The sequence below is a fragment of the Lontra canadensis genome, unplaced genomic scaffold (genome assembly GCF_010015895.1).
Source record: "Lontra canadensis isolate GAN:19392208 unplaced genomic scaffold, GSC_riverotter_1.0 scaffold41, whole genome shotgun sequence".
Classification (NCBI taxonomy): domain Eukaryota; kingdom Metazoa; phylum Chordata; class Mammalia; order Carnivora; family Mustelidae; genus Lontra; species Lontra canadensis.
The window spans coordinates 940093-992900 of record NW_022631035.1 but is presented as its reverse complement, the minus strand read 5'-3'; the positions used below and the strand labels follow the sequence as shown (position 1 = coordinate 992900).

General features: G+C 63.0%; 3 protein-coding genes across 5 annotated transcripts; 1 reads left to right on the top strand and 2 right to left on the bottom strand.

Annotated features, from left to right (window-relative positions):
• Positions 1–2226: 2226 nt before the first annotated feature.
• Positions 2227–4046, bottom strand: MYADML2 (myeloid associated differentiation marker like 2). The gene is given in 2 exon segments (XM_032870363.1): positions 2227–3836; positions 3838–4046. Coding segments are annotated over 2 exon segments (1191 nt in total). The 3' UTR covers positions 2227–2854.
• Positions 4047–8643: 4597 nt separating this feature from the next.
• Positions 8644–14811, bottom strand: NOTUM (notum, palmitoleoyl-protein carboxylesterase). Its single transcript, XM_032870362.1, has 11 exons — positions 14422–14811; positions 13395–13447; positions 13219–13314; positions 12723–12783; positions 12396–12454; positions 11972–12074; positions 11140–11331; positions 10918–11018; positions 10205–10352; positions 9320–9367; positions 8644–9114 (listed from the first exon to the last, which is right to left on the bottom strand). Exons 1-11 carry the CDS (start codon positions 14751–14753, stop codon positions 8808–8810), a joined length of 1500 nt encoding a protein of 499 aa, XP_032726253.1. The 5' UTR covers positions 14754–14811; the 3' UTR covers positions 8644–8807.
• A 13062-nt stretch (positions 14812–27873) lies between these two features.
• Positions 27874–51901, top strand: ASPSCR1 (ASPSCR1 tether for SLC2A4, UBX domain containing). 3 transcript variants are annotated; one of them, XM_032870359.1, is made up of 16 exons: positions 27874–28048; positions 28826–28881; positions 30146–30260; positions 31149–31249; positions 38232–38289; positions 39279–39352; positions 39620–40016; positions 45709–45848; positions 46065–46146; positions 46539–46605; positions 47279–47341; positions 47904–47956; positions 51112–51163; positions 51394–51463; positions 51542–51717; positions 51800–51901. In XM_032870359.1, the coding sequence occupies exons 1-16, from the start codon at positions 27947–27949 to the stop codon at positions 51811–51813; spliced, it is 1620 nt and encodes a 539-aa protein (XP_032726250.1). In that variant the 5' UTR covers positions 27874–27946; the 3' UTR covers positions 51814–51901. The 3 variants fall into 3 exon arrangements, with proteins under 3 accessions (XP_032726250.1, XP_032726252.1, XP_032726251.1); XM_032870361.1 differs by lacking the exon at positions 27874–28048 and adding an exon at positions 28213–28413; XM_032870360.1 differs by lacking the exon at positions 27874–28048 and adding an exon at positions 28494–28627.
• The last annotated feature ends 907 nt before the right edge of the window (positions 51902–52808 follow it).

Here is a 52808-nt window from a genome sequence, read left to right as displayed (position 1 = left end):
CCAGGACTCTGGGATCATGACCTGAGCCGAAGGCAGAGGCTTTAACCCACTGAGCCACCCAGGCGCGCCTCTCTGCAGGTCTTTTCCCCGGGCTGCGGCATGACGGAGGCCATAGGCCTGTATGGCCTAAGCCTCCCCAAACGGGCTTGGGGCCAGTAGTGACCAACCAGTAAAGAGAAGATGAGATCCTATAGTGTCCCCCTATAGCTCCGGTGGAGCACTCCCACGTCTCCCGACATCTTGTCAGCAGTGTCCATGTGGAATCTGGGGGTTTGCATTTGGAGAACAAGTTGAGTCTGCTTTTGGGTTTTGGGAAAGTCTAGGGTCCCAGTCAGCAGAAGTGTTAAGGGCAAAGTAAGAAGTAATAGTCATTGGCAAGCCCCACCCTGCCCCAGGGGAACAGGTGACCTGCTCTATTTTTTCAGTTCTGTATCTTCAATGGTGACAAGCTGTTCTTGGACCTGATCTGGCATTACCCTGACGTCTGTGCTCCAGAAGCAGGGCTGTGAGCCCTTGTGGACACAGTGGTGGCCACCAGCACCATCAGACCCATGGGTAGTGACCATGAACGGAAGGTAGATTTCCTGGCGTTCCCCACATGGGGGCAGCTGAATGTTTAGTGCTCTCCCTCTGAGAGAGGGGCCGCAGCAAGAGGCTCTTCTCCAGTTGGCGCTCCCAGGATCCATGCCCACCAAACCTCATGACCCAAGTGCCCCCCGAGACTCTTGTCCACCAGCATCTGCCCCTGACCCCATGCCACTTGTCCAAAGTGGACTGTCTGGGGACCGGCCTAGACTCCAAGCCATAGGCATAAAGCCCAGCAGTCCCTCTGAGTATTCCCTGACTGGACATAATCAAAGGACAGAACCGGTGCCTTCAAAAAGTACTGTTTTTCACTGATAAGAACAAATAACTCCCTCCTCTGGCCCGGGGAGCGGCTGTCTGCAGAAACATCCCAAGGCAAGCCTCCTGGAAGGCTTCTGCCATGTTGACCTTGAGTCTGGCATGCCCCCCATTTTGTCTCCCCCACGGACCTTTGAAATTTAGGGTGGGTGGAGCACTGGGAGCACAAGGCCACTGGCCAACAAGGAGACCCGGGAGCTGGTGACAGATAACCATTTCAGAAGTTTGGCTAGAAAAGGAGGAAGACTGGTGGAGGTGCAGGCCTCCCTGTGAGCTAGGAAGGATGTGGCCCATATGCTCCTTTGTCACCTGGAGATGTGCCCCCTGGTCCCAGCTCTCCTTCAGTCAGTGAGGGCTGTCAGGACACCTCAGGACACACTGGTACCGTTGGGGACTGGCAGTTGAGCCAATGACGCCTGCCCCCTCCAGATAAGAACCCTTGTGAGTGCGTGGTCCCTATCGGGCAAGCGAGCCATCCCTCTCACACTCTGCATCGCGCCTGCACAAGGGAGCCCCTGGAACCCAAGCCTAAGAGCTGCTTGGGCCCACACACCCCGCCCCCGCAACCCCCTGTGGGAGTGTGGGGTGCTGGTGATACTGAGCACCACAGCAAGGGAGGGAGACAAGCTCGGCTTCATCCTCATCTCCCCCAGCCTCATTGCCCACCAAGGGAGAGGACAATGCCTGTTACTCCCTCAGGAGGCCAATCCTCAGCCCAAGAGCCCCTCCACCCTCAGGCCGCATCTTGTCCCTTCTCCCTACTCACACTGGGGGGAATGGCCCAGGAGGTGCAGTTGGCCATTGCCCCCTGGGCAGAGAGATGCTCACCAGAGACAGGATGCAAACATTAGCATTTATTTCCTGCTCCCAGGGATGGGCCACGGGCCTGCTGTACTCAGGGGCAGCCAGCGGCTTGACCTGGGGTGGCCCTGGCTGGGCTCTTGAGCAGGAGAAGCGGGCTGGACTGAGGAGGGTGACAGCCCCTGTGGGCTCTGGTGATCAGCGGCCAGGCGAACGGATACTCGAGCAGAGGTCACGGGCCTGTGAGTACTATGGAGGTGTCCGGGGCCCGGGCTCCATGACCCCGTGGCTGCCCTAGGCTGGGCCCTCCCCCTGGATCAGGGCTACCCCAGACTTGCCTGCTGGGGGCCCACAGTGGGCACTGCAGAAGCTGCTGCCCTGGGGCTGATGGTGGGGGCCTGGTGGGCACTCCCTCCCGGTGTGGAAACCCAGCTTCTTCCCCACATTCTGCGTTCAAGGGTGCCGCCAGCCCTCTGAGGGTCCCTGCAGGTCCCCGGCACTGTCTCTGGCCTGCTGAAGCTGCCCCGTATGACCAGGCCATGATTCCTGTTCTTCTTACGGCCACTCAGAGATGGGCACGGTGGGATCCCCATGCCTGGTTCCTTCTCTTTGAGGTGGCACAGAGCCCCCCAGCAGTGCCCTGCTGAGACAGCTGTCCATCCCACACCCCTGGGAACTGTCCCCTTTTCAACTCTACTTAGGTCACGGCCTGAACAGGGTCTCCAAACGCTGATGGGCACATGGGGCTGCCTCCAAAACCCTAGCCTTTGTGTCCCCATCTATAAAGTGGGTCACAACAGCACCTGGTTCAAAGGCTTCTCTTGTTACGGTGGGTGGCACTGCACCAGGGAGGGCCAGGAAATGGAGGGAGACAGAGAGAGAGATACAGACAGAGATAAGAGAGACACACAGAGAGAGAGACAAAGAGACAGGGAGAAGGGCTGGGAGCTGTCTGGGGGAGGACCCTTGCCTGTGGCCTGCTCAGGACCTTCTGTCCCTCTGCCTCCAGTCCCCGCTCCCCAAGCCTGGCCAGAAATCCGGGAGCAGTTCTGCCGGTTGCCTCCCTCTGGCTTGCTTCCTGGGGGTCTTGGTTCACCTGGGTCCCCCTCATGGTGCCTGGATCCCCTGGAGACCATGGGTGGGCAGGCAGCTACAGGCTGGGCACGAAGCGGATCCTCTGGGAGTAGGCGAGGTCGGCGATATACAGGAGCAGGTTGACGTAGGTGAAGGTGGCCACCACCAGCTGGCTGTCCCAGGAGCAGCTGCCTCGGGGGCAGTCGGGGGGCCGCCCGGGCTCCCCGTACTTGGGGTCGAAACAGAAGACAGGCCAGATCACAGCCGCGCTGAGGTAGAGGAGCACGGCTAGAAAGGTGTACACCACGACCAGACGGTCGAAGGGGCATCCCAGGCCCCCTGTGTGGCCCGTCACGCTCAAGGCCACCACAGCCACCGTGGCCAGGAAGCACAGGCTGTAGACGGCCACACACCACTGGGTGGCCACGTAGCGCCCGTAGCGGCTGTCGTAGACCAGGGCCCCAAAGATGATGCAGGCCACGAAGGCCTGGACGATCTTGAGGAGCCCCGAGACCGTGGCCATGTAGCTGGCCACCTGGCCCGGCCGGGCCCGGGTCAGGGCTACCTCCGCGGCATAGGCCAGGAAGAGGAGCCCCGCAAAGACGCTGGCTGCCAGGCGGAAGTCCCTGGTCGTGCAGCCCTCGGGCTCGGGGGGGCACTGCAGCCGGGCGAAGTACAGGGGGTAGAGGACGGCAGCCGTGGCGGACAGCAGCGTGGCTAGCATGGCGAAGGCCGCTGTAAAGTTGCCCCAGGACAGGTGCAGGCAGCTGTGCAGCCGGGTGAACTCGCAGGCCACCACGAGGCCAGAGAGGGCGAAGCAGAAGCCCCAGGCAGCCATGCAGAAGGTACCCTGGACGCCGGCGAAGCCTCCCTGGTGGGCCACCAGGCTGAAGGTTGTGCAGCCGAAGGCTAGCTGCAGGACTCGGGCAGTGCCCACAGGGGACGTCACGGCGCCTAGGTGCAGATACCCCCCCCCAGGGGGCTCCATGGCGCTGCCCATCTGGCCGGCCTCGTCCTTGCCTGGTGCGGTTCCCCTGGGGCCCTGGCGTCTCTGTGGCCCCTCTCTCTGCGGTGGTGGCTGGGACAGGTGCGGGCAGCCTGCAGCAGCGACGATGACGCTGACTCCGCCTGACTTTGCAGCAGGGCTGCCTCTCCACTGCCGCTGCCTGCGCGGGGCGGGCCGAGCACCCCGGCTCTATAAATAGGTGGTCACGATTGGAGCCCTGGAATAGCAGCCTGGTGTGTCTGTCCCCATCCCCAAGGGTCATCTGACCCCTGCATCCCGATGCCAAGCCCCTGCCAGGACCATTAACCCCTTGGCTGCTGGCACTGCCCTGCCTCTGTCGGTCAGTTGGAGGCTGGGCCTGCGGGGGAGGGGGAGGGAGAAGAGAGAGAGGGAGAGTGGGATCCGAGGCCTCCAGGACCAGCCCTGGTGAGGAGGGAGGAGGCTCTCAGGGAGGCCAGGGGAGCAGTGGGGACTGGGACGGTTTTAGGACCCTGCCATCCGAGTCCCCGGGGCTCTTGCTCAGCCTGATCTCCTGGAGGTGTTGGGGCTGACCCCAGGACACAGAGTTTTAGTTATCATTTAGGGGTCACTTGTCTTTCCTCGAGTTTAAATAACTCCTAGAAAAAACCCCAGGGCTCCCTTCTTCAGGCTGAAATATTAACAGTATACGATCACAGCCTGAGCCAGAGGCAGATGCTTCACCGACTGAGCCACCCCTGCGCCCCTGGATTCAAGAACTATTAATATTTTGCCCTATTTGTGTTCTCTCTCCCCCACACCATTAATTATTAATAATACTAATTAATTATGGGGATGCCTGGGATGCTCAGTGGTTAAGCGTCTGCCTTCAGCTCAGGTCATGATCCCGGGGTCTTGGGACCCCCTGCTCAGTGGGGGGAGCTGCTTCTCCCTCTCCTGCCGCTCCCCCTGCTTGTGGGCTCTGACGAATAAATTATAAAAATCTTTAAAAAATATATGAGTTAATTCTGCAAATACGGTGATTTGCCACAAGATACTTCTATGGACACCTCCTAAGAATAAAGCCATTCTCCCACAGTTGGGAAATTTTTTAAAAAAAGATTTTATTTATTTATTTATTTACTTACTTACTTATTTATCTATTTCACAGAGAGAGCAAGAGCGCAGGCACAAGCAGGGGGAGCAGCAGAGGGAGAGGGAGAAGCAGGCTCCCTGATGAGCAGGGATCCAAAGTGGGGGGGCTCTATCCCAGGACTTCGAGATCATGACCTCAGCTGAAGGCAGGCTGACTGAGCCACCAGGCACCCCCACAGTTGGGAAATTTAAGAATGATCATCTGATGGGGCACCTGGGTGGCTCACTCGGTAAAATCTGCCTTCAGCTCAGGTCATGATCCTGGGGTCCAGGGATTGAGTCCCGCATCAGGCTCCCTGCTCAGCAGAGAGCCTGCTTCTCCCTCTCCCACTCCCCCTGCTTGTGCTCACTTATCTCTCTCTCTCACACGTGCGTGTGCACACAGGCGCTCTCGAATAATAAATAAATAAAATCTTAAAAAAAAAAAAGAATGAGGGCACCTGTGTGGCTCAGTGGGTTAAGCCTCTGCCTTCGGCTCAGGTCATGATCCCAGGGTCCTGGGATCGAGCCCCGCATCGGGCTCTCTGCTCAGCGGGGAGCCTGCTTCCCCCTCTCTCTCTGCCTGCCTCTCTGCCTGCTTGTGATCTCTGTCTCTCTGTCAAATAAATAAATTTAAAAAAAAAGAATGATCACCTAATACATGGTTCTTACTCAATTTCTCCATCTATTCCTGAAATACATTTTATACCTTTTAATTAATTAATTAATTAATTTTATTAGGACTTGCAGGCCCTGAACTCAGGACTGTGAGATCAAGACCCGAGCTGAGATTGGGTGTCAGGCGCTCAACGCACTGAGCCCCGCATGCGCCCCACACGTTGCACCTTGTAAAGCATTTGCCCCAGACTCTGATTGGGATCATGCCTTGACGCGATCTGTCATGTCTCTCAGTTTCCTTCATTCCAGAATAGTCTCTACTCCTCCTCACCCTGCTCCTCTGTACTGTCTGTTTCCCTCTGGTTAGACTCTGTGAGATGCTCTTGGCAGGAAAACCAGGGAGTCTGTGGGGAGAACCGTGACAGGGAGCGTCCAGAGCACAGGAGGCGGCCGTCTGCATGGAATGTTGTCCCCAGTTCACGATTCCACGTCTCCATTTCCTGCTGTCTTCCCAGGGTCTCAGCAGCGCGGGGCCTCTCGTGGACAGTGTTCTCAGCGAACACACACAGCCCCTCTAGCTGTGGAATGGTAGGGGTCATCTGACCTGATGCGCCTGCTTGTGATTTTTCCAGAACAGCTAATATAACCGTAAAATAAGGGATTCTTGTTTGTTCTCATGTCTTTAATGCTCCGAGATCATGTCTGGACTCTGAGGAGGGGGCAGGATAGATGGAGGGTCCTCCTCCCGCTCGCTGGGGAGCCTGGCCTGCTCGCTCATTCAGGAGGAAGGCTCAGTCCTTGGGCAGTGCCCCGTGTGCCCTCGGGCAGGATTCTCCGCTTCATCCCTTCTGGCATCTGCCGTGTGTGCTCCTGACCCTGGCCAAGGGAGCGAGGGGACATGGGCCTTCGGCCTCGGGGGCGCAGGGAGGACGGTTTCAGCGCCCACGGCCTCGCGACCACAGGGAACTGGAAGAAGCCCTCTCCGTCGGAGCAGACAGTTTCATTTCTCTCGAGCAGACAAGTGCCATGCGCTTTAGCCAAAGTTCACAACTCAGCAAATCCTAACAGTGAGCCGAGCCACGTTTCTCCACCACACAAATGGTTTCTGGGCACCCCCCGCCACGCCCTCACCCAAGAGGTCCTCCTTGTAGCGCCTGAAACCTCGGGCATCCCGGGAAGACTGGGCTCAACATTGCCAGCGGTGGGGAGTGTCCCTGCGTGCCTGGGGACGGCCAGCCCAGATATGCAGGTGGAAGACAGCCTCCCAGGCACCCCGCAGCAGGTATGGTGAGGGAGGGGGGGCCTCGCTTCCTGAGGAGCAGACACTGCCCAGACAGGGCTGGGGTCTCTGACTGCCTGCACAGAGATGCTTGGAAGTCAGGTAAACGGGGAGTGCTGGGGAGGGGCAGGGCGTGATGACAAATGTCAACGTCCTGCGCTTTGCAGTGAAGGGCAGCCAGGACTGACCACTCGCCTCTTTCTTTCTCGGCTGGGAATATGTGCAGAAAGGGTATATTCTCTTGGTGGGAGGGGTTCCATCAGGCCTACACCACGGGTATGAAGCTCGGTGCTCTGGTGCCCTGGGGAGCACGAGGCTGCCTGCTAACCTCTGGGCCGGCCCCAGACGGAGTGAGACATCTGCTTGACCCGACGAGGGTCGCTGCCACCACCCTTCTCTGCACAGAGCCGGTCTTGGGCCGTGCCCAAGTCCCCCACCCAGCTCGACTGTGGCAGGCCCCTTTCTGTGACTCTCCCCTTTGGGGCCCTCCCCACCCCCTTTCCCCCAGGGAACATACTATCCATGGCTCTCTTGGGGGGGCTGAGGAAGGGCCCCCCCCAGCCGGCGGTCAGTCACTCCTGGATATACCTTCTTTCGTCCCCAGCATTTGGCCCCCTCATCCCTGACCTCGCTATTGCCCTTAACCATCAGGACTGCATGGGTTTCCACAGGGAACCATGGGACAGTGGCCCATGGAGGAGACCATGGGTGGGCCACTCAGGGCCACCTGGGGAAGCCAATATGGGTGACAAGTGGGCTGAAGGTGGGGCAGGAGGAGGCCCCAGAAACCCTCGGACTCTGGTTGGCTCCCTCTTGGGCCCACTGTGGCCCTGATGTGTGGGCAGAGCTGGTCAGACTCCGCCACATGGGGGGGTCACCCCTCAGCAAGGTCAGGGGGCCATGCTGGGAGTGAGGGTGTGGGGTCTCTGAGATCTCTCCCCCATTCTGTGGATGGGTCTGCCAGCTCCTGTCATCTGTGATGGGAGGCCGGGTGCGGAGCCCTGGCTGACCCTGGCAAGGGTCCTCCCTCTGCCCCGTGGCCTCTCCAGGTCTCAGCTCCTTTATCCGTCCATCTGGGGCTCTAAGAAAACCTGCTTGAGGGCTGCTTGGGACCATGCACTGGGGTGCCCAAGGCGAGAGAGCTCAGGAAGCCCTGCCAGGGAGCAGCCCCACCTCCGGGACTTTGTCCTGCAGGCGGACATGGTGAGGCCACAGAGCCCAGAACTAGTGGGGAGCACAAGGAGCACCGAGGAGGCAGGGAGCAGCACGCGGCAGAGCGAAGGCCGCATGCCCGTGCTGGGATGGGATGCCGGCCCCTGGGGCCATCGGCAGCTCACGGGGGCTGGGCCCGAAGGGGTTTTCATTCGGAATCTGCCTCTTCGCATGTGCCCGGGGGACCTCGTGAGAACAGGTACCACGCAGACTTTTAAAGAAAAATGTTCCCTGGCTGACTAGTGTCTCTCTGGGGTGACAAAATGCTGCAGCGACGTTTCTGGGGAAACGGGGCATGACGGCACGGGGGCGCGTGGTGCTCGGAGCGGCTCAGCATGTGAACGTCCCCAGTCTGTTGTGACCTCTGTGTCGCGGTCCTGACCCATGCTTGCTGCGTGCGTGGCTGGAAGAAGGGTCTGGAAAGGGCCACGAGGCGGGGTGAGGGCCTGAGCAGGACCTGTGTGTCCAGGGGCTGCCCTGTAGGGTCCTGCCCCCGGGCGGGGGGGGTCGGGGGTGTGCCGTGGCTGACGACCCCAGCAAACAAACATGCCCACAAGGTTAGGCTCTTCAGTTGTTTCTGTGTTTTTCATTGTTTAAAAAAAATACGTTACAAAGCAATATCATCAATCATATATTTCTTATTTTCCTCTTTAAAAAAATTAAAGTAATAAAAAAGTGACTTTATAAAATAATACAAAAGGCCAGGAGAGGCCGGGTGGGGGGCTGGGGGGCGGCGGGACCCAGGACCCCGGCTCAGCGGGGCTTCCCGCAGGCAGTGGTGGGGGGCAGTGAAGGCGGCAGCAGGGACAGCCAGCCCGGAGCCTAGGTCCCCGTGCTCAGCATGCCTAGCAGTTTACTGGGCTCCAGACCCTGCTGCTGCGCCACGGCCTGCACGTCAAACCCCATGTGCATGAGGAACTGCGCCACGTTCATCTCCTGCCCCGTGAACTGGTCCCGGATAGTGGGGCAGGAGGGGTTGCAGTGGGGCCAAGGGCAGCTGTCCACCAGGTGGACCGGGCACCCCTTCAGGGGGGCTTTGCTGGCCTTGTGGCTGTCGTGCAAGCTTCTGTCCCAACAGTGCAGTGCCCGGGGCAGCGAGGTCCCCTTCACCTGCACGTCCGTCCAGTGGCTGCAGACAGAAATCCATGTGGGGGGTCACCTAGCGTGGCCAGAGCGGGCAGGAAGTAGGCTGGGTCTGAGTGCTGGCCACACGGCTGGTTGTGTACATGGTACTGATGGCCCTAGGAAGCCCCTACACAGAGCCAGGCCAGGCAGGAGGCCCGAAAGGGGGCTGGGCTGGGGCTGTGATCCACTCAGGGCTTGGGGACACTGACCTTCGGATGATGATCTCGTGGGACAGGCAGGCAGGGGCGAAACTGGCCCTGTTGGGAAGGAGACAGGGCTCACGGTGACCACCCAGGCCTCTTCCCCACCCAGCCCGGTGCCCACTCCCCTGGGAACCCGTCCTCTCCCCGGCTCCCACCCTCCTCCCATAGCTGTTCCTGGCCAGCTGCTCCTCTGGACCGGGCCTTGTCCCCTCCAGCCCACATGCTCTGACGAACCCCTGTCTCTTCCTGCCTCTGAACCCTGCTCCGAGTGCACCACTGCCAGGCATGGCCAGCTGGGCCGTTGGGGGGGCCGACCTGGACATGCAATAGTCACGGACTGCATAGTCAAAGACTGTATTTCTCGAGCAGTTTTAGGTTCACATCAAAATGCACTGGGAGGTACAGAGATTTCCCGTGCACGCCTGGTCCACACGCACAGCCTCCCTCGCCATCAGCATCCCACCAGATGGTGTGTCTGTCACAGCTGACAAGCCCGCGGGGAAACGCCATCGTCACGCAGAGCCCGTGGCGTACGTCACGGCTCGCTCTCGCCGCTGTGTGTTCTGTGGGTTTGCACACGTGTGTAATCACGTGTGTTCACCATCGCGGTCTCCTACGGAGCAGTCTTGCCGTCGGACAATTCTCTGTGCTCTGCTCATCCTTCCCCCGTCCCAGCTCTGTCCTTGGTACCCACTGATCCTGCTGCCCCCGAGCTCTGCTGTTTCTAGAACGTCCTGGGGTTGGGATCCTATGCTCCGTGGCCTTCTTTCTCCGGGGAATGCGCACGTGAGCTGCCTCACGTCTTCCCGCGGCTGGAAAGCTCCCTTCTTCCCAGCGCGGGCCAACACCCTCACCCGGGCGGCCCGGGGTGGGGTTGTCTCCAGGACTCACGGCACGTCCTTGAGCGTGTTCCGCAGCTCGCGGCCCAGGTTCTGGATGTAGAGCCACTGGCCCTCCTGCACAGGCTGCCCCGTGAGATGGACGTTGTCAACGGTGAGCTGGGCCTCGTCAAACAGCCACTGCACCACAAACACTGGGCCTGGGGGGCACAGCTCAGCTGGGCCTTGCCTCGGCACTCGGCCCCCACCCCAGGCGAAGGGCCTCCGGGGTCCCAGCCAGGGCCACGGTAGGCTCGCAGACCTGCTGGGCTCTCCCTGGGAGTGCTGGCCCCCAGCCCCCACGGCACCCTGGTCTGAGGAATGACCCTGTTACCCGTCCCCCATCCCCTTCCCCTGCCTGGCTCCCAGGCTCTCCGCTTTGACCAAAACTTGGTGATATCCCTTTGAGGGTGGAGCAGGGGAGGAACGGTCAAGGCCCCAGCAGGGCAGCACGGGGACTCATGCCAAGCACATTCCTGACTGAATGTGCACAGGGTGACCAACTGCCCTGGTTTGCCTGGGGCCAAGTGCATGGTCAACCCCTAGACCGGGAAGGTCCCAAGGTCCCAGGCAGACCCGGATAGCGCAGGTAGCCCGCTCCCGTGTAGGCGGGCAGTGGTGTCTCCCCAGGCCGGCCTCTAGACTCAGGGCCGGAGAAAGCCTAGACTAGCACTCCTCGCTCATGGCCCAGCCCCGCCCCGCGCCCCAGCGCAGCCGGCCCCTCACAGCGCAGTGTCGGGTAGACTTTGTAGCCGAAGAAGCAGTTCCATTCCTCGCCATCCTTGAATTGGTGCCGACAGCGCTCCGGGACCACCCCGTTCCAGTACCTGGGCACAGGCTGGGGGTCAGGCAGCCCCCGGCCCCGTCCCCACCAGCCCCCCCCCACAGGTGCTCTGCACGGGGCCGGCCAGCCTCCCAGCGCCCGGCCGGCCTCCCGGCCTCTGGCACCTGATGCCGCGGCGGATGGCCTCCGTGGGCGCGCAGGTGACCGTGTCGACGCAGTCTGTGCCGCGGTACTGCCTGTTGTCCAGGAACCAGCCCGAGTCCGCCAGGCCCCGCACCTGGATGGCTGCGTAGCCCAGCTCCTCCAGCTGCTGGGCCACCCGGTCCACGTTCAGCAGCACCCCTGTGCCCCCCGCGCTGCCGAGAAGGTAGCATGTGAGGCCCCGGAACCCGCCCTGCCCCCGGGGCCAGCCCCAAGCCCCACCTGGGGTCCCGAGGCCTTCTGAACAATGGGCTCCTAGACTTGTGTGAGACCCACAGGTGTTTTGGGGTCCCAGAGGCACGGACCCTGAGGCACTGAACTAAGTGGCAGGCCCTCCCACTTCCTGCCGTTCCTCCTTCCCTTCTCTCCCACCCTCTGACTCAGTTCCCTTATCTGCAAACCACAGCCAGCTCTGTGGCCTCAGGCCCAGGCCTCTACTCTCTGGATATCCTCTGGGCCCCTGCATGCCGGTACCCAGCTGTGATCCCACATACAGGGACGCTGGCCCTTGAGAAGGCGTCCTGTCCTGTTCCACAGCTCATGCCTCACTGATTACCTAGGTCACTGTTGCCCAAGGCCTCCCTGGCCTCTGGCGACCACAGGGCCCAAAAGCAGTCTCTGGACGGCCTCCAGCTGCATAGCACTCTGTAGCTGAACCCTGGGGACCCTCGCACTGCCTGCCCAGGCAGGGTGAAGCCAGAGCCCTCTACAGTCCCAGGCTCAGCCCCTGCTTGCCCTCCCATCCCCACTCCCGCCCCACCTCTGTGGACTCCCACCTCGCCCTGCCTGGCTCACCTGCTCCCTGCCAGCAGCAGCACCTTGGCCCCACTCAGCCCTTTGCCCAGGAGCTCTCGGACCACCTCCTGGATGATGAGGGCACCCATGAAAGCATACTCATCTGCAGGGGGGAGGAGGGTGGCTTCAAGTGGGGGCCGAGACAGAGAGCAAGGCCTCCTGCCTCCAGGTTGGAAGGAGGAGGAGTTCGAGCTGGGGGTCTGGAGGCTCTTCCAGGGGCTGTGGCCGGGCGAACCGGAGGGAAGTGGTCAGGTGCCCAAGGCTATGCCGCGGGCCCCTCCCCACGGAACACCCAGGAATGAGGACCCCCCGCAGGCACCCAGCCAGCCATGGACACATTGTCAAGGGATTAGAGGCAGTTACGAGACCCCCCTGCCTTGTCTTTCGAGGACGGGGAATAGAGAGAGGAAGGCTGGGAACTCACTCTTTTCAGACTTGGATGAAGCCCCGCTCCAGACATCGCTGGAGCAGTAAGGGATGAAGCTGTGACACAAGGACAGTGTGAGCTCGCCACCATCCTCCTCCGCCCCCCACGACCCTCAGGAGCGACCCCCTTCCCAGGAAGGATCCTGAGAACAAGGCCTCCTGGGTAGGACCTCTCCGAGGACAAGGCCCCACGGACAGGACTGCCCAGGAAGGACTCCTCCCCTCATAAGGGCCCTCTCCAACGAGGACCACCCCCCATGGGACCCCCCAGGAAAGAACCCACTGGAGGTAGGCCCCCCAGGGAGCACCCTCTGTTCCCTCTTACACCATGTTGGCATTCCACCAGTGGGGGTTTTCCTCGGGCTGGGAGGACAGGATCCCGGTGCCTGCAGTGGGGGAGGACAGAGGCAGTGGTCCAGGTGGGCAGTTTCTGGGGGGAAGGAGTGTGCAGCGAGGAGACCACAGGAAGCTGTGGGATGTGGGCGACCCTACTTGGCTGCAACAAGGCAGGTGGGCCAGGCCAGTCACTTGGATGTGACCCTGGACCTCTCCCACCCTCCACTGGCCGAGGGATGAGTGGTGGCAGCCATGGTAAGCTGCCCCGGAGCTTACCTGCACAGTAAGAATGAAGATGTTAGGTGGGTGCCCCGGCCTTAGGAGGGCCAGAGAACTGGGGGGTGGGCAGGGGTGGGGCCTCCCCAGGGCTCTAGAAAGCCAGGACAGCAAGGGTTGTTCCAGAACTTGGAACTGGGAGACCCCCCCCCCCAATCCATACTCCCATGGGGAAGCCCCGGGCAGTCTGAGACTCGAGACTCGCCCACCTGTGCGGGTGCGCGGCCAGTCTCTGGAGCTCATGAGGCGCCGCATGGTGTCGTAGCGGGAGTCGCAGTTCTCCCTGTTGAAGCAGTACCAGCCACCTGCGGGCACAGCCCCCACGTCAGGGCGCGCGCGCGCAGGGGCCTCCGCCCGCCTCGCCGCCTCGGCTCCTGGGACGCACCTTCCAGAAAAAGGAGCCACCGCCGACTGCCCTTGGATTCCTTCAGGTAGTAGCTGCAGGGGGGGAGGGAGGGACGGGCGGGGCGGGTGGTCAGCTCTGGGGACGAAAGGGTCATTCCACCTGTCGCACGCGCACGCGCCGGCCGCACGAGGGCGCTAGCGGCCAGGTCCCGCGGAGCGCGCGCTGCCCGCCGGCCGTGGCGGTCCCGGGAGGTGGCGCTCGCAGGGCGGGAAGGGCCGCGCGGGGCTGTGTGGTCCGTGGAAAATCCCCACGGCCCGCCCCGCGCGGGACCCGCTGTAACCTTGGCGCCGGCGGCCGGGCGGGGGGGCGGTCTTCGCTGGGCTCGGGATCTCCTGGGACGCGCGGCGCTGCTTGGAGACGGAAAAGCGCCCTCTCCAGAGGCGTGTGCGTGGGGCGGGATCCCTGGGACCCGCCGGGAGGTCGTGGAAGGGCGCGGGTGTCACCGGGTCCTCCGGCTGACAACTACCAACCCGCAGTCTTACATCCTTCCTTCATACGCTTTGGGGCTGGACAGGGGTGAACGCCGCACCTCAGCTCCTTCCGTCCCACCTGTGCCCCTTCCCTGTCCGTCTGGCTGGCTGGGGCCCCAGGCAGTCCCGGCAGCAGCAAGGAGCAGACAGGGTCGGCGTGGAGCTGGCGTGGGGATGGGGGTACAGCAGGACTCTCCCCGCCCCGTGCGTTGCCTCCTCCTGCTGGAGCGAGGGCCACTCGAGGGCTGCCATCTCCCCGCCCAGAGACCGAAGGACGCGAGCAGAGGGGCTGGGCAGCAGTGACCGAGGGGTCAGTGCCCGGCCTGGCGCGACGCCAGCTCTCCGAGCGCTGCCCCACCCCACCCCACCCGCGCCAGGGTCGGCTCCTCTCCCCCGGGGGCGACCAGCGCAGGGACTCCGTGCGTCCGAGGGCGCACGGAGGCGCAGGGCGCGAGCGCCGCGGGTGACCAGGCGGCGGGACCCGGTGGGGCCGCCTGCAGGGGCAAGCGGGCAGGGTGGGCGGGTGCAGGCCTTACCCGGCCGGGCTGCCGTCGTTGCAGGTCACCGACGTGTTGAGCAAGAGGTGCAGGCGCAGGTCCTCGTTGAGCTGCTGAGCCGAGCAGGGGTACAGGGACTGAGCCAGGCTTTTGACCTGCGCCATGAAGCTGTCCATGTTGCCCTCCACGGCCGTGAAGTCCAGCGGGAAGCTCTCCACCGCCTGCCCGGCCGCGGGGGCGGCCTCGGCACGAGGCGGGGGCGGCGGCGGGGGCGGCTGCTGGCCGCGGCGCCGCCAGGTCTTCCTGCCCTCGCCGCCCCCGGCCCAGTGCAGCAGGCCCAGCAGCAGCAGCACGCGCACCCCTCGGCCCATGGCCGCGCCGCTCGGGCCCGCGGCCACCTGCGGAGAGCGGGCGGCCTTGAGGCGGCGGCGGCGGCGGCGGCGGCGGCGGGGGCGCCGGGCCGTGGGCGCCGGGCCGCGGGGCTGCCGGTCGCGCCTGCTCGCTCGCCCCGCTCCCCGCGCTGGGCCCGGCAGAGGAAGCGCGGGCGGCTCGGCGTCGAGGCTCCGGGGGCCGGGCGCCGTCGGCCTGGGCAGCTCGGGCTCCGCGCGCGGTCGGCGAGGGCAGCGCAGGGTCTGGGTGCGCTGGCTCCGGCCCGCGCCAATAAAGCGGCGGGGGCCGAGCCTGGGCGTAGTTTGCGGGGGCCGCGGCGGCCCGGGTGCCCGCGCGTTAGATGTGCCGCCGCCGCCCGCCTCGGCGGAGGGGGAGGGGGCCGCGCTCGCTCTTTTCTTGGCGGAGGCATCGCCTTTTCTTCCCAAACCGCAAGCCTGACGGAGGGGCCTGGCCTACCCCGCCGCGGCCGCCGGAGGCGCTCCCGGCCCGGCTCCGTGGGGGGCAGCGCGGCCCCGCGGTCCCGGCAGCTCCATTCCCCGCGGCCGGCCGGGCGCCGCCGCCCCCGCCCCCGGGAGGCTGCAAGGGGCGGCGGGGCCGGGGCCGGGGGTGGGGGCGCCGGGCAGGAGCGGGGCTTTTCCGCGCCGGGACTCCGCCTGCCGCGCAGGGGCCGGGCCCGACGGGGCTGGGGGGCGCAGGGCGGGTGCGCTCACCTGAGCCGCCCGGGGGACCCCCGGCCCCCCGCCGCCCAGGCCCGGAGCAGCCCGCGCGCGACCCGAACCCCGGCCCGCACCCCCCGCCCCGAACGGGCCCGAGCCCCGCGCTCACCGCGGCCGGCCCCGCGGCCCCGGCTCCTCGGCGTCGCTCGCCCTGCGCCAGCCCCTGGGACGCCGGCTGGGACGCCGGCTCGGCTGCACTCCCCTCTGGCGCTGGCGCGGAGCCGCCCGGGACTTTTATCCAGCGGGGCCCCCGGGATCAAAGCGACGGCGGACACAGGGCCCCGCGCCGAGGGGCCGGCAGCAGCGGCGCCGGGGCCTCCAGGAGGAGCGGACAGGTGTGGCGCGGGACCCGGTGACCTGCGGGAGGCAGCGGGCGCCCCGGCACGGCGCCACGGGGGAGTCGCCGGATCCCGCCGCCTGGATGGACAGATTCTGGGCGGCGCTGGGAAGCCGTGGGGCGCTGCCACTTTCCGAGGTCGGTGGGCCTCGGGGTGGGGTCCCGGATCCTCTCTGCCCCAGCCCTGGCTGAGCGCTCCACCCCAAGGACCCCCAAGGATCTCTCCCTGCCCCAGCCACCACTGGGAAGTCAGGGGCCAGGATCGATAAGCCGCGGGCTTGGTCTCCCCTGAGTGACCTCCACCCAACCAAGTTCATCACCTACTCACCTTCCCCCGGGGCCTCACTGAGAAAGGAGATTCTTTCTCAGAAATCAAAAAGGCGAGGCGGGGGGCAGGTGTTTGCTTAGGAGGATTCTAGCGGGTGGGTGGGGAGAAAAAAAAAGCATTGTTCACCCTCCACACCCACAAAGTGCCATGGACAGCTCTAGCAGAGCTTTTCTCTTAACCCCTCCCATCTACAGTCCAGAGGATGCTGTTACACCCATTTTAAAGACAGGCCTTGCCTTTTGGGACAGGGGTCCAAACTGGGGCAGGCCTTCCTGAGCCCCTCTCCTGGTTCAGGGCAATGGGGAGGCTGTGTCCTCTGGAAAGCACCTGCAGCCCCTCGTGGGGCAGGAGATTCAAGGCCTCCGGAGCCCTGGCGGCAGTCCCCCCAACCCCCGATTGCTGCTGGCCCTGAGTGCCCTCTGTCCTCATGGGGCCTGAGGCTGGGTGCTGAGCTGCCTGTCTCCTGGTAAGAACAAACAGGGCCCTTAACAGCCGTTGTTTGGGCACTGGAGGGGTGTGAGATGCTGGGGCAGAGCCCCGGAAACCTAAGATGAGCCAGAGGTGTCCCAGAGGTTGGCCTGGGCTGGGGTCATTCAACCAAGGAGAGGGCATGTGGTGTCACAGGTGTGTGTCCTCCCCACAGGCCCCTTCAGGGTGGCTGTGTGCTCATTTTCCGGATGATGGGGACTGAGACTCAGAGAAGCTAATGGAAGAGCTGAGGATGAGCTCTGTTCATCCAGCAGTCCACACCGGACATCCCCCTGTCGTCCCCCTGTCTCCCTGGCTGACCCCTGTCGGGTCAGCTTGAAGGCCATGCTTGGGACTGGCCAGCCAGAGTCAATAGCTTCAAACTTCGGTTCCACCCAGAGGTAGTCCCACTTCCCACGTGGCCCCAGTTGACCTTCGCCTTGGGGAGAACCTGCTCAGGGAGCCCTCAGCCTCTAGAAGCCTGTGACCCCCAGTCACAGGCGGGGCATTGCTACTTCCCGCTGGATGGCAGGACCCAGGGGGCTTGTGCTTCACAGGGACCTGGCTCTGAGCCATTTCCTGGCTGGGAGATTCAGGGCAAGGCCTGTGACCTCTCTCTGTGCCTCCGTTTCCTCTTCTTTAAAGTGGGGTAATGACCGTTCCTCCATCACAGGTTCTTTTGTGGGATTACGGGCACCCATGCGTGAAAGTGCCCAGCATGGCGCAGCAGGGGCGGCCGGTAGGATTGCCAACGAAATTCCGGGACGAGGGAAAAGCGTGTTGTAGTCGCTGGTGTCTGCCCTACTGTGTCTTAGCCGGCACGTTGGTCCCAAACTGGTTCCTGTTTTGGTTTGTTCAACATAATGAGCAAAAGCGAACAGCTTTCCCCAGAACTTCCCCGTCTGTCTGTGTCCACCTTCCCCACCCCTGCCCCTTTAGAGCTGGGCTCCGACGCTCTTGCGACAATTGGCTGCTCGCCCTTGTTTTTCTGCGGACTCGGAACTGGCCCTGTCCTTGCGCTCCTGCCCCTCAGGGGCCAGCTCTACCTTTTGCAGCTCAGACGACCCTGGCTCAGGGTTTTCAACTCCTGAAAGCCGCTGGGCCCTCCCAGGACAGCCCGTCTTTCAAGCCGCCCGCCCCTGGGCCTCTGCTTCCAGGCTGCCCTCACCCAGCCCAGCGGCCACTGTGGCCCTGACTGGTGGGAGGAGGGACAACCCTCTGCTGAGCAGCCATGGGTCAGACACCACCTCCCAGCCGGTAGGACGGCCGTGGTCAGAAACGGAAAAGGACAGGGGTTGGTGAGGGTGTGGAGAGCCTGGTCCAGCGCTGCTGGTGGGAATGTGGAAGGGGGCAGCCATGGGAGGACACCGTCTGGGGGTTCCCTGGGAGTTGAAACACAATTATCATATGATCTAGTGATACCACTTCCGGGGATAGTCTCAAAAGGATTGAAAACAGGTGTCCTCACACAAGCTTGTCTGTGACCATCCACGGCAACATTGGGGACCATCATCTAAAGGAGGGAAACCCCAATATCCGTCACAAAATGAATGGGCAAACAGAATGTGGTCTGTGCGTGTGATGCTATAGTCCTCAGACGTGAGACAGAATGAAGCAGGGACAGGTTCCACAATGGGCGAAACTTGAAAGCATCCCACTGAGTGAAAGAAGCCGGATTCCAAAGGCCACATATTTTATGATTCCGCTCGTAGGAGATGTCCAGAGTAGGTAAATCCATAGAGACAGAGAGCGGACTGCTGGTTGCCAGAGGACAGGGAGGAATGGGGAATGAGCGCTAATGGGTACAAGGTTCCTTTTTGGTGTGATGAAAATGTTCTAAACTTGATTGTGGTGGTGATTGCGCAACATTGGGAGTGTACTAAACAATTCTATGCTCCAAAGCAGTTGGTTTTATGTCATGAGAATTTTACCTGGAAAATAGTTCTAGAGCATCAATGAGTCTGACCCACAGGGGTCACCAGACTGGACTCCAGGGTCTTGGAGAGGTGGGCCTGGGTTGGAACAGGGTGGGCAGCTCCCATTCTGGAAATTCTCCTGGGACACGGGATGTGCATACCCCCATTTGCCCATTAGATGTCTGGGGACCCACACGTTGGGGGATCTAGCAGCAGGACTGAGTGCCTGATTTCCTAGCTTGTGGCTGGGTCTCTGATCTTAGGTCTGTTATCTATAAAGCGGGGACAAGAATTGTACCTTCCTCCCAGGGGGGTGGGAACATGAAAATCGGCAGGACCTGCAGAGCCCAGTGAGCTTGTGAAAGAAGATTCTTATTATTTTGGCTTAAATGTGGGCCATCCCTCAGCGACCCAGGTAGGCTGAGGTCCTCGGCACAAAGGAATGTCTGGAGGGCGGACACTTCAGTTTGGGGACGAGGAGCAGGAACAATGATCCACATCCCTCGATGTGGTGGCCCGAAGGCCAGGGACACCACAGATGCTGGGCATGGGGCTGGCCCTGCTCTGCCCACCCCCTCCTCCCACTGGCACATTACTCCTGCACCTTGGCTTCCTGACCCCCGGCCAGGTGGACAGTGCACGCTTCTGCCTGAGCTTCCATCTGGCCTGCGCCCAGCAGCAAGGGAGCTGGGGAAACGAAAATGGACAGTGGGGCTTACCTTAGGATATGGTTTGGGGGTGTGGGGGCTTGTCCTTGGGGTGGAAGACATGGGGGAGGGAGCCAGCGACTTTGGATGAGCACACAGTTAACTGATGGGAGTTGCGATCCACGATCCACTAGTGGACACGTGCACAGTTCTGGTGGCGGGAAGGGAAGGCAGAGACGAAATGTTTCAGGAAAAAAAGAGCTAGGGCTCAAGATGGGGCAGGTTCAGGGCCCAGGTTGGCTGAAGGCACTGTGGGGGAGGGAGGATGGCATGGTGGAGGGCTGTCAGCTTTGCAGGGGGGTCCCACCTGAAACCCTGCATGAGGCCCCCTCAGACCCACAATCCGGCCAGAGGGCTGGGCCCGCGGGACCTCAGGCCATCTAGCAGCTACAGACCCAGAGCCCTTGCCCAGATGTGGGACTGCCCTACACCACGCAGATGGCTCCCTCCTGGGGCCCCCAGAGGGCCCTGAGACGGGGTTCGGTTGCAGGAGGACTGCTCTGAGCTCCAGCTGTGGCTGGCCGTCTGGGGTCCAGCCACCTCCTGCCCACCTCGGCCGCCTTGCCTCGCCCGGCCACCTGGGCGGCTCTGCTCCCAGCTGCTGACCTCCAAGGCCCAAGAGGGCAGGGAAGTAGGGCAGACAATCCGGCACCCCCAAGCCGCTTGCTCTGAGAGGTGGCTCTGCTCCGCAGCCAGCCAAGAAGGACCCATCTCCAGCCAGGAGCCAGGAAGGGACCTCAAGGCCAGAGCCTGCAATCACGGAATTTGAACCCCCTTTTGGCTTCCCCACAGCCCCCACCCCCACTCGTTAGCCAGAAATCCTCCTTGGCCTCATATCCTGGGACCTTGATTATCAAAAGCCCTTGCTTGGTGCAGGTGTGTGTGGGGGATATCTAGGCTCCTTATGGACACTTCTAGGTCTGATGCTGGGACGTCTTCTCCTGGGAATCAAGTAGCCATTTGCAGCCTGGCCTGAGCAGCCTTGGGGTCACCTGGCAGAAGGGACCATATATACTCCTTACCCTAGGACTGAGAGTGCCTGGGACTTAGAGCCTCCGGGGCTGCAGGAAGAGGCTGGGTCCTGATGTAATCTTCCCTCCCTACCCCCCAAGCCAGGGAACAGGAGATCTGTGTAGGGTTTTCAGGCCCCAAGGTCAACTGCTTGGGTCCCTCCGGTCACCTGGCAGGACCTGCCTGCCTCTCAGCACCCCTCCGGTCCTGCCCTCCCCATGAAGCCTCAGCTGGTGACAGGTGGTCCTGGCTGAAGGCTGGGTGTCAGCGGCCACCTGGGAACAGCCGCATTCCAAAGCTGGGAGGGGGAGGGGGAGAGGAGGTGCTTCCTGAAACTCTGACGAGGCGGGGCTTTCTGGGGCATCACAGGAGCATCCCCAGTGTGCCAGCCTGTGCCCGTCTACGGTTGTACAGGTGAGCAAGGGCCTCGGTGAGGTCAGGCTGCCCCAGGCCTTGCCCTGTCGGGGGGAGCCGGACACAGCCCCTCCTTAGCTGTCCCAGCTGCGGGCTCCCTCGCACCCTAATGAGCTCGGGGCCAGCTGGTCCCCATCCCGGGGGGACCCAGGCCTGCACTAGCAGCTGCGGGCCAGGGAGGCCGGCCATGTGACCTTCGGCCGGCCTCCCTCCCACCCTGTGATCTGCACGTGGCCTCTGGGGAGGGAGAAACAAACCCTCAGATCTCCTCCCTGGGAACCTCTCCGAGCCAGCCAGCGACATCAAAGGGGGCAGCGAGGGCGGGGGCGGCAGACACTGCTCTTAAAGGGCCACACCACTGTTTAATTCAAAGCAGAGCCTGGGAACAGCTGTCCAGCGACTGCAGGGAGGGAGGACGTAGGCCCAGAAGGAGGAGGGGAGGCAGCGGTCCCTGTCCTCCCCAGACCCCACTGCGCTTGCTCCTTAGGGCTGGTTGAAGGCTGGGATGGGAGGGTGCTGGGAGACCCCCTCAGCAGCCCCCTTGGCTGCCGCCCCACATCTCAGAGGAGGGTGCAGTTGGTGGGGGGGGGAGTATTGCTGGTTATTTGCAGCTTACTGGGCCACAGTGGAGAAACACCACTTATTTCATGAGCTCAGCGCAGTGATCTGATCGAGCCAGTGTATGCGCGTGTGAGCGGAGGCTTTTCTCTGCCTGGGGGCCGCCAACCCCAGCTCCCGGCCCTGGACCCTGTGCCTGGGCTGTCCCCTAGGGCAGGAGGGGACCCCCAGGACATGATGTCAGGAGGAGGGAAAACAAGCCAGCAGACCAGCACCAGCCCACAGGGTGGTGTGTGGACTGAGGGAGGTTGCCTCGGTTTCATTCTTTGGCAATGGGCAGTCACTGTCTTAATGATAATACAGGTAACTTCCAGAAAGTTCTATGTTGGGAAGTTGATTTGGCTGGTTAGGTTAAAAGTGCCACGTTATTATAATCTGTATATGTGTGTGAATGCATATATATATGTATGTATATTTTAAATGCATTTTGCTGAATTGTAAGTATGGTATGGGGGGCTGTGCTTCCCCTGGCCACTTCCTCCTTGACCTTTGGTTCCCAGGCCAGCCAGGAGATTTTTACCTGTAACATACAATCTGAGGTCCTAAGAGAACCATAGTTCGGGACAGCATGTTTTTGGAAAACACCACCTTAGCCCCATTTAAGATGCCCAGGAAGATAACCTCCACTGACCTCCTCCTTCCTTGGCATTCGGGTTGGGCAGGGCCGGCCTGAGGAGATTCTGTGCAGCCTGCACAGGGACCCCACCCCGGTCTCCTGGCCCGGCTCAGGGTCGTGGGGGTTGGCCATGGGGCCCTCACTGCCTATGAGGTTCTCTCTGGCTCAGCAGCAACAGCCTCTGTCTCCTGAGTGCTGCTGCTGCTTCTCGGACTGGTGGAGACCCAAGAGCGAGGCAGCCAGGACTTCATGCCCCGGCCACTACCCAGGCTGCCCACAGGCCGAAACATCCCATGTAACGTCCAGCTGGGACACTTGGTGCTCTGGCTGCAGGGCAGGGAGGCAAAGGTCCCGGAGCAGGTCACATGGACCGTGGTGAGGAGAACAGACGAGGGTACCTCCTGCGCCATCCACTGGGTGAGGGGGAAGGAGAGAAAGAAGTCACGTCCGTGCCCCTGGGTTCTGACACGTGCGCCTGCTTGTTTTTGCAAAAAGAAACACGGGAAGGCTACCCTGGAACCGAAAGAAGACGGTTTTCTGTGGGGTGAGTCAGAATGGACCAAGAGGCAGTGATCCTTTCCGGGTCTCCTGTTTCATCCTTGCAACATGTGAACCAAATATATATGTGCGTGACCAAACATGACAGTCAATCAAAAGGGATGAAAGAAAGACCGAGATTCAGAAATAAAGGAACCTATGTATCAGATGAATACAACTACACAGAAAAATAAAATTAATTCAAATAAAACTTGAACACAATACCCTGTATTCTTTGTTTATTTAAAGACTTTCTTTATTTGTCAGAAAGAAAGCAAGAGAGACAGAGAAGGCACAAGCAAGGGGAGCAGCAGGCAGAGGCAGAGGGAGAAGCAGGCTTCCCCTTGAGCAGGGAACCCGACGTGGGACTCGATTCTAGGGCCCTGGGACCATGACCTGAGCCAAAGGCAGATGCATAACGACTGAGCCACCCAGATGCCCCTGTATTTCTTTTCTTTTCTTTTTTTAAGATTTATTTATTTGAAAGAGAAAGAGAGAGAGAGGGAGAGACTGTAAGTGGGGGATGGCAGAGGGAGAAAGTCTTTGAGAAGACCCCACAGAGGGCAGAGCCTCACGTGGGGCTCCATCCCATGACCCAGAGATCATGACCTGAGCTGAAATCAAGAATCAGACACTTAAGCAGCTGAGCCACCTAAGCGCCCCACAATCATCTTGATTTCTTCAGTGGTTTATATTCTGGGAACAAACACAGCTACAAAGAGATCGTGAAATTTCCTTAGTAGGTCTCCAGTTAATAGGTCACTGTAATAATTCTAAAGCTATTTGGAGGGGTTTTGGAACAGAGAATGTGAGTAAATATACTGATATGACTGAAAACGAGCGTTCTCACTATGGAGAAAGGGATATTTGCTAGAATCATGTAGATTTGCCTTTTTTTTTTTTTTTCGGTAGAACAAAAGTGGTGGACTATTGGCAATTTCATATGCTTCAACCACATGTAATGAGGGAAGGGAAGGAAGCCTGAGGTGTGATTTGGAAGGAGAGACATTCGATGCCTTCAGGATCCCAGCTCAGTCCCTGGTGAGGTCGCGGAGGACAGAGGCACCCCACAGCACTGAGCACACCCCACTCCAGGCTTTGATTTCTACATCCCATTGCTCCTTTGGGAGTCTGGGGCTTCCTTGAGAAATGGCACATTCAAGGTTGGGACAGGGAGCATCCTGGGTGAGCCTGCAACATCGTAAGCGACAGAAGTGAAGTGCTCAGAGAGGGCTGGAAACACGTCGAAAGGCTGCAGGAAAGATGTTGATGACAGAGGTGCCCGCGGACTTGCTCAGAGAACAGTGTCGATGCTGGAGTTCCCATGGTGTATAGTAGTTCATGGTTGTGGAAGAGGATGGCTTTGCTCTTAGGAAACACACAAGTCCTGAGTGGGGAAGGTACCGAGTGTCTCCAATTTACTCTCAAATGGTTCAGAGAAAAAGCCTATGAGTATAAACACGGAGACGAGGAGAAGATGACCAAGCAAGGGGGCAGGATGCTGCAACTGGCAAGTCTAAGAGACTCCCAGGAAGTCCTTGTACTGTTCTTGCAACTTTCTTCTAAGTTTGAAATGATATAAAAATAAAAATCCCCCCTCCGAAAAGAAGGGACCATAGGAGCTGGCTTGAAGAGGGTCTCGCTGGTCAAATTTAGATCAGTTTGAGCATCAAAGAGAATCTATGAATTCATCTTAACATTTAAGAATTTTTTCTTAAAAGAGGGAAAGCATTTCTCAACCCAAACAATGCCTACTACATGTAAAGGAAGTGATAAAATTAGGAAGTCAGGACTTTGTGATCACAAATGTAATGAAGGAGGCAGACACCAGCCATCAAGGGAGGCTAAAGCCACTGGGGGAATGACTGTTGGAAACGCGCAGTTACAGGTTCTGGGAGTCGCCCCACACATGGCTTATTCACTCTGTGAAGAACCTTGACCGTGGGGCGCTGTGGCACACCCCACCTTGACCGTGTGTCCAGAATCTGCTCCCCACTAACCGGACAAGCCGGTGTCCCGGATCTCCCGACGGGCTCTCCCCCGTCCTGCCTCACTGCTCGCAATGCTTAGCCCCGGAAGGAGGATCCAGTTCGCAGCAAATGGGGCTGCCTTCTCACAGAATGCGAGTGTCATGGAAAAGTGAAACAAGATGAACAGAAGATGGAGGGTCTGTTGTGGATTAAAAGAGCAAAACAGATGTGACGACCGAAGGCAATGCGACAGCCAGCTGTGAAGGGCCGTTCTGGGGCAAGGGCAATTCCAAAGGAAAGTGTGTATCAGGTGATACCGTCGCACCCATGACCATGTAGGTCATGTAGTCCACCTTGGGACCGGCTACAGGCAGCGGGGAAGGTCCTGGTTCTCAGGAGGCGCTGCTGGGTTACGCGGGTCATTCTGCTGGCTGACCTTCAGACATAAATACGTGTGCAAATATCCGTATGGAGAAGATGCAAATGTGACGAGTCCTTAGCAGTGCTCATCTAGGAGAAAGTGTAGAGAAGTGCTGGAAAGTGGTGGTTTACTGTATCAAGGGTTCGGTTTTCTGTAAATGTCACCTTTGTAAGTTTGTCTGTTTTTTTTTTTTTTTTTAGATTGTCTTTATTTGTCAGAGAGAGAGTGCACAAGCAGCGGGAGCAGCAGGCGGAGGGAGAAGCAGGCTACCCGCTGGGTAGGGAGCCGGGTGCGGGGCTCGATCCCGGTACCCCCTGATCATGCCCTGAGCCAAAGGCAGACGCTTAACCAACTGAGCCACCCAGGCGCCCCTTAAAGTTTTTGTTTAAATAATCTCTCTACCGAATGTGTGTCTCGAACTCATGGTCCTGAGATCCAGAGTCACACGCTCCTCTGACTGAGCCAGCCCGGAGCCCCTATAGATGCCATTTTTTAACTGAAAATTGTATTGAGATGATGACAGAATCACGTGGAATCATAAAAAAGAACACAGAGCCTACCCCTTGCTCACTTTGCCAGCTCTTCCGCGATCATAACATTTGACAGAACTAAGGACAGTGTCACCACCTGGACAGTGAGGGGGACATGGCGCACCCCCTTCATGTTCCCTGAGGGTCCCAGGCATTACCCTCCCACAGCCACACTGGCCTCACTCCTTCCCCCAAACCATTGCCCTGAAAACCTGACAACCCTTCCAGCATTTCTAAAATGCTGCCATTTCCATCAGGCTGTACAGATGTGCCCTACGATATGCCTGTAGCCCTTGGGGAATGGCTTTTTATGCCTCCGTCCCCTTCCCCAGGGAGCCACCCAGGGCGCTGCGCCTGTAGCTTGTTTTGGATGGCTGAGCCATGTTCCGCTGCGGGGTGACCATGCCACAGGGTGTCCAAGATCGCACCTGTTGAAGGACATCGGGTCATTCCAGGTGTGGGTGTCACAAACGAAGCCGCTGGACCAGGAATGCACAGCCCTGCCCTTCTCTGAAAGAGCGGCTTGGGCAAGAAGAACAGAAGCTGCGCGGAGACGCCGAACGAAACACCTGGGGAAGGACCCCTCTTCGTGGCCTGGCCAACCTCCCAAAGATGACCTTTCTGGGCCAGAGTCCTGCGATCCGGGTAGCTCAAGGCTGCATCTGGAACGCGTAGGAGGAGACGGAGCGCAAAGCGAGCTTGCTGAGTCACACAGAGGAGCCGAGGCAGGCCTCTCAGGGGAGCAAACCCTCCCAGTGTGTGTTCGGCTCCGAGTACGCGGTCACCAGAGGCAGGTGAGGGGCCTTCCCATGGTGGCGGGGATCTGGCACATCCGGGACCTGAATGTTCGGCTGTGGTGCGAAATCAACCCCCGGCCAAGAGGGGCCACCTCCAGGTGTTTCTTGCCTTCGGAGGCTTGTCAGGCTGTGGGGCCAGTGCTCCAGGGCTCCAAGCCAGGACACAGTGGCCTGAGTCCCCAGGTGCCCCACTGTGTCCGGGTCCAGCCATAACAGGCCGCTGAGGGGAGGGGGGTCTGGCCTGACTCTCCCACCTCCCACTGCCAGGGCCCCAACGCAGATCCCACAGAGTTGGGGGCACCCTGCCTCTGTCAGGTGAGGATCAGCGGCGGGAGGGGAAGGCCCGGTTGGGGGGCCGTGTGCTCAATGTACTAGCAACGGTCTAACACTTGCCCCCTGCCAGGCTCTGCCCCACGGACCTCGGACCTCGGACCGGTGCAGCGAAGGGCCGCGCAGATGGAAAGAGCAGTAAACAAGTGAGAGAATGTGAAAGGCCTGTCCTCGTGGGGCGGAGGCTCCGAGGGAACCCCGGCCCGGCGACATGCCAAAGAGGCTGGGCTGGGGACGACTTGGGGTGTAGGGCCCTGTCTCCCACAGAACGCCTGCGGGGCCCCGATAGGCAGAAGGGTGGGGTGGGAGAGCTTGACCCCATAGCGACCACAAAGGCCCCAAGAGGGTGTGCTCTAAGCCCTAGTGTGTCCGGCCCCACACAGACAGTGAGACCCATGAGAGCAGGCAGGAGTGGACAAGGCGATAGCAAGGAAGGGACAGGGCAGCCGCCGTTGTCTCTGAGCCAGTGAAGACCTGGCTGTGGCTGTTTTTGGGGCTTGACCAGATGACCTCACAGGTGCCTCCCGAGCAACATCTCCAGTGTCCTCTGATGCTCTGTGGCCTCGGGGGAGGGGCTCACTGATGGTGAGAGGGCTCCCTGGGACACTCAGGTCCCACTGAGCATTGCACTGCTGCCTGGATCCTGGACTCTGAGGCCAGACTATGAGGAGGGTCCCTGGAGCTTCCTCAGTTTCCCTACATATGCATGCAGAGGTCTGTGTTGGTCCGCATGTGGGTACGCAAGAGGTGGGTGGGTCACCCCCATGAAGGTGGGACAGCACCCACACAGGAGGGGTGGAAGGATCCCACGCGCCCATTCTCCCGACCTTCCACAGACTCCCCTGCGGTGGGCTGGGATGGGGGACACATCCTGGCTCAGGGTACCGCTGGTGGTGAATGCGAGCCCGGCACGGAGCCTGTAGAGCGCTGGTCTCGGACTTTCACCCAATGCCCTCTCTTTGGTCTGGAGCCTCTGGCCGGCCTTTACCCCGAGCCGGTCCCTGACCTTCACGCCACCCCCCAGGGCTGCAGGCGGAGTGACCGCGGGGGACTTGGGGACAGTGGGCAGGAAGGAGGGGCAGGTCGGCGGGCGCTGGAGCCGGGGCCGAAGGGCGAGAGAGGCGCAGGCCGGCGAGGCGTGGTGGCCGGGCGGGGACCCGGAGCCCAGGCCACGCGAGCTCGCGGCCCGCAGCCACGAGGCGCCCGTTGGGGTGTTGGTGCCGGACCACGCGGGCTAAGAGCTCTCGGCAGCTCGGCGAACGCGCCCTGGCGCGGGCCCGATTCGGGGGCGGGGCCCGGACCTCGGGGGCGGGGCCCGGACGCCGCGGCGGGCCCGGAAGCACGCGCGAGCTCCGCCCCCTCAGGCCCCGCCCCGCCACCGCGTGGCTGTGCGTCCCGGCTGTTAGCGAGAAAGTGGTTTGACGCCGGCCTGGCGGCGGCGGGTCACGTGAGCGAAAGATGGCGGCCCCGGCAGGCGGAGGGGGCTCCGCGGTGTCGGTGCTGGCCCCGAACGGACGGCGCCACACGGTGAAGGTGACGCCGAGCACCGTGCTGTTGCAGGTGCGGCGGCGGCGGGCGGTGGCTGCGGCCGGGAGAGCTGCGGGCGGGCGGGCGGCGCCGGGCCCGCGCCTGCGGTTGGGGCCGGAGGGGGGGCGCGGGGCGGGGCTTGAGGGGGCGGGACCAGCGGCGGCCAATGAGCGGCCTCCTGGCGCGACGGGCCCGCCCCCTTCCGCGCCGGGCTCGGGGTTCAGGGGCTCTGCGGGTCGCTGCGGGGCTGGGGTCGGGCTGGCGGGAGTCCGGGCGCGGCACCTCCTTCCGCCCCACAGAGTCGGCGGCGGAGCCCCGAGCCGTGTCCCCGGCCCGGTGTCCCCGGGCGTGCGGCCGTGGCGCCTGGAAACTGACCTGCTGAGTCACTCGTGCGTTCGGTGCGGGGCAGTCGCCGCCGCAGGAGGCGCCCCGGGCCCCGCTGTGCAGGCCGGGTGGGGAGCAGTCCCCAGCGTGGGGCGCAGTCCCCAGCGTGGGGCGCTGGCGGCCTGAGCCGCGTGCTCGCGGGGCCCGGGGGCGGGGGCCGTCTGTGCCGCGGCTCGTGGGGAGGACGGTGACGCGCAGCCGGCGGAGGGGCCCCGTGCGTAGCGAGAGGTGTGTGGTGGGGGTTGCCCCGCAGGCCCGGTGCCGGGGGGCAGGCCCGGTGCCGGGGCGCGGTGAACAGGCGTTGCAAGGGAGGGGTGTAGGCCTGTCGAGTGGACAGCCCGTTAGTTCACGCAGAGGGACTGTGTGCCTGCCAGCCCAGCGGCCGGCCCGACACAGTGGCTCACGAGCCTGTGGTCTGACTCCTAGGTTCTGGAGGACACATGCCGGCGACAGGACTTCAACCCCAGCGAATACGATCTGAAGTGAGTTTGCTAGGGTCCAAGTCTGTCCACCCCTGCCCAGCGCTCTGCCTGGGGCCTTAAGCCAACTCGTTCATTTTCTCACAGAAGCCCAAAGTCAAGGCATGGGCAGGGCCACGCTGCTGGCAAGACTAGGAGAGGAGCCTCCGTCATCTCTCCCACCTGCTGGTGGCTGCCCTCAGCTTCTACCTCTTCCTCACGTGGCCTTCTCCCTCTCTGTTGCGTGTCGTTTCCTCTTCTGTCTCCTATAAGGACACTTCTCATTGGATTTAGGGCCCACCCCAGTCCAGGATGACCTCATCTCCAGATCCTTAACTCAGTTACAGCTGCCAAGCCCTTATTTTCAAGTGAGGCCCCATTCCCGGTTCTGGGGTTAGGATGTGGATATGTCTTTTCTAGGGGTCTCCGCAGAGGGTTTTTGTGCATTTGGTTGTGTAAGTTCCTGGTGGGGCTCTGAGAGCAAGAGGACGTGGTCTTGCAGAAACAGGAAAACCCCTGCAAGCTGGGGGCGGGTTGGGTGGCCTCGCGGCCTCGGAGTTACACGCGTGGGTCTCCGTGTGCGGGCGTTTTTCTAGAGAGGGGGTTTCCATCGGATTCCCAAGTGGTCTGAAACTACAAAAGGGCCAGAACCCTGCTTTGGTCGGGTTTGGGTTTCAGTTCCACCTGAGAACTTTTCGCCTTAGCCTCATGTCGTGATGGTGTGGCTGTCTTCACGTCAGGGACGAGAGGGGCCCTTCGTGCGGGCGCTTGCTTTCCTGGGCCTCACCCATGCTGCCACTGAGAATCCTGGGGCTGTGCTCCATACTGGCTGTCCCCTGCCATGCTGTCACTGAGCCTTTTGCTCTTTCTGTACCCCTGCCAATCCCCCCACCTGCCAGAGTCAGGTGAGAACCTCTGAGCAGAGCCAGGTGCACGCCCTTAGTACCCCTGGGTGTGTTTTATTTTTTGAGCCTGGACTTGGGCATATTGCTGCTTTACGCCTGGTGGGGGTGGACAGCCCCTTGGTCTGCCCCAGACGGTGACCCGTTTCTGGTTTCTCCTTCTTGCTCTTTCCTTGTACGCTCAAAGCTGAGTCAGTCGTCATTCTCTTGTTCATTCGAAGACCCGCTGCAGATGGGGGCCCACTGTGTCCCGGCTGGCTTGCAGGCTGTACTGCTGTCCCGCAGCCGGGGGCACTGCCGGGGCCCCTGCTCCTAGTGGGGCTGTGCCAGCACCGTGTGATCACCGGGCTGTGTCAGCAGCCCATGAGCTATGGCCTGTTTTGCAGGTTTCAAAGGAATGTGCTTGACCTCTCTCTCCAGTGGAGATTCGCCAACCTGCCCAACAATGCCAAGCTGGAGATGGTACCCATCTCCCGGAGCCGCGAGGGCCCCGAGAACACGGTAGGCGGCTCTCAGGGGGCGGGTGCTGCCTCTGGCTCTTTCCTTCAGGCTGTTTGGGCCGCGGGAGGCCGCGTCACAGGAGTGTTAGGGTAAATGGAGGGCGGTGTGCCAGTGAGGCCCGTGTCCCCACGCCCCACGCCGTCCGGGGTCAGCTGTGGATGGGAAGTGAGCCTTCTCAGTCTTCGTTCGGGGTTTGTCTCTCGGGTGAGCTAGCTAGCGCTGTGTCTGTCAGCAGCGCTTGCCGGCCTGATGATTGTGCTCGTGGAATTGTCTGGAGCCTGCAGAGTCCCGTGGGATGTTGCATGTGGCCTCGTTTGGGGAGGACGGTGGCCCAGGGGCCCGGGCTTCACCCTGGACCTCCCAGGCCTTGCCCGGATCGTGGCCCGAGTCTGACTGTGGCCTGTGGCTCTTCACCAGATCAGTGACTCTTAGGTTCTGGAGACTGAGGCGGACGACCCCACGGTTATCACGGGTGGAGACGGCCATAGTGGGGCCGGGGGCGGTGCTGGTGGGTGTCGGACACACGCTCGCCCCCGGGCTCTGAGCATGCGTGCCCTGATGTGCCTGTCATGCAGCAGAGGGACGGGAGAGGTAGACCCCCGTCCCCACTTACAGAGGTAGCTGTCATGCCCGGAGCTGGTCCGCGGAGAGAACTTGGGGGGTGCGCGCTCCTCGTCTGTTGCTGCGCGACGGGCCGGCCCCAAGTCCGGCAGCTTCCAGCGTGGCGACAGACGTTTGCAGCGTTCGGGGCGGCTTCCCATACGCCCACGCGATCCCGGCAGCCCGGAGGGACAGGGCTCTCTTACCTGTGCCTGAGACGCGGACGTGGGTCCGGGGCAGGACGGCCGCTTTCCTTCCTGACTGGTGTCCTGCGCCCGCACCCCTCAGGTTCGCATCGCTCTGCAGCTGGACGACGGCTCTCGGTTGCAAGACACTTTCTGCTCGGGCCAGACGCTCTGGGAGCTGCTCAGCCATTTTGCACAGACCAGGTGAGCGCCGGTGAGCCGGTTCCGGGCTCTGCCCCGCTGTGCTGCGGGTGCTGCTGGGCCAGGGGCCTGGTCCGGAGCCACAGCCCTGAGGCTTGCCGTGGCCTGAGGCCGCGCCTCTTGGGCTCTGTGGTCCTGGTGAGGGGACTGGTTTCATGGTGAGGGGGCCGCCGGTCCGTTTGCTGCCCCAGTGGGTGTGGCCACCTGCAGCTCATCTTTCTTGCTGAGCTTCCTGTCATGACCGTGGTGCCGTCCGTGTCCTCCTGGAAGGGCAGAGCCATGCTTCTGTCATCATGGGGGGCTCGGTTAGCGGTGAGGGGGACAGGGGGCTCTGGGCTCCTCAGTGGACCAGGGGTTTGGGTATAAAACTTCCTTATCGTGGAACCATGTCCTGTTTAAAGAGAAAATCTTAGTGGCGTTCGGCGTGTCAATTTTCATCTGGTAGTTAACGGTGTAAATGTTCTTTTTGAATGTGTCAGAGTGGTGGTACTTTGCTTTTTGGTCTTTCATTTTGGCTCAGAGGTCTTCGTCCACTCGCGACCGTGGAAGGGCCGTGGGAGGGTGTGGTACTCTGTGTGTGACCCGGGGCCACCCGCCAGCCATCTAGGGGGCTCCCGCAGATGATGTGAGGATAGGGCGGGTGAATGTGTGTCCAGTCCTGAAAACGGGCTTGGCCCTGAGGCGTGTCTGTGCACAGGGGGCCTCCAGGTAGGGCTCTCCTGGGGACAGAGCCTCACCACAAGACAGCCCCTGTTGGTCTGACCGTGGCTTGTGTGGTCCCTGCAGCCGATTCTTGCCTCCCCTTCCCCCCGACCTGAGCTGTCCCACTGGGGCTTCTCTTCCCATTTCTGATGTGCCGGTCCTTTTAGTGATGTGGCTGCCGAGGCTGCTGGGCCCAGACCAGGTGGCTACCTTCTGCTCCCCCGAGCCTGGGCCCCGGCAGCCAGGGCTGCTTCCCCTCCGCCAGCCTCCGCGTGCTCCCTGGGCACTCCTGCTTCGCTGATCGGTGGCAGTGATGGCCTCCCTGTGCTGCTGCTGGTGCCTGTTGTCTGACCTGGGCGGAATTCCTGTTGGCTGGGCGAGGCTGCGCTTCTGGCACCCTTATTTTCAGAAGAGGATGGGACATCCAGGGGAGGAGGTGCTGGTCAGAGCTCGGCTCCGGGGCCACGGGTGTCTGCCCTCAGTGGCTGTGTCTGTCTGTCCCTCTTTCATCAGGACCACTCAGCACAGGCAGGGCTGCCTCACCGAGCTCACCGAGATGGGTTCCGAAGCAGATAGGCAGGTGCACAGAGCCACCCGGAGATGTCACAGAGAAGAAGGGAGGGCGCCCTGGGAGGCGACAGGGCAGCATTTCCTGGGTGGTTCGGCGGGGAGGGCTCGGGAGCAGCAGCATCAGGATCTGGGAAGGAGCTTTCTGGGTCAAGGGGACGGCAGGCGTAAGGGCCCCGCGGCAAAAACGAAGAACAGGAAGAGTTCATGGAACGGAGTGTGTCATTCATCCTCCTTCTAAAAGGCGACTAGACCAACACTGAAGGACTTCATGAAGCTACGACTCAGAGCCCAGGCAGTGGCGTGCCAGATCGAGGGTGGGGTGGGCGATGGCTCGGCAAGGAGGCAGGAGGGGAAGATGGGTGATAGAGGAGGCAGAGCAGGCAGGGGGCCTTAGCTCCCCTCCTGCGTTGTGCTGCTGGTCCTGGAGGCAGTGCCCAGGGCTCTCTGGACTGAGGTGCTGTTTCAAGAACGGGAGATTACATGAGCGTGTCCCCTCCCCCAGCGGCTCCCACAGGCAAGCGAGCAGGACAGCGGGCACTCAGACTCATGAGCTTCGGCACACACACCCGGGCCTGTGGCTGCTCGATCCTCCGCTGTGCCTGACCGACCCCCCCCACTGTGCAGCAGCGGGAGCTGGGGTGGAAGGGTCCGTGCTTCATGCTCAGACACGGGGCAGGCCTGCAGGAGGGCCGCGGCGCCGGGAAGCTGGCTGATCGGTGTCTTCTAGTGTTTGTTCTAGAACTATCTCTCCGTCGAGGTACCTGTGAGCATGAGGATGGACAAAGCCAGTTCCGGGCCTGAAAGGTCACACGTTTGCCCCTTGTGCGTGGTCTGAGGATGCCGCTGAGACCGCACCACTGAAGGGCAGACGGGGTCCGCCAGGAGGAGAGCAAAACAAACCGCACTGGAAACTGAAATATTTCTGTTTGTTTAAGATTTTATTTATTTATTTGAGAGAGAGAGAATGAGAGAGCGAGAGCATGACGGGGAGGGTCAGAGGGAGAAGCAGCCCCCCGCTGAGTAGGGAGCCTGGTGCGGGACTCGATCTTGGGGCTCCAGGATCATGACCTGAGCTGAAGGCAGACGCTCAACCAACTGAGCCCCCCAGGCGCCCCTGGAAACTGAAATCCTAAAGGAATCAGCGTCTCCCGTGGCAACACGCAGGACCTGGTGCCTGGCCAGCTGGGGGACGGAAGCAGAGGAGGAAACGGTAGACCGGCCTCTTGGGAGGGGAAGCTGCCAATGGGGTTTAGGGAGCTGAGTGGGATGGGGACGGCTCTGGGGAGGTGGGAGCTCGCCCCGGGAGGAGCTGGGCGGTTGGAGTTGGCAGTGGGGCATCCACGAACATGCGTCGCGTGGCTGTCCTTCGTGGTGTCCAGAGCAGGCTGTGTCCTCTCTGCGTTGCGCTCCCAGCACCTGTCCATGGCTGCGATGTGCGGCTGCGCCCGCCGTGTGCCACCAGCCCCGCGGAGAGCAGGAACAGACCGTCCAGCTGCCTGACCGGGCCCCCGGGTCCCTGCTGACCAGCTTCTAGGGGCAGAAGGCGAGGCCAGCAGAGAGGCCCCGCGCTGAGCCTGGTCTCTGAGGTTCTGCGCACCTCTCGGGAGCTGGCGTTCACTAACCACAGAGCCGGGTTCACGTGAGGGGGGACAGGTGGCAGCGTCATCCCTGGGTCCCGGCCCCGTGCCCAATTAGCTGGTGATGCACACTGGAGCCATGCGGGGGTGGCCCGCCAGGTAGGGACACTGTGGACGTGGACCCATGCGTGGCCCCCGACAGACCCTCGTAGGGGTTGACGCCCGTGGACTCCGGTGGAGGCCGGCGACTCTGGGAATTCCAGGTCTGCACAGAGTGGGATGAGCAGGGGGGCCGGTTCTCCTCGCCGGTGCTCTCTGGCGGAGGTCCGTGTCCAAGGGCAGCGGTGTGCTCTGCTTGCTGGGACTCTGGCGGAGGGAGCATGGCTTCTGGGAGCCACTGCTGGCCAGGGGGGCAGCTCTTTTGCACGGTGGCCCTGCCCTGCCCACCAGCATCTGGATCAGCTAACTGGCCACTGGACATGCCACCTGTGCCACACATGTGGGCCACGGAGGTGATTCCGAGTTTTCGGGCAGCCACATCAAAAGAACGGTGAGAACAGGTGCAGTTAATCTTAGGACTTTGAAGGACTTGACCCCGTGTGTCCAGATCGCTGGGCTTTGAACATGTGATCCACAGGAAAACGAGGTATTTTTACATTCCCTGTCGGACGGAGGCCATTGAAATCTGGCGTGTCTCACTCTCGGACTGGTCTCCCCGTGGGCTATAGCTACAGTCCCGTGCCCACACGGGACTGGGGGCCGCCGCAGACAGTGCCAGCCTCCGAACGGACTGGCCAGTCCTCCTCACTTCTCAGCTCTCTGAGGCAGGGAGAGCCCCAGGGAGAGGGGCTCCAGGCCTGCGACTCCCAGGCTGCTACCCGGTGCCTGGGGTCCCTCTGCTCCCCGCCGGGCTTCGTGGCTGAGCCTGTGCTCTCAGCACCGTCTGTCGCACTGGTAGGAAACGGCTTTGAATGTCGCTGGGAAGGGCAGGCTGTGTGCGTGGTTCCCTCAGTGTTGTGTGACCCCGGGGCACAGTGGACTGCAGGGGGGCTACTGTGAACTTGGGGAACAGCCCGGGGTTACACTAAGGAGGGTGTCAGAGTTCTTGGCCACTGCCTCCGTCCTTCCTTGGGAAGGAAAGGAAATTTCCCTCTTGAAACCACCCCTGCCCCATCCACCCTGGAGGAGGGACCCCGTGGCTCCTTCCGGCCCTCACCTCATCTCTGTGTTGGGGTATGCATTGCCTGGCCCCTTGGGATGTGGCCTTGCCCGAGTTGGGCCTTCTAGTGGCCACTGTGCCTGAAACCCAGCCCTGTTGTTTGGGTTGGGTTTTGTCCCTTTTGTGCTGACGTGGGGAATGCGGTGGCACTGGGTTTGTGTTGGCAACACCCATGTTTGTACCTGCCTGGCTTGGTCAGGCCCAAGGAGGTGAGGTAAATAGGGTCTCCGGATACCTGGCTTGTGCCCCAGCACAGTGCCCTGCCGGGAGCCGGCCCTGGTTGGACGGACGTCTCCTGCCCGTGGTGCCAGCACGTTCGTGGTGAGTGAAGAACGTCCATGAAGCCAATGGCAACAGCATGTCTGCCCTGCCTGGCCGTGCCCACTGGGCTCTGGCCCAACCAGAGGAGCGGGTTTGCTGGCCTTGGACAGAGCTGGCGTCATCCTGCGGGTCTGGGGCAGCATCTGACGAGGGGCGGGCAGGCGCCCACAGAGGCCCCCCGCACCAGGCCGGGCCTCGAGGGTTGCCTGCGGCTCTGCCTGGGCCTGGGGCATGGGAGTAAGTCGGGCACCGGGCTCGCCTTCAGGAGGCCCCTGGCCCAGCCCCCTCCAAGAGTCTCGGGGCTTTGCTGGGGTCTCTGTTGCAGGGAGTGCCAGGCCAAAGCTCTGGACCATCCCGGTCTGCTGTATTGGAGGGAGATCTCTGCTCATTGGCCGGGAAGGTCTGGAAGCCATTGCAGCTGCCCCTCCCCTGGCTTGTTTACAGGCCTGCCCTCAGATCCCCACACAGGGAACCCGATCCCTCTGGGGAGCCGCACATCAAAGACGGGCTGGCTTTGATGTCCAGGGGCCTCGAGGGCACAGAGGCAGGCAGGCCTTCCCTGGGCTCCGCCGCCCCCCCCCCCCGCCCCCGTTTGTAATTTGTGGGGACATCAGGTACCCGGAGCCAGACTTGGAGAAAGTGTGCCCAGCCAGAGGTCCTGTGAGTGCAGAGAGGGCTCCCTCGGGTGGGCTGGGTGTCAGCATGGCCAGCGTGTGGCCGGCCAGGTTCCTGAGTCCAAGCGGCTCCAGGACCCCCTCCCTTCCTCTCTGCCCCAGGACCTTGTTGGCTGGGCACATCTCCGTCGGCTGAGGTCCCTTCACTTTTCCTCTGTCTGGTCTTCAGTAAGAAGAGTGTGTGGGCTGGGGATCCCTTTTGGGGTCCTCTGTTTTCCTGAGGCCTGTGGTCTTGGTGGGCACCCCTGGCCCCGCTGTGCCTGCAAGATCACCCTTCCCGTGGCCAGCCCCCCTGCTTTGCTCTGGTGCATGCCGGCAGCCTTGCCTGGGGGCAGCTGCATTGTAGGCACGGGTGTGAGCAGAGCATGGGGTGAGCTCCACGGGGGGCTGTTAGCCGAGGGGCCCCCACCTTCCCTGGGGGGTTGGTGGGAGGCAGCAGGGCTGGCCGGGCTGGGGTGGGAGCAGGGCCGCCCCTCCCTCGCGGGTCGCAGTAGCTGGCTCTGGATTGGGGTTCTCTGCTCTGGGCAGCAAACGCAGAGCCTGGAAGCAAACAGGAGAAAGAGGAGAAACACCACGCTGAGTCAGGCCAGGGATTGGATCCCAGGTCTCGGGGCCGGGGTACATCCGGAGTGTCCATGGGCAGCTGGGGGCCCGGTTGCTTCTGGTCTCTAGCTCAGCTGCCGGTCTTCTGGTCTGGTCATGTCTGCGTGTTGAGCTCCGGGCGCTGGTGGGGCCTCACTGCGTGGCCTGCCGTCACTCCCGGCCTCCCACTCCAGCCAGCCCTGCTTGGAGGAGGGGACCAGATGGGGCACTGTAGGTGTGGTCTTGAACTGGCGTTTGCGGGGCCCGATGTTGCAGCGATGTGATAGGAAACCCAGATGGGAATGTCCTCTTGCTCTGGCACCAGCAGTTGAAGGGCCAAAGCCAGGCCTCGGGTGGCCTGCACCCGGGAACCTCACGGTCAGCGTGGGGCCACGCCGCAGGAGTTGGGGTCCCGTGTTGCACAGGCATGTCTGGGGGCAGGTGTGTGCGTGTGTGTGTGTGCACACATGCGTGTACACCCGCACGCCTGTCTCTCCAGCTGCCTCTCTGGGGGGCTCTTTCCTTCTGCCTGGGGGTCCCGCTTACGAGGGGAGGACGCCCGCTGCCATCTGTGTGGAGCATGTGGAGCGTTCGTGGTTTCTGGTCCGTCTGCCCCCGTGTTGCCCTGGTGCCCAGCCTGTGCGTGACGGCGGCTGGGGTGTACGCACGGCCACGCTGACACCCATGCCCGCCACAGTCTCTGCTTTGACGGCTTCTCGGTGACGCGGGTTTGGGCGGCGGTAGGGAGCCCTCTGCCTTATGCTGCTTGGCCACCTGGGCGTGAGGGTCTGATGCTGGGGGACATCACTGCCATCCTGCATCCCGGCTGCGTGCAGGATGGCAGTGGGTGCCCTGGGTGCAGGCCGCGGGCCGACGTGCCCGCATGCAGCTCGAAGACCAGTGCTCTCTGCCCCTGGCCCGGACCTGGGTTCACGTGCTTGTGGCCTCTCTCTGGAGTCCACTTGATGGGTGCCAGCCCCGAGCTGCTCCCGGCCCTTCGGGGGTCAGCAGCGCTCTTGGGGCATGGCTTGCGGTAGAAGCCCAGAGCTCCGGGCTTCTTTCTCATAGTTGACCCCCCGCAGTGGACCATGAGCCCCTCGCGGACCGTGAGCCCAGATGTGTCTGGCAGGTGGCCGGTCTCTTCTGAGCCGGGAGCTGGGAAACACCCCCAGGGCCTTCGGGCAGGTGGCTCCCCACCAGCGGCTAGCTGTCTCCTCCTGGTGGCCTTGAGGGGGCCAGAGTGGACCTAGCCGCACTGTCCTGCCGGGCTGCCCTGGGGGTGCTCCGGGGTGGGGGGCTCCCACGGCTGGCCTGTGAGCTTTCCTCTGCTCCCCCCGCAGGGAGTGCCTGGAGCAGCCGAGCGAGGCCAGCCCGGTCTGTGTGTACATGAGGGATGAGGTAGGTGAGCGGCCCAGCCCGCCTGCCCGGCCCGGCCCCAACGCCCGCCCCCAAGTCACCACACAGCCCGGCCCTGCTTTCCAATCTGGAAAATTCACTCTCTCAGACCGGCCTTCAAAGCAGCGGCCTGGGAGACAGGCTCTGAAAGCGTGATGTGTTTCATGGAAAAAAGCAGAGTGCCGGCTCCGTTGGCGCTAACCGCGGGCCGCCCGGGCCGCTCCCCAAACCTCCCCGACGCGTTGTTTGTTTTCCCGGCGTCTCTCAGAGCCTGAGAGTCACAAAAGTGGTTTCATTTTAATAAATATTTGCTCTGCTCCTTGTTTTGATCTTTTTCAAAACTGAGTGCAGCACGGTGCGGGTGTAGTCCGTCCCCGCCTGCCTGTGACGGGCGACCCTCCTGGCGCTGGGTCCCCTGGCTCACAGGGGCTTTTTGTTCTGACCCTGGCCAAGCATCCTTCCCTGGCCCTGGGTGGCCGCTGTCCCCGAGGGGCCCTGGTGTGGATGGGATCTGCTCCCCTGCCCATCCCCACTCAAGGTTCCCCAGCACGGCCTATGAGGGGCAGGGGTCCCAGGGCTGTCTGTGGGGGGTGCAGGGGGACACATCTTCCCCAGAGGAGACAGGCGCTGGACCTCGGGCACCTCGGCCTGGATGGAGGCCCTTATGGTTGGGTCAGCCCGCAGAGGTGGCCAGCAGGCCACATGTAGCTAACTCGGGCCTGAGCCGTGCCTGCCCGGACCACAGCTGGGGTGAGGGCGGGGAGGCGGCTGCCGACCAGCCAGCAAACGCTCGGGGACTGGTCGGGCTTCAGGAAGCGGGACCCAAGCCTGCTGGGAGCTGGTGTCCCCCAGGGGCTGGCTGGGAGCCCCTGTGGGGCCAGTGGTGACCGAGTAGGTGGAGGGAGCCAGCGGGAGGTGCCCTTGTCCTGGGCAGCCGGGTGGGGGATGCTGTCCACGAGGGGTCAGCCGTGTGTCCTGTTCCCTCCTCACAGGTGACTGGCAGAGCCTCCTTGCAGGCCACGACACTCAAGTCCCTTGGCCTCACAGGGGGCAGCGCCATCATCAGGTGGGGGGCCTCAGAGTCCCGTCGAGTGGCAAACAGGGAAGAGTGGCAGAGAAAATGTGCACCCCCCCACTGTGGCCCTGTCCCCTCGATCTGGGGCCCTGGCCTGATGGCTGCCCATTCCCCGGGGGTCTGTGCGGCAGCGGCTGGCTTGGGGGGCAGGGGCTGGCAGCGCCTTCGGGGGGCCAGAGGGTCACGTGCGGGGTCGGGAGACCCAGGCAGGGGTGCTCCGTGTGGCAGTTCACTCGCTCTCCGGGTCTGCACCCTCAGGTTTGCCATGAAGCGATGCAGCTCTGCTGGGGTTTCACGGAGCAAAGCCCCGGGAAGCCCGACCATCTCGCTGTCGGCTGACCAGGCTGCTGGCAGCCCTCTGCGCCCGCTGGATTCAGCGGGGCTCAGCCGGGGGGATGTGAGCCATCAGGACGAAGCAGACATCTCAGGGGCCGGCCGTGTGGACGCTCCAGCCAAGCAGATCTCCAAGGAGCCCGCCCCCGCCCCCTTTGTTCCTTTCTCAGGTGGGGGGCAGCGACTGGGGGGCCCCTCTGGCTTGGCCAGGTCTCTGATGTCGCCTTCAGCCAAACTGCCTAAGTCCTTCTCCAGCCCCGGAGGCCCGTCCAAGCCAAAGAAGTCGAGGCCTGGCCAGGAGCCCCGGCCAGAGGCAGAGCCGGTAAGAAGCAGGCTGGGTGCTGGGGGTCCTTCCTCCGGACCTCGGTTAGCCTGGGGGTGTGGCAGGGCGATGGGCACGTGTCTTCTCTGGGAACTGATTGTCAGCCTGGATCTTGTAGAGGCCGCATTGTAGGTGGGCGTGTGATGGGGTTGTCCCCGCAAGCGTGGTCACGCCGGGAGGGGGCGGCCTCGAGCATCAGTGTTGCTCTGAACACTCCTGTCCCAGGCGGTGTCCCGGAGCCGCCGCCGGCTCCCCATGTGCCTGGGCCTGCCTGTTGACTGGCTTCGGACTTGCAGGCGGCTCTGGCCTCGCTTGTCCCACGCCGTCTGTGTTCCTGAGCCCGCGTCCCTGCGTCCGGTGGGCTGTGTCCTGCTGGGAGCCAGTGGGCGTGCCGGGCAGGCCTCCTTGCCTGCAGTTCACGCATCTGCTGAGGTTTTGGGTGGACTGCCCCCTGTCGCGCCGTCCCGGTCTCCCAGGGAGCCATCCTGTTTGGGCGCCGTCTGTCTGGGAACGGTTTCTCTGGGGGTCAGAGCTAATGTTTTAGCTGAGCTCCGTTCATGAGGGGAGCAGCCTGTTCTTGGTGCGGAGACACACCCGCTGGCGTCCTGTCTCTCCTGGGGTCCTTCTGGCTTCCAGGTTGCACATCTGGGGAGGCTGGAGGGTCTGGGGCCCAGGGACCTTAGGGGGTGGCGGGTGGGGAAGGCCCGGCCGTGGGACAGAGCCCACGTCCTTTCAGAGGGCCTTTTCCTGCTCCCTCGCCGGATACCCTTGGTGGGCTAAGTGGATGGGGTGGGGGAGCGAGCCAGTCCCAAGTGTCATGATGGTCTGTCCTGGGGAGACAGTGGTGGGGCTGTGTGAGGGACTCATCCAAAGTCCCCGCTCTCATGCCGTTTGGGACCTGGACCCGGAATCAGTGGCTGAAAGCAGACCTGTGTGGTTGGGGTCTGACTCTGTCCGGGCTAGCTCTTCCTGGGGACCCCTGTGTTTGGGGGCTGGAGCTTGGGGCCAGGGCTGGCTGGCCCTTCTCCCACCCTGAAGACACAGGGCACATGGCTGGTGGGTTGCTGGCCCCGTCGGGCCACGGCTCTGCGAATCCCTTGGGAAGCTGCAGAGGGCCCTGTGGACATCGGGGGTGGGGGTGGGGCTCTGGGCTGCGCTCTCCCGTAGGTGGTTCCTGTCTGGGCCTGGGATCCCCGGGCGTCCCCAGGCTCTGAACCCGTGGCCCCCCGGGTGGGAGAGGTCCCAGGGAGGGGCTGCCCGGCCAGCAGCAGCATGTGCCTTTGATCTGGACGTCCCAGCAGCTGGTGGGTTGTGGAGCACCCCCCCGCCCGCCTGCCTCGTGCCTCCTGTCACTAACAGCCCCACACCCGGAGGGCTGGCCAGCCACATGGTGTCTGCTTTGTGTCCCTTTTCAGCCCCCCCGGGGGCGGGAAGAAGGGAACAAAACGGAACTTTTGGGGGAACTTCAAAGGTACACTTTGGTAATCAAAAGGAGTTTCCGAGTTTCCCATTAATGTTTTGCCTGTGTGTGGTTTTGGATTTAAATAAAGAGTCAGAAGAGACAGGATAAAATATAGGCAGGTCCTCGGCTGAGAACTGGGATGGTTTACAGACCCGGACGGCTCTTGCCTTTGATGTCAAAGCGTTAATTATTAGAAGGTAGTTTTACTGGCCGTCAGAGAGGGTTGCGGGGAGAGGCGGGGGCTGCCCGGCGGCCCCTGGCCTGTCCTTTGAAGTCCTTCTGCCGGCCCGGGAGGCCGCCCCGCAGCCCTGTGCGCAGCTGGGCCCCCTCCCCAGCCCCCCAGACGGTATGGGGGTCTCTGATCAAAGGCCCTGATGCCCATGGCAGGGCAGGCGGCTGACGGCAGTCTCCCCGGCCTGCCCCTCACCCTGCTGGGCTTGGTCTGCCCCTCAGAGATGGGCCTGGGACTTTCTCGGTGCCCTGCCTGTAGGCAGGTGTCAGCCCGGTCTCTGGCCACTCCTGTGCCTGGTTTGTGGGCAGGTTTAGGACATGTGAGGGTGGGAGGAGCCTGGCCAGGACCTGGGGGTCAGAGTGACCGTGAATGGTGCCCCTCGCTGCCCTCTTCCTCTTGTCCTGAGGCACCTTCTAGCGCCCTCCTGTGAGCACACCCTACTGTCCCCTGTGTGTGGGTCCAGGGCAGGGTTTGAGCGTGTCCTTGTCATATGCGCTGTTTCGGGCCGTCCCCAGGGACCCAGGTAGTCTGGATGCCGCTGAGGCCGAGGGCAGATAGGTCGTGGCCCGAAAGGTGCCCTCCAGCCGTCTCTGCCACGGCCGGATTTCGGGGAGAGGTGCTCTGGACTCCTGGGTAGGGCTGGGCGGGGCCCGAGGGCTCTGTCTTCGGGCCCCCACCCTGATGGGACTTGTGGGCTGCCCAGCACTGCTCCGCCACTTGGGTGTTCTCCCGTCGGTGGCTGGCTGACCTCGCGCGTGTGTCTTCACCGGGAGACCCACGCCCCAGCTGCGTTCGCTCGTTTCAGTTCTTTGGGGGCTCCCATGGCTCGCCTGCAGGGGCGGTGGTCAGGTCACGCTTGGGCGTGTGGGGGCCTCGGCTGGTGCGCGGCTGCCCCGTCCTCCCGTTTCCTCTGCCCGGCCTTCCCGGTAGTCGCCGGTGCGGCCTGGCCTCGCCCTCTGGCTCAGCCCCGCGGAGGACGCAGGGCGCCGGCTCGGTGAGTAACTCCGGAGGTTTGGCCTGCGGCCCTTGTGTCCGGATTCATTTAGTCTCCAAGCCTCAAGGGGAAACGCTTCACATTCCCTTTGACCAAAGACCATTGTCAGAGGACGGTCTGGGCTGGGATTGGGGGAGGCAAACAGGAGCCCTCACAGGAACGTTGGAAAATCGGAGGTTGAGGTCACCCCCAAGTCCCTTTTACATTTTTTTCTCTGTGTGTCATCACGTCCCGGAAAATTACTGTCAAGAAAGTGAGCCTCAGCAGCCGCGAGGCTGCTTCCGGCAGAAGGGGCCTGGGGTGCCCGGGGCCACTCGGCCACTGCCGGAGGGTGTCAGCCCAGAGCCCAGCTTGCCCGGCCCTGCCGGCTCTCCACCCTGGGCCGGGCCTTACCTTCGCCCGCACTAAGCCTGGCGCGGGGCCACGGCCGCCCCCTGTGGTTTCCCTCCTGCGTCCCGTCCTGGCGAAGCAGGGCATGTCCGCAGGCCGGCCAGGCTGGCGGTTGGTCACTGCGTCCCCACCTCCGAATGGGCTGTGTGTCTGTCCAGTGTCTGTCCAGCCTTGGGCCATTGTCCCCCGCAGAGCGTGCTCCTGCCCCTCTCATGTGCCTCCTTTGCTCTGGCCAGTGTCACCCGCTTTGTAGGCAGCATCAAGGCCGTTGACGTCCTGCTCACTCTCTGTCCCTCCATCCTCCGTTCCGCCATGGCTTTCCCTCACGGCGGCCACCACATGTGCTCTCTTTCCCCAAGGTGTCTCCTAGAGCTTTGTTCTCCGTCCACAAACCTCTCCCCGAACCCGCCCAGGACAGGGGCCATGCGGAGTGACTGCTGGGACGGGGCACGGCGGGAGAAGGAACCGCGGAGGAGGGTGGTTTGCTGGCAGAGCCTCGGGCGGGAGCAGGACCAGGGCTCAGCCTAGCGGCTGCTGGGCCCCAGCCTCCCTGGCTCCCTCCCCGTCCCCAGCCCAGCCCCTCTTCTCCACCGGGAAATGCTCTCCAGGGCACGGCCAGGCAGAGGTGTCTGAAGCTGCCTGGCCCCTCTCTCCGTCACTGAGCAGTTGGGTGGTCCTTCCTAGCAGCCCAGCCGTGGGCTTCAGTCTGTTCCTGTGGGGCAGGGCCTGCCTGGGGCCAGGACGTCAGGAGGTCTGGCCCTGGGCTCTGCTGGTGGCTCTTTCCCAGCCCTCTGGTTCCTGCATGGGGCCTGGCTCCCAGCTTCTGTGTGACAGACAGGTTTCTGGAGCAGAGTGAGAGGCGGGAGGAGAGAAGGAACCAAAAGTAGATCTAAAACCCAGAAGAATTTTGTCCATTTTGTTTTGTGACCGAGAGTCCATGGCTCCTGAGCAGCATGCAGCCAGTTGCTGGCGTCCCTTCCCCCGTTCTGGAAGTGGTCTGGGGAGCGGGCCATGGGCCTTGGGGTCACCAGCACTGCTGGCAGCCCGCGGTCCTGGCCACCCGAGGTCAGGCCCTGGAGTGCCCAAGAGGACCATGAGAACCAGTGGGCAGGGCTCCCTGGGACTGGCTTTGCCGGCCAGGTCTGAGCACACAGATTCCCTTCCGTGCCACGGACCGCACGCCACCAGACGGCTGGGTTCTCAGGGCGACTCGTGCGCCTGTGGTGGGTCCTCCCAGCGGGAGACCGTGACAGGGTGGCCTTCGAGCCGGGCGTTAGCCTGCAGGCTTCGTGCTTGAGCGAACGCGGTGGCTCCGGCTCCCAGCCTGGGCGCATCCGCGTCCTGCCCTCGCTCCCCCCAGCAGCCCGCCCCAGGCGCCCAGGCCAGCTCTTGGCCCTTCTGGAATGCAGGCGCCGTGGCTGTGGGGGGCAGCCTGGCGCCTGGCATCTTGTTACAAAAGGCTCTGGTGTAGACTGCCCGCGGCAGCGCAGGATCCTTGTGGCTGCGCGCGGGCAGCCCCCGGGGGCCTCAGCCAGCCACCTACGGGGCCCTGTGGCCGGAGCTGAGGCCAGCCCTTTGCAGCTGCTCTGCCCTGTGCCTCCGGGTCAGAGGGCTTCCTGGTGAGAACCTACCTCCCTTCACAGGGGGAGGGCTGCCTCGTGAGGCCTGGGACTGCTGGGCGCTGGCCGGACTGCAGGGACCTCAGGCCTGCTGGGGTAGACGGTCAAGGCCTCGGGTGTGGCTGGGGGATAGCACTGGAGACCCCGCCAGGTGTGTCAGTCCCCAGGGTGGTGAGCCTGGGCTGCAGGGCAGGACGGGCTGCGGGGATGGCTAGAGGGAGGGTCGGCTGGGGATGGGTGCTCCCAGAGCCTGCCGGGCCCACAGCCTGGTACAGAGAGGAGGCGGCGGAGGGCAGAAGGTGGCCTCCTGGGCTGGAACTTCTCAGCCTGGTCAGGCCCAGCCCCATGGCAGCCTTGGTGCCTAGAGGTGTCCCACCCTGTGGTCGTGGGGCTCATGGTGGCGCCTTGGGCCAAGCAAGTCCTGCCTCACGATTCCTCTCATCTTCATCATCGTTACTGCTAGTTAGGAGTGATGCGTCCCTTTCTGTGTCCTCAGGGTGGTCACAGGGTTGGCTGGGGCAGCTCAGCTGTGGGGCAGGTTTCTGCCAAAGCTCTAATCTGGGGGCTATTGCTTCCCCTGCCCTCCTGGGGAGCCCCAGTGTGGCCTCCAGCAGGGTGCTGCTCCCCGAGTTTGTCTCTGTTGGGGGACCCTGGTAACAGGCAGCTCCCTCCGCCTCTTAGTGGGAGGCCCTCCTGGAGACGGAGTGAGCACAGGAGCTGCTGGGGGAGGCTGGCCCCTCAGTCCACTCCTGGAGCCCCCCAGTAGCGAGGGGACCTGGCTGGCTGGGCCTGGCTGGGCCACGTCCAGGGGTCCATGCCCTGCCGGCAAGTGAGGGTCTCTGTGTCCGTGGGGCTGAGCAGGAGGCATGGAAGGAGGGTGTCCAGTCTTGGCCCGTGGGTGGCCAGTGAGGTACGCGCTTGGCTCAGGGGTCTGTGTGGCTACTGCAGCTGTGAGGCCCAGGGGCCCTGTGTCAGCTGAGCCCTCTGCCCTCCAGCCAGTGGATCGCGACCCCGTGGTGTGCCACCCCGACCTGGAGGAGCTGCTCCAGGCCTGGCCTGCAGAGCTGCCGGACGAGTTCTTTGAAGTGACTGTGGACGACGTGAGGAGACGCTTGGCCCAGCTCAAGAGTGAGCGGTGGGTGTGCCACTGGCATTTCCGTCGTCTCCTTGCTCCCGCGTCCTCAGTAGCACGTCTGAGGGTCAGGGGTTCCAGACAGGCCCCTCGTCCCCCTGTCTCATCCGTCCCTATGTGGCGGGGTGGCCCACGGAGCCCGGGTGGGTGTGTGGGGCCTCTGCTCGGGTTGGGCCTGGAGACCCCAGACTTTCACGCTCCCACCCCCTCCCCCTGCAGGAAGCGTCTGGAAGAAGCACCCTTGGTGACCAAGGCCTTCAGGGAGGCCCAGAGGAGGGAGAAGCTGGAGCGCTACCCTAAGGCATGGAGAAGTGGGGAGAGCGTCTGGGCATGTGTCCTGCTGGAATGTGGGCCCCGTCCCCGCGCCCTCGGCTGGGGTCCCCCACACTTCCCGTGAGGTCTGCACGGCCGTGCGTTATGACCATCCTGCCTCGTTGTACGACGGAAAGCGGCATCGATGTGTCTTTACAAATACGCACGGTGGTGCTCGAGCAGCCCCTCGTGTCGGGCAGGCAGGGGCGGGCAGGCCAGGAGCAGGCCTGCGGTGGCTGGGGCCGGGTGGCCGGTCCTCCTGCCTGCCCCAGCCCCGGCGTCTTCTGGCTGGGTTTGGGGGACCTGGCCGTCGTGGGCCTGAGGGGGCCACGGTCTGGGTTTCGGCTGTTCCTGCTGACGTGTGGCATCCTCGTGGCCCAGGTGGTCCTGAGGGTCCTGTTTCCTGACCGCTACATCCTGCAAGGCTTCTTCCGCCCCAGCGAGACAGGTGAGCGGCTCCACCGGGCTTCTCTTCCCGACCACGGGGCTGCAGGTGCCGGGCCGTCGGGGGTCATGGGTGTTTCTGACTTCGTTGCTGTCTGTGGGACGGGCCGTGAGCTTGCAGAGCGTGTCGGGGTGGGCACGGGGCTGGGGTGCCCCCTGCGGCAGCCTGTTCAGGGTGCGGGTGAGACAGGAGTACCCAGAGGATGGGTGGGCCCGGCACCCCCAGCAGCAGGGGTCCCCGGCTTGGGGCTGCCGCCCGGAGTGCACACAGCAGTGTCACGAGTTCTGAGTGAGGTGTTCAGTGAAGCCAAGACAGCAAGGGCCCTCCCAGGGCAGAGTTTAGGATTGGATCGCGGGCAGGGTAAGAGACAAAGGGAGGGAGACTCCAGCCGGGCCGGGGCCTGGCCAGGCGGGTGTCTCAGAGGACTGCAGAAGGGATGAGCTTGGGGTTCCAGCCCCGGACCCTCGGTCTGGCTTGAGGGTGGGAGCGGGGTCGTGGCCCACCTGAGGCGGAGATGGCGCGCTGCCGGGCCTCCTGCGCCCGTAGGGTCATGGGGGTCTGTGTGGCGTGGGGCCCGGCTGGTCCCGTCCTGGGAGGGGGCCGGCCCTGGGGTGGGCTTGGGGTGGCCCGTGTCCTCCCGTGGAGCTGTCCGCTCACCCTGCGCTCTCTCCTCCAGTGGGGGATCTACGGGCCTTTGTGAGGAGCCACCTGGGGGACCCCGAGCTGCCCTTCTACCTGTGTGAGTTCCCCAGTCCTCCTGCATGCAGCCGGGAGGGTCTGGGTGCCAGTGACCCCTGGCCTCTCCCAGCTGGGGCTCAAAGCAGCTCGTTCCCTAGAAACAACATGGTGGGGGTGGGCTGGTCCCAACCGTGGGAGCCCCACTGGCATCTGAGGACAAGTCCAAGTACCGAGGAGCTGGGAAGGGAGCTTGGTCTTTGCCCCACCTCAGAATCCCTGCACCCTTTGCCTCCAACCTTGCCTCCTTCTCCCGGGCTTCTGGGAGCTTCTCCCTCCAAGGGCATCTGGGGAGGGAGGAGTCAGGCTGCCCGTCTTTGCGGGGAACTGTGTGGGGCCGGGGTTCCTTGGTCCCAGACCACCAAACTCCTGAGCCCCCTGCCAGGGTTTTTGCTGCAGCGGAGAGGTGGGCAGAGGGCTGTGAGGTGAGGGGGCCCCTTGGAAATACCCCAGCTGAGGCCGTGGGCTCTGGGCCTCCCCCTCCCCCTCAGGCCTGTGTCCCTGGGGAGTGTGGGCAAGGGGCTGGGGGGCAAGGCTTCCTGGCCCAGACAACTCTCTCTTTGCAGTCATCACTCCTCCAAAAACTGTCCTGGATGACCCCACGCTGACCCTCTTTCAGGTACCGGCCCTCTGGTGGGCTGCAGGGGCTGGGGGTGCAGGTGCCGCTGGCCTGGCTCTGGAGGGCGAGCCTCGGCCAGAAGGATAATGACGCCTTGTAGCCGGGTGGACGGGGCAGGGGGGTGGGGTGGGGTGTGCGGGGGCACAGAGCACCTCTGAGGCTGGTGCTGGGGCTTTCCAGCCTCCTCGCTTCCTGCCCCGGCGGGGAGGGGCCTGCCCAGCCGGCTGACAGCCTTCCTGAGCCGGGGTCTCCCTGGCCTGGAGTCTGGGTGAGAGGGGCCCCCCCGAGGGCGGGGTCAGAGGCCTCTCCTGCAGGTGGCTGGCTGCCTGCAGGACCTTGGGGTGGCGGTTGTCAGGCTGGTTTGGCCCCAGGCTGCAGCGACTGCTGCCCCGCCTGCTTCCCTGCCTCACCTCTCCCCTGCACCCCGAGGCCTCTGCCGGGAATATGCGCTGCGCCCTCCCCACTAGAGTCTGCTTCTGCCCGACACTCCCTGTCGCCCCCAGAGCCCCTGAAGGTGCCGTGAGGTGCCTCTGTGTGCTCCCCTGGGGGCTGCCTTCCAGAATCAGGCAGAATGTCCTGTCCCTTTGCTCCTGGGAGGGTCGCCTGGGGCCTCCCCAGCCCTCTGGCCTAATGGTTTCCCTTCAAAGTCTTCTCAGATATTTTAATTAGTACCAGAGGCCCGGCCTTGTTAAGTGGCTGGCAGGCCCTGCAGAGGTCTGAGCTGGGGCAGGGGGATCTGCCTATTGCCTGGGGCCGCCACCTTTGTGGGGGACTTGGGGCAAGACCCCGCAGAGGCTGGAAGCTCACCAAGGGACGGAGTCTGGGGGGCGGGAGCAGGGCGCTGCCCCCCACCCCCCCAGTTGCCCCTTCTCAGCCCCCAGGAGCCCCAGAGGCGCTGGGCCTCTTCCTCCATCCCGCCCCACCTCCTCCCGCCCTTCCTCGCTGGCCGGCCTGTTGATAAACATTGCATTGAGGAGATGCTGTGGGATGGAGAGGGACTGGTGCCCAGTCCCGCCCTGACGAGGAGCCCTGGGGTGCTGCCTGTCCTCCTGCCCCAGCAGCCTGATTCCTGGTGACACTCTGCCCCCAGCTACCAGCAGCTGTCTCCTTTCATCTGTCAGCTCCGCCTGGAGCGGCGGGGGCCTCTGTGCAGGGTGGCGTCCCCGCCTGCCTGCGATCAGAGAGCTGGCAGGGCTCGGGGAAGGAAGCCTTCCTCCCTTGTGTGGCTGAGCAGGCGTGGGTGTGGAAGCCGCCCGCTTTCATGTCCCTGGCAGGGCTGTGCTCTGGCTGCTGGCTGCCTGGGAGGGAGGCTGCCGGGGGGCCGGTCCTGAGCTCCAGAGAGTGACAGCCTGGGGTAGGTGTGAGGGATGGGGGCCCAGCTGCCCCTTTTGGCCACTGGGCCAGGAGAGGGAGTTCTGGGGAAGGTGGGGCTGCGGACAGGGGTGTGGGAGGAGGTGGGGGTGCTGCTGGCAGGCACAGGAGCCCCCGGGGCCCGTCCGATCTGCCGCCAGTGCTGGTGTTGTCCTGAGCCCCGCAGACCCCCTTGCTCTCAGCCTCGTGTGGGGTCCAGGGTCAGCCTTAGCAGGTCCTGAAGACGGCCATGACCTGTGCAGGCCACCTCGGCCTGAACAGGAGGGTAGGGTCTCCCTCCTGATGGTCACGGTGGTCTCCCATGCTGTGTGATCACCCCTTATTGGGTGGGAATCCCAAAGGGATCAGCAAGCGAGTGGGGTTGTTCTATTGGGAGGCTGGGGTCAGGAGAAGGCGCCCCAGGGTCCCTGGAGGACTCCTGGCTGGTCAGTGGGGCCCTTCGAGGCTTGAAGCCCTACAGCCGCAGGCTCCACTGCCAGACGTAACGTTCTCATACTCACTGAGAATGGCCACAGTACCGGGAGGGTCAGCTGAGGGCTGGGCACTCGGTCCCCGTGTCCCCCTCCTGCTCCCTGGCTTCTGGTGCCTCCAGGGCCCTGGTGCCGGCAGTGCCTCTGAACAAGGCTTTGATCTGGTGTCAGAACAGGCTGTGGGGTTTTCTGACCTGGCCCGCCCTTGGCTTTGGTCCCATGTTCCTAGGCTTGGCCTTGGAAGCTTCTCTAAGAGAGCGGAGGGGAAGGGTTCACCTGGTGGCTGCCCCTTCCACTGAGGGCGAGGACAAGGGTCCTCTGGCCAGCGTTAGGGTTTGCAGCCCCAGCCCCCTCAGGTACAGACACGAGTGGTGGCCTCTGGGGCCCCCTGCCTGCAGCCTTGAGTTTAGCCCCCTGCTGTGTCCTAGGGGCACGTCATCCTTGACCCACCCTGAGCAGGAACTGGGCACCACTACCTCCAGGGAAGGAGACTCAGGAGAGGCAGTGCCCAGGCCCCTGACGGCACGGGGTGTGGGCTCCCCCCCAGCAGCAGCGCATTTCCTGTGGACGGGGCTGCTCGCTGCCTGGCCCCAGCTCTTCCTACCGGGTCAAAGCCCGGAGTGCAGTCAGGGAACTCCTCTGTGGGCTTCTGGGGCCTTGGGTGGCGAACTCTCAGAGCTAGCTGACCAGGGCAGCACCTGCCTGCCCAGGACTCTAAAGCCCCTTGGCTCCAGGAGCACCCCCACTCCCCAGGCCTGGGCCTGGGCCAGCCAAGGGTCCCTGCTGTCTGCAGGTCTGGTCACTTGCCCTGAGCCTGAGGCAGCCCATCTGGCCGCAGCTGCAGACCCCCATGCTCTGTTCTTTGATCCACGCTGCCCTGTCTTCCTTTCCACACCCCCACCCACATCGCTGCGTCCGCCTTCGTCTCCTCTGCAGTGTCTGCTGAGGGTGGGGGCTTCCAGGCCCGGTTCCCCCAGGAACCAGGAGGGCAGGAGAGTAGCTCGTCGGAAGGCAGTGCGCACACGTTCCAAAAGCTTCCTGTTGTGTGGTGCTTGGCGCTGGCCCCCAGAGGGACCCCTGTGGTCTCCCAGCTGGCCTGGCTGCCACTGGGGCAGGCTGCTCTAGCTGGGGGGACCTGGCTGGGACTGTGACCCTCAGTGGAGCGCTGGTCCCGGTGAATGCCCCAAGCTTCACACGTGGCCCTAGAGGCCACCACAAAAGAGGGGTGCAGCCCACCCTGTCCATCCCCTGTGGACTTTCTGCTTACCTACGGTCCCGCCTGGGGCCCTGAGCTGCCTCCCGTTCTCCCTACAGGCAGATCTCTTCCCTGCGGCCCTCGTGCACTTCGGAGCGGAGGAACCAACCGGTGGGTGGGGGTCCTTCTCTTTGCCCACCGTGGCTGGCCAGCCCTGAGCCCAGTGTCCTGGCTCATCATATGCCCCAGAGTAGGGGATTTCCTTCCAGTCTGGGAGGGAGACCCATGCCTGATACCCTATTCCCAGGACAGCCACCTGCCTGGGCCCCATCCCCTCCTGGAGCAGAGCAGTGGTGGGGAGGCCGTCTCTGTGGCCTGAGGGTGGGCTCCATGTCCTGCAGGCCTCTTCCTGGAGCCTCGGCTGTTGGAACACACGGTCTCCCCATCTGCAGCTGACATGCTGGTGGCCAGGTGAGCGCCCGCAGTGGGGAGCAGAGAGGCCCTGCCCTAGCATGCCAGCCATCCTGTACCCCGGCCTTTTGCCCACAGGTGCATGTCCAGGGCTTCTGGAACCCCACCCCCGATGCCAGCCCCTGACCCTGCGCCCCTTGAGTCAGAGCCAGCGGCCGAGGCAGGGGCAGTGGGCCTGTCTGAACCCAGCCCTGGAGCGGCCCAGCCAGTCAGGAGGGATCTGGGGAAGGTCCCCAAGTGGCTGAAGCTGCCAGGTAGCGTAGCAGGGGCACTGCAGGGAGGGAGGGAGGGCCACCTCTTGGGGACCCACCGGTCATCCTGGTGCTCGAATTGCAGCCAGCAAGAGGTGAGCGCCACCAGCCTGGACGTGCCCTGTGTGCCAGCCGCGGGACCCCTCCCCACCCTGAGCGGGAATAAAGGTGTGAGCTGCTCTCGAGACCCTCCTGTGGTCCTTTCTCCAGGAAAGGTCCCCGCTGTCCCCTGGGCCCATTGGTCCTGCCTCTGGTCTGGATGGTGCTGTGTGCTGAGTTCTCGTGCTTGGGAACAAAGGCACAGGCGTCCCCACTAAGCCGCTAACTTTACCTAGTTGACACTGGGAGTTACCGGGAGTGCAAGGAAGGCCGGGAGAAAGGCCCCAAGCCGGGCTGCATGTAGGCAGGGCCGCCCTAGGTGAGGGCACTGGGACCAGAGGGACTGGGGGCACTTGGGGAGGGCAGGCTGGTGGCCCCTGCGCCCCCGATCCGAGGCACTTCTCAGTGGCTGTGGGGCGCAGGTTCTTGCCGGCTTTCCCTTCAGGTCTGATCACTGCCTCACGCTCCCAGCACTCTGAAGCCCTGAGACTCCCCGAGGAGGGGCGGGGGGAGGAGAGCTGGGGGGGGCAGCATGCTAAGCCCAGGAGGGCAGGCTTGTCCTCCAGGCCATGCCCTTGCTCAGGTGTGGGTCAGGCTGCCCCTGGGGGTGCTGCAGGGGCCCTCCTGATCCCTGTGGCGGGTGGGGTGGCTGTTGTCCTCCCCAGGGGACTGCCTGCCCCTCTGTGTGTCCTGGCTGCAGATACCGGGTGGGTGTCCGAGCTAAAGCAAGGCGGGTGCTGTGGGGCGGAGAGGCCCCCACACTTTCAGGGGCCGCTGTACCACCTGGACCGAGCTCCTGACTGGTCTCCACGTGCAGGCCCTGCCCATGGCGACATTTCTGGCCCAGTGGCGGCCACATGGCCTTGTATCCCGTGGCAGAACCATCACACTGTCCTCCCAGCGAGCGGCCACGTGTGTGCGGGTACAGTCTGGGTTGGCCTGCCTCTGAGCCAGTCTTCCCTTCCAGCCATGTGGACAGAGGCAGCCCAGGAGGC

Excerpts from the sequence above, each read along its gene's own strand:
- NOTUM (XM_032870362.1), bottom strand. The coding sequence starts at position 14,753 with ATGGGCCGAGGGGTGCGCGTGCTGCTGCTGCTGGGCCTGCTGCACTGG. Across the intron at positions 11,332-11,971 it reads CTGCTGCTGGCAGGGAGCAG|CGCGGGGGGCACAGGGGTGC; the intron begins GTGAGCCAGGCA and ends CCTTCTCGGCAG. Across the intron at positions 10,353-10,917 it reads AGTCTACCCGACACTGCGCT|GCCCAGTGTTTGTGGTGCAG; the intron begins GTGAGGGGCCGG and ends TGTGCCCCCCAG.
- ASPSCR1 (XM_032870359.1), top strand. The coding sequence starts at position 27,947 with ATGGCGGCCCCGGCAGGCGGAGGGGGCTCCGCGGTGTCGGTGCTGGCC. Across the intron at positions 28,049-28,825 it reads CGAGCACCGTGCTGTTGCAG|GTTCTGGAGGACACATGCCG; the intron begins GTGCGGCGGCGG and ends TCTGACTCCTAG. Across the intron at positions 39,353-39,619 it reads GGGGGCAGCGCCATCATCAG|GTTTGCCATGAAGCGATGCA; the intron begins GTGGGGGGCCTC and ends CTGCACCCTCAG.